This window comes from Corvus moneduloides, chromosome 17, assembly GCF_009650955.1.
Source record: "Corvus moneduloides isolate bCorMon1 chromosome 17, bCorMon1.pri, whole genome shotgun sequence".
NCBI classification, from domain to species: Eukaryota; Metazoa; Chordata; class Aves; order Passeriformes; family Corvidae; genus Corvus; species Corvus moneduloides.
In genome coordinates, this window is record NC_045492.1 from 14,523,273 (window position 1) to 14,591,429 (window position 68,157).

Below are 68,157 nucleotides of genomic sequence, written 5' to 3' on the forward strand. Positions count from 1 at the left end.
GTAGGGGCTGCACCCTGGCCAGACCCCCGGGCACAGTGGGGTCCCTGCCCTGTGCCCCCTCGGGGGTTGAAGAGGGGGTGCCTGTGAAACCCTGAGTTCTCTAAGTGACCGGTGCATCAGCAGAAGCCTCAGCTTGTAGTAGCCCAAACATCCCAGGCCTCCCGCTGAACCCCGGCTCCTCTGCTGCCATGGTGGCTCCCAGGGTCAGCAGCTGGGACCCAGGAGGGCAATTTTTGCTTTTGTTCCTCAGCAGCCAGGCCTCTTCCTGAGAGAGCCCAGCGTGCCGGACACCTCCCCGCTTCCCGGGCTGCTGTCCCACACCTTCCAGGGAAATCACACCCTCATCCCAAACTGATGCAGTCAGGCTCACGGCTCATTTTATGGCCTCAGAGGGAATTCCACGGCTGGGGGATGAGCCCACATGTGGTTGTATCACAACCCTGCAACCTTGGAAGAGGGGCCTCTCTGGCTGTTCTCGCTGCAGATCCGGGTGGATATGGTAAAAAGGGTGCTCAAAGCCCTGGGCAGCTGATGTGTTTCATGCATCACCGCGGGTCAGAGTGGGCTCCCTGCTGGAAAACAGGAATAGGAGCCAGAGCTCCAGGACTCGGCATGGAGATGGCCCCACTATCCACTCAAGCTCTTCCTGGCCACTCGGCAAAGGAAATGTGTACTGAGGGCTGCTGGGGATGGGCCGTTGCCTCCCCTGGGCTTTTCCTTCTCTGGCCTATTTAGGTATAAGCGGATCAGTGGAGGAAAGCCTGGCTGGGGTGGGGCAGGGGCTGTGCAGAGCTGTGGGTGCTGCTGGACCCTGTGGGTGCTGCCAGAGCCTGCTGTGGCCCTGTCCCCGTGGGCTGGCCGTGGCTGGGAGGGGGCTTGTGCCGAACTGTACTTACCATGACGGGAAATGAAAATAAAAGCGTGGTGTTTCCAACTGTCTCCTACCATGGCCCCAAAAGTGGTGAGATGGCTGTCTTAGTGCTGCTGCAGCCCAGCTAGCAGGATGGGGACTGGGGGAAGATGTGGCTGGGGCCCGGCTGCAATCCCTTCGGGAGCCTGGGATGCCAGAGAGATAATGAGAGGGGATGTTAAACATTACTGCAGTCACAGGGCTGTTTATCTGACACGAACAGAGGCAGCCGGGAATCCTCCAGGGTGCACAGCTCAACTTAGACCCCATTAAAGTTCCTTTTATTCCCTGTGTTTTGGCTGATGTTGAAGCAGTGCTTGAATTGCTCCTGCGGGAGGTGAGTTCCCCGCCTGGCGTCTGCTCTGCTCCCGCTCCGGACCGCGGCCGGGCTTGGGCCACCTCTGCTCCTCTGTCCCTGCACCCCAGCACCCAGCTCCCAGCCTGGGCCGGGCAGGGACAGGCAGTCCCAAAGGACAGGGCACTGCAGGGTGGGCAGAGTGTGCAGGAGGGGAGTTGAGGGTCCCTCTGGAGCCATCCCAGGGCTCTGCAGGATGGGGACAAGAGGGAGAAGCCAAAGGGGCCATTTGTGCAGGAGCCAGGCTTGGGCCGCCTGCCTGAGGCTTCCCAGGGCTGCCAGGACGTTATCTCCTTCTGCTCTGAGATTTTGGGGGGATTTTTTTCTATCCAGAAATAGGAAAAAAGCTGAACAAGCTTGGAGATTTTTCTGTACCTGGGCAGCAGAGCTGCCACTAAAGAGCTCGCACTTCCAAGCCAAGCCTGTTGTGAACTAGAGACATGTTTAGTTTTGGGGGGGAACACAGCAAAATGAGACAATTTGGACACTTTCCAAACATTTTTTGGACCCCTGAGTTCCTGTCCTGCACTTCCCCACTAGCTACTCCTGCGTGTGGCTTTGGGGCTACAGAAGGAGCGTGGCTGGGGCAGCAGTGCCGTGGAGCTGCTTACAGCAGAGCCGAGGGGAAGCCCAGCCAGTGCAGGTGCCACCACAGCATCACCCACCCTGCCCGCTGCCCACATGCAGGAGCAGGAGCTGGGTGCTGCTCCCCGAGGCAAGGCAAGACAAGGCAGGAGGGCAGCGAGGCAGCCGGGGCTGGGAAATTCGGATCCAGAAGCGGAACAGACAATTTCCAAGTCGTCGTGACGGTGCGCAGTGATGAGCCGGGGCTGCTTCAAAGGGAACCAGCTTTAACTGGATCAAACCCCGAGCCAAAAGCATAAACACTAGGAGGAAGTTTGGCTAAAGTTAAATCATGTTTTATTTAAAAATCTCCCTCTCCCTGTTGTAAGATGGAAACTCTACATCTGAAAAGTGAAACTAAGATTGGAAACAGTCCGCAGTCATTAAGTTTATGCTACTTTTTTTTTCTCCAGCTTCTCAAGTAAAATATCAACTGGCTCCACTGTCAGGGACAGGAAACATTAGTAATAAGTTCATAGATTTACATTTTCCCCAGGGAAATACAGGAATATCAGAGATCAAAAGTTGGAGAAAGGAGTTATTTTTATACAGTGATTTGCAACCAGCATTCATTGAGGGGAGTAAATAAATTACAGGCCCTTCACTTTGGGGCTGTTTAAGTTCTTTTTCTTTAATGCTGTCCCTTTTAACTACTGTAGAGTCTGTCAGGCCTTACACAGAGCCGGAAAGCTTCCCTGCCTGCCAAAGAGGCTCTTTTCCAGCAAATGCTGTTGGTCACTGCAGTTCGTTGTTGTACGGGACTGTCACGTACGGGCCTGTGGGCAGGTGGGCATTGGGGTGGCCCGGGGTAGGAAATGGGACAGGCCCGCCTGGCATGCAGGGACAACATGGGGACATGACTCTGCTGGCCAGAAAGGTCCATTTGGGGACTGTCAGAGCCAGCGAGGGGTACCTGTGTGAGGCAACACTGCTGCCAGAGCTGGGGCTGTTGGGGCCTCCCCTCTGCCTCTGCCAGCCCTGGTCACCGCTGCTTCAGCCAAGGCAGGGCGACGGCCCTGGGCACCCGCTCTGCAGGCGGGCAGGGGCTGCCCCAGGGGTTTTGCTGCCACCCAGCAAAACCAACCAACCCAAACTGGTTCTCCCCACGACCCAGTGGATGGCTTGTGGCACCCTGGCCCCTCGGGGTGTCTCTGCCTGAGCTCATGTCCCAGCCCAGGGACACCCTGTGCCCTCTGCCAGATCCGCTGCTTCAGCCCCTGCTCCCTGTGAGCTGCACCACGGGGGACCAGAGCTCCGGTGGCCGTGTCCCCCTTGTCCTCCAGGTCACCCACAGGGGCTGAGCTGCTCTGGCAAGGTCGGGGGTGTCAGGGAGCCAGTCCCAGTTGTGGTGGAGACACTGGAAACTTTGACCAGGCATTTTGTCTGGTGTCATCAATTAAAGGTGAGGCACTCACTGGCTGGGCAGGATAATGAATGATGGGTTTAAGTACAACTGGAAAAACAATAAAATACGCTATTAGGGTGACACAGCTGTGAACAATGAACATTAAACAACTTTGCGCGAGCAGAGCTGCCACAGCCACACTTAGCCCTGGTGCTTGATGGATTCCTGTTTGGAGTGCGCCTCACAAAGCCGCTCTGCATCCACCCTGGGCTGGGAACCACTCTCTCCTTCTCCTGCTTAAAAATACATCCACATAAAACGTGCTTTAAGAATCCCTAAAGGTTCGTTAATGTCACAAGCAGCGGAGGAGAAAAGAGTTGGAAGGTCTTGAAGTACATGTCGGAAACACTCCAGAGAAAACTGTAAATGCTGCTGGGATGAACTGCAGGCTCTGGAGGATCAGCCGTGCTGGAAGACTATTTATTTTCCAGTCTATTTTAAACACTGGACTGTTTCAGATAAGAGTTGCCTGTGGTGGCAGACAGGATCGTGGGACTGGTGTGCAGGAACTCATGCCAGATTCATTTCTGGGGAGTATTTCCTCCCTGCCTTGATAAATCTGCCTTGTCTGCTATACCAGGTTACTTCCTTTGGAGTTCTCTCTCCTTATTATTACTTATTAAAGTTGCCTGCAAATAGCACTTGGGCTTCATGCAACATCCTGTACGACAATTCATCCTTCTCGTTATCTCAAAGCTGACAATTCCCACCAGGGCCAGAGAGGGTGGGTGGAAAAATGCCTTGAGAAGAAACAGAAATGGCCATCCCTTCTTGCGAGGCTGAAGAAACCACACTGGGGAGGCTGGAAAGGGCAGGAGATAAGTGGGGACTTCCCCCCTTCAGGGACAAAACCATGAAGGGGAAGAAAAGAAGAAGAAACAAAGCCGGCAGCACCAATGAGTGTCTTCCCCTTGCCCACTGGCGCTGGGGTCCTGGGCTGGTGTTCAGAAGGGTCAGCGAGCCCCCTGCGACCTGACCGTGCAAACTGCCCCCCTTTGCCTAGATCTTATCTAGGAAAGGTGCTCAGGTTACACAGCTCTCCGTGCAGGGTTTCCCTGCAGACTGAACCCACCTCTTCGCTCCGCACCTCCCGGCACGGCCGCGGGGGGAGGCCCGGGCAGGGCCCCTGGACTTTGAAACTCTGCTGCACCCCTTGCTGCAGGGAGGAGATGCAGTGTCCCAGTGACCAGGGCTGAGTGCAGGGAGAGCTCTGGGGAGCCTCATCCCTGCAAGTGGGCTGCAAATGGCATTAGCTGGGGATGCTGTGCTGGAGCTGCTCTGGGGACGGCTCTTGTCTTTCTGGCCTCCATCCTGGCAGCATGAGCCAGCGGGTTGCAGCTCCCAGCCCTCATCTCACCCAGTTCTCTCAGCTTGATTGAGCTGAAAAGTCCGGCTTGGCTCCCGCAAGCGTGGGGCGCTGCCATCGGGGAGCTGCAAGGCTGTATGAGCCCATTTCCACCCTGAGCATCACTCGTGGGGACACAGCAGCAGCTCCCCTGGCCCCATCCTCCCAGCCCCCCCAGCCCTGGCCATCTGGTCCCTCCATTGACCCCCAGCCTGAGCCATCCTGCCCCAAAGCAGCCTTTGCTCAGGCACGTGCCCTCAGTCCTTGGTCCGGGCACCACAGCCCTGCTCAGGGGACAGCACTGCCCTGCCCATGTGGGCTTAATCACGGAGCATCTGCTTCCCATTGCAGCCGCCCAGGGCAGGTTTCCCTGGCAGCCTCCTGCAAGGGTGCTAATTTTATGTACACAGGCTCATTCAGCATGGAATCAGGAGAGCTGGGCAGCAGCAGGGGAAGGGGGGCCCTGCCCTGGGCAGGGGGAGTGGGGCAGAGGGGGGCCAAGGCGATGCACAGGGAGAGAGGCTCCTCCTCCCACTGGGGCTATGGGGAAGCTGGAAGCAAGTCTCAGAGACACTTGGCCCGGCACAGCAGCGTGGAGGGGTGCCAGGGACTATTTTCGGAAACCTCGCTCATGGTAACATCCCAAGCCCGGGGTAACACTAACCCGGTGTCGCTGGCACAGCCTGACCCGTCCCAAAGCTGCAGGGTTTGCGAGACGGCTCCTCGTGTGCGGGGATGGGCAGCCCCAGCGCCAGGCAGGAATCTTAACTAGCACTTCCCAGCCACAGCTCCTAGAAATGGCAAATTCTGCTGGTGCCAGACGACGGATGACTCCTCCAGACGTCTTGGAGAAGCCTCTGGAAAACTGTCTCTTCAAGGGAGCTCAGTTTTGGCTTTCTAAATTGAGGCTCCCCAAATTGCTTTTGGAAGCATTAGCCATTATTATTTTCCTTCTGTTTAATCGCAGTATTCTCCCTGGTCCTTGGTGATAGCAGACATCCAAGACCTTCATGCTCCCCAGGAGAGGCCGCGCACCGTCACCCCCCCAGCTCCCACACTGTGACAGTCCCCATCACTGTGCCAGGGCTGCCATCACCCCCGGTCCGCAGGCAAGGACGGGTGACACCAAGCAAGAGACTGTCCAGTCTGCCCTTGGCGAGGGGCAGGGAGCCCTGCAAACCCCGGCTCCGCTGCAAACCCAGCGGGGAGCTCAGCGCCGGGGATGCCGAGGGCCCACATACCCGGCCGAGTGCCTGCCTGCAGGATGAGTGACAAGGAGGTGGCTGTGACAGGGTGGGAACAAGCCCATCCCCATGGCCAGGGGCTGCTGACAGCAGCATGTCACCCTCTGAGAGCCCTTCAGCTGCTCAAGGAAAACCTCAGAGCGCTTTGATCTGCGCCGGGGCTCCTTGATGTAAAGCAGGCACTGCGTGATGGTGGCTGTGGGATGAGCCCCTCAGCCGCCAGCTCTCCCTCCTGGGGAGCAGCAGGGCTGCCCTGTGGCACTGAGCAGTGCTGGCCTCGCCAGCAAGGCCTGAGGGGGCACCTGAGATGCACATGCACGAGCAGGCAGGGCTGTGTGGGGATCAAAGGTCATGGAGTTCTCTGCTTTAGGGGATGCTTTGCATCCACCTCTGCCCTCCCTTGCAGAGACACCAAAGGCCATGACAAACCTCTGTGGTGTGGGCTGGGGTCAGATCCTGCTCGGCAGTGCATCCCAGACCCAGCACCAGGAGCCTGGCTGCAGGCTGACAGAGCTTGCAGCATCCAACCCATCTAATGGGGGAAAATGGGGCACAGGAAGCAAAAAGCCAAACATGGAGCAGGTGGGAAAGCTCAGGTCTCTGCCTCAGAACAAGATCATGTTGGCGAGATCCCACACAGCCCAACAGCAGCCGGACCCTTCTGAAGAGCCCATCGTGGTGCAGTTGAAATCCTCCCTGCAGCCTGGCACCACGGCTGTTTGAAACAACTGCAGGTGGCACCTCCCTGGGTGGGCACCAGCTCTCATCTCCATCCTCCACCAAGAGCCAGCGAAGCCCTGACCCACAGGTACACGGGGCCAGCAGGTCCCAGGCCTCCCCATGGGGCTGCTGGAAAGGGTCCCTGGGGGAGGGCCGTGGTTCTGGTCCTGGTGCCCCTTCTCATCTTCTGGCTCATCTGCTGTGTGTACCAGCTCCCCAGCACCAGGCTCAGAGGCTCCTTGGGGCTGCAGCTGCACTGTGATGTTCCCCACCGTGCACAGAAAGGAGTGCACGTGGAGATGATTGCCGTGGCCAAGGATGCAGCGGGTGCCAGAGTCGGAATGTGATACCTGCACTCACCCAGCTGCTCTCTGCTCTGCTGGCCTGCCCTCCCTCAGTGCCACGTGGTGCTTCTGCAGGTGTCTCCCATCCAAGGCTCCTGCTGCAGTGGGAACAGCTCCTGTGCCCGGGAGCCCCAGCCCCGGGCTCCTGGCAGGGACTGCTCTCAGCACCCCCACGCTGGGCTGGCCGGGAGGGTGCGTGGGGGGATGCACGGGGGTGGGGAGGGGAAGGCTGGGGGTGCCCCAGGCGTGGCCACGTGTGAGCGGTTCCTTGGCACACGTTGTGCCGGGGACCATCACTGCTCTTCCCTCGTTGGTGTCTCTGGCCCTGAGCCGGAGCATGCCAGGAAAAGCTTCCTGCTTCTGAGCTCACAGCCTCCCCCACGCTCCCTCCCACCACCCTTTATTTATGGGACAGCTATTTCCTTTCGGAGAGAAGTAGCCAGCAGTATGGAATGGCAAAAGGGTTTGAATGAAAACAAGGTGTTTGCTTAAAATGTGGAAGATTTGAAGTTTCCAATGGGTGATGGTGTGTGACATCCCAGCCTTCCCTCTCTCCCCAGCAGCAGGCAAGGACTGTCCCACAGGCACGTGCCAGTTGCTGTTTTGACTCCCGGGACACTCTGAAGACCATTTGAAGGAAACCATTTGCCATCTTCCACAGCATCTGCATTCACAAACTCACCTTCAGGTCCTCATCTGAGTCACAACTACCAATAGCTGTGAATTTTTCCAGCAAGTGCAGGCCCCACATTGCTGCCCTCCAGCTCTGTGGAAGCGATGATGGAAGGTTATTGCTGTAAAGCGAGGTTTAGGGGGGAAAATTTAGATGATATTGATCACACACAGCAGCTGCTGTAACCAAGGCAGTAAACTTTCCTACCCCAGTACTTCTTTTGACATAAAGTAACTTCTGTCTTAAGCTGAATCTTTCAGAAGTCTGAGCAAAGGTTATTTTTTTATGGGATGGGGAAGCCCAGCTCCTCCCATGGCAGCATGGCATGAAGGGGGCACCCGGCTGATGCTCTGGGGTTGGTGGATGTGTGTGGATGTGGCACCTGCAGGCTCTGGTAGCTTGAGGCCCCATTTCATGGGGCCACAGTTGAGGATGCTCTGGCCATCGTGGTGGGGGAACTTGGGGGACCAGGTCCCTGCAGGACTCCACAGGCTTTGAAGCCAACTGGACGGGCAGGACACAGGGAACATTTCCAGCACTGTGGTGCTACCCCAGTCTGGGCTGGGAGCTCCCTGCACCTCTGCATTTGCTCTGTCCCCACCTCGAGTGGTAGCAGATGCCTTTACAGACAGAGGAAGGGCTCTGAGTGCTTCCTGCCCCTCTGAGCCGCGAGTCGCCGGCAGGCAGGGCAGCTCCCGTGGCAGCTGCTCGTCCCTCGGTCCCTGACATCCTTTCCTGACACACATCGGCTTCCTGCATGCGGCTCTCGCACCACTTCCTACTCTGCTTTGGTTTCCACCCAGCACTGCATGTCACAGAGTGTGTGGGGGAGGAAATAAAAGAGAAATAAAATGAGTAGCTTTTCCTTCTGGCCCCCCATGGCCCGAAGCGAGGCGTGGCCTGGGCAGGCAGTGCCCGTCCCCACAGCCGGTCCCACAGGAGCTTCCCTGGCATGGGGTCACATCCAGCAGGGTGGGAAGAGGCCATGTCCTGCGGTCACTGATGGCTTGACACCAAAACTCACTTGTTCCCTGATTCATAGCCTGATTTCTGAGAAGGGCAGGTTCTCTGCCCTCCCCGCCATCCCTGAGCTGCTGGGTGCAGGTGCTACCACCCCTGTGATGGTTTTAGGGTGGCAGGAGGCTGCCCTTGCCACGGCAATAGGATCACTCCCGCCTCTGCCAGCTGCCGGGCCACTCTCCAAAACCAGTTTCTGCCTCATCAGGAAAGCGGGAAAAGCGATCAGTGGCTCTAGCCCTGGCTTTAGAAAGTGGATTAAGGCCAGTGAATAGGAACTGTCTCTCTAATGAAGTGCTATTACCAACAGGCTAATTGAGTAATGACATAATGCAGGCCCTTGAAGCTCTTTATAACAGGCCATGACTCCGTGCCACAACACGCCGCCACTTCCTCGCCCTGCCCCGCTCTGCCTCCAGCACATCGCGGCAAAGGAGGCTCAATGTGCAGCACCATCCTCCCGGAGTGGCCACAGACAAAGTGTCGCCAGCATAACCCTGCGTGGAAAATGCAGAGGTGGAGGGAAACCCGGGCTAATTAGCTCGGGAGCCGCCAATCTCCTCCATGTGAAATGTGAGCCTTTTTATTGGGAAAAGTAAAACAGGCCTTGCATTGCTTTCAGAGAGCCCAGTAAAATAGAAGGTGATCCATACATACGCATGCTATGCTAGATTTAAAATACTTTCTGATGATTTTCTAGGCAGATCTCCAATAAGTTACAGCACAGCATTGCTGTTGTAGAGCGGTCGGCACAGGCTGGTGGTTCCCTCTGGCACCTCTTATTGTGGAGAGGACACGGTCACTGCTGTGCGTGTGCTGCTGGCTCCCATGCCAGTGTCCATCCTCAGGTAAAGAAATTAAACTTACCATCTTTGTGGCAGGTGGCTGAGGCTTTGCTGGGGCCCGGTGCAGCCCTGTGCTGTGGTGAGCATCGCCCCATGCCCTTGTCCTGCTGCTCTGGGGGCAGGCAGGGGGCACTCGCTGGGAGAGGTGATGCCCAGGAAGGCGAGTGCAGACAGTGCAAGGCCACAGTGATGCTGCCACCCAGCCCACCTGCACCCACAGGGAGACAGCACCTTTATTTCACTCCTCCAGCCTCAGAGCCCTTCCCCAGGGCTGCCTGGCTCTCTCCTTCTGCATTTGCTGTGCTTTACCTGCATGGGAAGACTCGCACCTCCCCAGCCCCACGCTATCAGTTCACCATCCGATTAAAGATTAATTTGAGATTATTGCTCATGTCAAGAGCACAGAGGCAGAAAAACAATAGCTACACCTGCAGCTTGTTTGTGAGCCCCGCTCCTTATGGCGAGCTGTTAATGGACACAGGCTTTCACCGGGACTGTCTGTTGACAGGCTGAGCCCTGCACCGGCACCTGCTGCCCCTGTCCACACAGGGAAAACCTCACACACCTTCCGAGGCCTCCTGCATCCATCCCAGCCCTCTCAAGTGGGAAATCTATGTTGTCTCTGCTGATCACCCCACAAGCCATCCCAGCTTCTGCCACGAAGCTCCGATCATTTCCTTCCCCAAATCAGGAACAGCCGCCCAGCGATTGGCTTCAGTCCGGGCCTTTCCCTGGATTCTGCCTGGTTTCTGTTTGTTTGCTCAGCTTTCTCTAGCTAAGGTAAGAGCCAAAAGGAGAATTAGGCCCCTACACTTTGTAGGGGCTGAGCTTTGGCTGCCTTCTCTGTGGGCTGCATGCTCAGATGCTGGAAGTGCTCCTGCAGAGGCTGTGCGGGATGCAGGGGATCACAGAATCATGAGGAGAACATTTCTATCAGATAGGTTTGCAATGACAGGAGAAGAAAGTGGAAATTTTTTGTTTTCTACTGCCCTGGAGGTGGGAAGAGGCATTCTGGGGGGCCCCAGAGCTCCTCTTCATCCTCACAGCACAAGGACCAGGTGTGCCTTGTGCCTGTCCTTGGGAGAGATGGGGACAGAAAGGGGTGAAAAAGGAAATGTTGGGAACTGCAGCCCCTAAATGACTGAGGAGATGAAGCTTAGCGTTCACAAAGGTGGCTGTAATCCTCATGCTTCCCTTCTCATCACTTCTGGGATGCTCCAGATGCTTGCAGAGACAGGACAGGATGAGTTCAAAGGGTGGCAAGAAAGCTTTAAAGCCCCTTTTAACCCGGTATCTCTACATGGGTCTGTCCCAGGGGGCACCCACGGCAGGGCGGGTTTCCCAACACCCTTAATTCTACATCGTGTCAGGGAGGGGGGAAAACACTTGCTCTCTCTGGGAAGAAAAGGCACTTTGTGGTTTCCCTGGAGCCTTTGAAAGGGCTCCAGGCGCTATGGGGACGTACGTGCTGGTTTAAAGGTCCCGTGGAGTTCCGTGGAAATTAAACAGCGGAGTTCAAACGCTCGACACCGCGGCCGTGCCACCGCCCGGGGAGCGCGGCAGCCCCGGAGCCGGCACCGCCCGCACCCCGGACCGGCCCGGCCAGCGGGGCCCCGCTACCTGCCGGGCGCTTGATTGAATCCCGGCTTTTACGAGCGCTGACACCGTAATCGGTTACAGATGGTCACACAAGGTGGTCACCAAATGGTTCCCCCGCTGATCGCCGGCTGCCCCCCGCCCCCGCTCCCACCCCAAAGTGCAGCCTGCGCTACCTGGCTGAGCCCAGGGCGGCGGCTTTACGGGAGTTTGGTTCCTGGGGCATTAAAACTGAGACAGAGGGAAGCTGCTGAGCTTTTGCCATGGACCCCAGGCTTCGCTGAGCAGCTCTGATTGCCCGGGTGAGCACAGGGGACCAAGGGCAGGGCACCACGGCACTGCTGCCAGGGATGCTGCTCTGCGGCTTTCCTTCAGAAAATGAAACGAAAAAGCAATTGCGACTCGTCCTCAGGCCCAGCTCCCGGGTGCATTTCTCCATCACAGAGCACCAAAGGTCTGCAAGGGCAGAGAAAGGCCAGGAGGGACACCCCTTGTCTGCAGCTGGCTTGAGCTGGACCCAAGGGTGTCCTGGCCACGGTCCTCAGCCCACTGCTCACCCCAACATCCCTCAGGCAGAAAAAAGAAATACTTTTGCAGTAGCAAATTGAGCAGCTGGTCAGAGAAGATCTGGAGCACATTCATCACCCTTCGACGGGACAGCAGCTGGCCAGACCTGGGCGACACCTGGGGAGGTCTGAGGCACTGTCCCAAGGGGCGGGACATCACCTGAGCAGCCGTGTCCCCAGGGCACAGGGCAGGGCAAGAAGCAGATGCAGAAGCAACCCAAGTGCCAGTGGGCTGTGCTTTTGTGATTCAGAACAGGCAGCATTTCTTGTTTCCAGTGTTTTAAGGCTGCATTTGTGTTTGAATGCCAGCGGGATTTGTCGGTCGAGCCTAGGCTGCTCTCCACCCGGTTTATACCTTCCCTCTAAAAGCCTGGCGTCCCAGCCAGGCGCTGGACAAAGCCAGGAGCACAACTGAGAGCAGCAAAGCTTGCTGAGGAGGAGGTTTCTCACAGCTCTCACCGCCGGCCTGACCGATATTAGTTGAAGCCCATTGAGAGGGAGCTGGCAGGGCTCCCCGGCGGGTGCCAGTGCGGGGATGCAGCAAGAGCCCGAATGACACTGGAAAGGGGCAGGGTCCCCATGTGGTGACAGCCCTGGCACACGTGGGCGGGGACAAAGCACAGCCAGTGCAGGGCCCTGATGCGGCTGTCGGAGCTGCAAAGCCAAGCCCGGCTGGTCTGCCAGGGCTGCTGCTGCCAGCGCACCCACTCCTCGACCCTCCTTTCCAGCTCCTGCAGGTGGTCCCTTCTCAAGATTGGTCTCTTCCCCTCCCCCCCACCTTTTTTTTTTTAACTATTTAGCTGCTTTTGCGGCTCCAGGATTTTATGGATGGAAAGCTGAAAGTAATTAGTGCCCCTCCCCCGCTTCCTGTTGGGAAAAGGAAGAAAAGCACACACAAGAGCAAACCCAAAACTTCCTGCCCTGCTTAATAATCGAGTAATGAGTCCAACTCGGCTGGGAAAGTCAGTTTATACCGGGTGAGCTCTTAATTAAAGAAGGGCCGAGCAGCAGCTCTGCTGACTTTTACAGCTGCACACATCTTCCTGCCCTGAGCAGCCCCTGGGAGAGGCGCCGGGAGCCGGACGGCCGCGGGCTGCAGGGGGATGAGAGTTTGAGGACGCGTGCCCTTTTATTCCCTGGTCGAAAGCAATGACCGGGAGATGGCACTGAGGAAATGCGGAGAGAAGACAAAAATCCAGTCCCTGGGGGAGGCAGGCAGTAAGTCTGGCTGCAGACTCTGAAGCACCCCTAATGGGAGCGGCTGGGAAGGTGCAAGGCAGGTGGTTTGGGGCATTGGGAGTTTCACTATGGAAATCCTGGAGGCAGACACTGGGGTATCCCGCAGCACCCGCCCCTGGTGCCCCCCAGGTGAGGGACAGCCCCTCCTGTGCGTGCTGACGAGCTCTGCGGTGACAACAGGATGTGTCAGCTCTGCTGCTGCGCCACCCACATCGGGTCACCCACCCCGGTGCTGGAGGCGTCCCTGGGGAGGCTCGGGATCCTGCCGAGAGCCGGAGGCAGCTCCGTCACCCCAGAGGAACAGTGCCCTGTGCTGAGGCATGGACCTGCTCCCCAGGGAGTGCTCAGGGATGCGGGCAAGCCACAGGTGCTCCAGCAGCTCCAGGGGGATGCCAGCACCCACCCGGGTGGGCCGGGAGGGACAAGGCAAGATCTTGTGCTTTCCCACATGGAGCCTGAGAGGTCCACTGCACCCCCAGCCCGCACCACGGCACAGCTGCCCCAGCCTTTGGCAGGAACTGACTCAGCCTGACTGTTCCTCTCCCGAGAGGCAACTGCTCCACACGTTCCCTCCTGCAAATGCCCCTTTCTAGTCACCTGCAGCCAAGAGCACCAGGTGGGAGGAGAGCTGAGCCCAGCACCCTGGTCTGCACAGCACTCCCCTCTTACAGCTGCGTATTCACCCCAAGCACCCACAAAACCGTATTATAAATTAATCATTTTATTGAATATCAATAAACTGTATATAATTATATAAAAAGTTTCATCAGTACAAAATTGTGGCACAAAAATATAAATACCAGTGTACCTTTGAAATGTAAACATCCTCTTTGTAATGATTCCATGAAAACAATGTCCAAAGAAAGATGCATTCAGGAGGCACCTGTCAATACCCATAAAGAGGGCTTTTGGCACACACCTGTCGATGGACAGCCTTGGGACAGGCCAGCATTGTATCAGCTGACAAGTGCCTGCTATTAGTCACAGTTCTCTTGAAAAGCAGTTGTTAAGAGTCATTTTAACAGGTGCTTGAGTGCATAGCTGCTCTGTAAACAGGGCTGGGGTTTGAAATGGCTACCCCTGCCTTTCATGGACACTGTTAATCTCGCAGGCATTGCAAATTGTCATTGTGCTGGGGAGAAGCAGCTGCTTCACAACTACTAGGATACTGTATTATTGCATAGTTACACCTTCTACAGGCAGGGTATATACACTCGGGGTACGGGGGGAGTGTCTTGTCCTTCATTAAAAAAATACTGGTTCTTAGAAGTTACCGAGTGGTTATGGTGTTATAAAAACAAAACAAAACAAACCCAACACAAAACCCCCAACCCCCCCAAGCTACATGGTCGCAGTGTTCAATACCGGCACAGGGCCGAGGGTGCAGGTCCAGCCCTGCAAGGTGCCGAGTGCCTCTGGCAAGGGGGGGGCACCTGCTGAGGGGCTGGGGCAGGACCGCGACCCCCGAGTTTCACACACGGCACCGAGTCCAGGTCTGCACCCCCAGATGCCAGGAGGGGAGAAGTGGTCACAGCACCAAGCCTGTCTGAGTTCAAGCAGTGTTTGGACAATGCTCTCAGGCACATGGTGGGGTTCTTGGGATGTCCTGCACGGGGCCAGGAATTGGACTTGATGATCCTGATAGGTCCCTTCCAACTCAGCATATTCTACAATCAGGCTCTTGCATTGCACTGGAGGCACCACGTGAGGAGTGTGAGGGTCTCAGGGGCCAGAGTAGCAGTGTCCGGCCCGGTGCACACTGCAATGGTGATGGAGGAAACTAACTCCTACAGAAACTGGTTATAATATAGGTATTTGTGATGAGAGGCCAGGGGAGAGGAGTCCTCAGCGAGAGCCAGAGCAGCCCGTCTCCTCATGCTTGTGGAGCAGCGACATGCGGGAGAAAGTCCGGGAGCAGGTTTTGCACTGGTACTTCTTTACATCTGAATGGGTCTGCAGGTGGGCGCGGAGATTAGAGCGGTCAGCAAAGGCCCGGTTGCAGTGTGTACAGGAAAAGGGCTTTTCACCTATGGGACAAAGAGAAACGCTCCCAATTAACCAGTGCATCAACACATGGGGAATATCAAAGAAGGAGCCATTCATTAGCCAAAGTTTGTGCAGAGCACAGTGAAAAGAAGTGCTGGCTGTTATTGTTCGCGGGAAAGCCGGGTATGGACAGCATTGCTTGGGGGAGAACTGCCAGCTTGGGAATTGCCGGCTCCCAGAAAAACCTTTCCTATGAACCACGGTAAAACTAATGCTGGAAACATCTGCAAGTAGCACGGCAGTTGCACATACAAACGAAGACTCGATACTCGTCTCCTGCGCGGAGCCAAGCGAGGAGCTCGCAGCAAGGCAGGAAAGCCGAGCGCTGTGTGTTAATTATATCATAGCAGGCAGCGGCTGCGAGGCGCCAGCCCAGGGTGAGTGGAGCTATTTCCTCTGCCGAGCCCCGCGCTCCCCCTTCTCCTGCCCGGCTCGCATTGAAAAGCCTGGCCAGGGCGAATTCCTCCCAGAAAGACTCTTTTGGAGGAAACAAATGTGTATGCTCAATTTGGAAAGCACAATTAAGTCTACCCGGCTTCCTTCAGCCATCATCTTTAGTACGTTAAGAGGGTGTGAAATCAGTGCCAAGTCACAATTACACCGTCCCACAGCCCCACAAAGGATGCTCGGGAGATGCTTTGTCGGGGCGGCCGCGGCAGCGGGGTGGGCTGCAGCTGCGCACCCGGCCCCGCGCCAACAGGTGCCTGCAGCACCTGCCCGCAGGCCCCGCCGAGGCACATCCCGGCAGCGGGCACGCCCGGAGCCGGGCTCGTCCCCGCCTTGGCGACTGATGGTGGGTGGGCAGCTGCGGCTGAGATGCTGCCCCGGCTGGGAGCCCTCGGTGTGGGCAGGGATGGATGCTTTGGGCACGGCAGTGCACAGGAGGGGGGCTGCAGCAGCCTCACAGCCCCACTTTATGACACTTCGGCGAAGCCTGTGCCGTCGCTGGCGGGCCGGCTCCCAGGCGGGCACTGCACTCGCAGCAGCCGCACGGATTTACAGGCTGGGCCTTGACCCTGCGCTCCGTTCCAGCCAAGAGGATATTTAAAGGACACTTCAGAGAGATGTGCCAAGGGGGTCTGGGAAGCCCTTATCTCCCCAGATAACACCCGACACGCCGATTCGCTGGGGCAGTGGAGCAGGGAAGAGGGAGGTGATAAGGCAGGGGGGGGAGAGGGACAAGAGGGGACGTTACCAGTGTGCGTCCGGATGTGGCCCTGCAGCAGCCAGGGCCGGGAGAAGGCCTTCCCGCACATCTTGCAGACGCAGGGCAGCGTGTGGCTCCGGATGTGCATCTTGAGAGCCCCCAGGCTCACGTACTCCTTCTCACAGTACTTGCAGCTGAAGGATTTCCTGGCCTGGGCGTCGCAGTGCAATTGCTTGTGCTTGGAGAGCCCGGCGAAGGTGGAGTACGCCTTGGCACACTGGGCACAGCGGAAGCGCTCGGCGGCGGCGGGGGCCGAGGCCGGGCTGGGGGGCCCCGAGCTCTTGCCTTCATCCTCCTCGCTGGAGAGCGCCGTCAGGTCCAGGGCGGGGGCCGTGCCGCCCGCAGCCTCGCTGCCCGGGCCGCCCGGGAACAGGCTGGACAGCAGCCCCGCGTCCCACACCAGCGGCGGGTAGTAGGCGCCGGGGCCGAGCACCTCGGGCGGGGGGATGACGGGCAGCGGGCACGTCTCGTACAGCAGCGGCGCAGCCAGCACTGCGGGAGGCGGCGGTGGTCAGCGGGGCCCTCGGAACGAGGGCGACAGGGCCCAACCCACCCCCACGGGCTCAGCGGGACCCCATCCCAGGCCATTCCTTGGGAGCCCCGCGCCGCACCCCTGAGTCGGAGGGGCAAAGGGATCCCAACCTCCCCATGGGAGCCCAGAGCCGCAGTCCGCCCCGGGAAAAAGGGGACCGACCTCACACCACAGGAACCCCGCGCCCCTACCCGCCTCGCCGCAAGGGATGGGGTGAAGACAGCCCCACGCTCCCGCCCAGTCGCGGCACGGGGAGCTCCCCACGCGCCCATGTGCGCCCCATGAGGGAGCCACCGCTGCCACCGACATCCCCGGGGTACTACGGAGCGGCTCGGCATCCCAGGACACGGGGGATCCCGCGCCACGAGATACACGAAATTGAAACAAACAGCTCCGCAACCCTGCGAAAAGCCGGTCAGTCCCCGCCCGCTCCCGTGTGGAGCCCTACGGAGATCCTGCACCGAGGCCCCCGCCCCATCCCGCGGAGCGCCCCACGTGCGCGGCCCGTCCTGTCCACGCACCGGCCTGGCTCTCCAGCTCGCTGTAGTTGGGCTTCTTGCTGGCCGAGAAGTGCTTCTTCACCAGGAAGGAGCGCGGCATCTTGCAGCCCCGGTGCCGCCGCTGCCGCGGGGCCGTGGTGCCGCCGCTCCCGCTGATATCTGCGCGGGGCCGGGGGCGCGGCGCGGGGAGGGCGGTGCGGAGCCGCCCCCGGGGGCCGCAGCCAATGGGCCGGGCGGGACGGGGCGGGCAGGGGCAGGGGCAGGTGTCGGTGTCTGCCCCGCCGCCGGGGGCCGGAGCTCGGGGGCCGCTCCCGCGGTGCGGCCGCGCTGCCCGCCCGGTGCCGGGGTACGAACCGCTGCATCAGCCGCTCCTGGCTTCTCTCCGCAGCATTTCCCCGTGCCATGCTGCCCGCCGGTGCTCCGGAGGGACCGGTGGGGGGAACCCTGGACTGACCCACGGCCCGTGCCCAGCGCGGGCAGAGCGGCTCGGCGGGCTGGAGGAAGGGGCTGTGCCCTGGGGTGATCCCCGGAATCCCCCCCGCGTCCTTCCCCTGTCCCACGGCTGAGGACTGCGGTGTGGGTTGGGACAAGCCTCCGCCGTGCCCGGCCGGGACACAGCCCTGCGGGAGAGCACGCTTCGCCACCGGTTAATAATCCCCTGGGAAGAGGCAGTGACTTTCGGAGCATCGGGATGGATCCGGCACAGCCCTCGGTGACTCCCTCCCGCTGCCAGGGATCAGGAGCACCTGCCCAGACATTTTCTTTTCTGCTGGGAAGGTTTTGGGCAGTGCAGCCGTCCCTCAAGCAAGCTCCCTTCTGTTCTCTTTCCTCCTGCTTTCCCCCGACTCTTTTCCACGGTCAAATAGCCCCACTGAGGCACATGCTCTCTTTGGCTTCCCGCTCCACCGGGGCTGTGTGCCCATGGGCAGGTGCCCAGGCACGGCTAGCGGGTGCTGGGCAGCGGTGAGCAGAGATGTACCAGTCCTGCAGCCTGGGCTTCCAGCTCACCCCGGCCCTCTGGCTCACGTGGGGGTTTCCCCGCTGAAAGGGCTCAGGGCACGGCTCCAGCCACCTGCTGCAGGAGCCGCGCTCAGCTCCGGGCCAAGACAGCTGCGGCTGCCGGAGGAGGAACAGGTCCTGCTGGGAATGCCTCCTCCGGCCCTGCCACTCGGAAAAGGGCCGTGTGCTGGGCCACTCGTGACTCAGCCGTCACACATCACACATTACTGCGCCAGCCCCTGCTGACCACATGTTACTGTTTAGCCACAGCGACAAGAAATGCAGAAGTGGGAGCAAAGCTTTCCGCTGGCATGGCTCCAGCGCAGGGGCTGAGCTCACTGTCAGCCTTTCCTCGGGGCAGGAACAGCTTGGAAAGCCTGTCCTGCCAGCCACGAGTATCCTGCCCCGACCAGACGCATTTGCAAACTCTTCCCCTGCAGCCATGTGCTCTGGTACTGCATCATCCCTCCTTTGCTGTGGAATTGCCCGTGGCTTTCAGCAGGTGTTTATCTGCAAAACTCATCCCTGGATCAGCCTGAAGTTCAGGGGGAAAAGTGCCCCCGAAGCCCTTGGGGGATACAAATCACCAAGGCCGGGTCCTCCCGTTTCTCTCGGGGGTCCGGAGGTGCAGCTCCCCGCAGGGCGGGGGCAGCAGCCCGGGGGCTGTGCAGGTGCCTCCTCCTGTGCAGGTGCCCCCCCGCGCTCCTCCACCTGCCGCGGATGTGGTTACAGTGGGGACACTTGCACCAGGAACACAGCGAGGTGGTTTTCTTTGAAGAAGCAAAGCCGACTCCTGTGTTCTTTCTGAAATGGTGATAATCAGATTTTTTCAACCATTGCATGTGGAAAAAACTTGCCTGTGCTAGGGGAAAAAACGAGATCAAGGGAAAAAGCAACCTGACCTGCCTGTGCCTGTGAGCCAGGATGATAGGGGACGGAGAGCAGGACGCAGGGGAGGGGAAGCTCTGCAGTGGTTCATGGGCTGGAAGTGGCAGGGAGTTTCTCAGTTGTCCCACCCTCACCATCAGAGAGGGCATCAGCTGAGCCCCAAAGTGGTCAGAGCAGACCTGCCACCAGCCTGTGGCACAGCTCCAGTCCCAGAACCACAAGGACTGGCTCAAGGGGCTCACCAGTACATTTCAACCACCTCCAGAGCAACAAGTCTGCTGAAAATTCTTCTTTTTCCTTCCCTGGCCCCATGTCTCCATGAAGCATCTTGAATATCTGGCTGCAGAGCAGAGCTGCTCCCACCAAGGGAGGCTGCGGTGGGAAAAAGAGAAGTTCTGGCCGTGGGATGGAGTGTGAACCCTCACTGCAAGGCTGAAGAAGTTCCCTGAAACCCACAGCAGCCCCCTGAGCCCAGGGGAGGAGGCTGGGGCCGAGCACTGTGCCGGGAGGAGGGAGCCCCGCTCTCTCCAAGATGCAAGACCTCCCTCTGCCGTCAGCGTGCAGCTCACAGAAGCTCCACGGAATTATTTTTTTAAACCCTAGCATCTGTAAAGACAAAATAAATGTAAGAACTAGAAGAGAGATCTAAGCCAGTAGCAATGACACTTAATTTTCACTAAGTGCTGAGTATCTTCTGGAGTTTTAGGGAAGGAGTAAGGAAGGAAAAGCAAGTTTTTGTACTGGTTTCAACAGTCCTCATTTGTACCACCCAGAGAATAATGTAATTTGTCCATAAAAATGAGTTGGTTTTGATAAGCACAGACCAATGCAACCGTGACACAAAGATCTACGTCAGAAAAACAAAAACCCACCCCCAAAACAGGCAAATGCTCCACTGTAACTTTCAGTATATTTAAACCAAAGAGAAGTTTTAGGACTGCAAGCAAGGACTGCAATCCCCCATTTGCCCTTCCATGGTTTAACACAGCCTTGGTTGGTTAATCCTTCCTGATGTGGGCTCAGCAGTCCAGTATAGCTGGGCAAAGGCCTTGAAGAAATTTTGCTGCTCTCTTTTCAGTCAGGTGACATGAGGAGCCGGATCACAGCACTTAGGCTGTGGCAAGATCTCATCCCCCAGCCTAAGGAGACCATGGGGATTTGTCACTGTAATTCCAGATGAAGCAATGCCTGTGCATTAGGAAATCAATGCTGACAACAATTTATCAGACCTATTAAGACCAGTCGTTGTCTGGAGACAAATTCATTTAATAAAATAGCTCAACTGCAAGCCCGGCTCCTCCCATTGTGTTTCTGTGTGCTAATTGTCCTCCTCAGGCTGACTCCTTGTGCCAGACATGGGGAATTTCACAGGTCCGGGCTGGCCCGATTGCATTATCCCCCACAATGCGGCTGCACAATCAGCTGCTGACGAGGCGAGAGCAGCTCTGGCAGAGCACTGCCCCCTTCCCAGGGACACTCACTGGGTTTAGAAGCCTAAACTGGTTTGTTCTACACAAAGGATTTTTTTTTTACCACCCAAACGAGATGAGTGGAGGCCGTGCACAGCACACAGGTGCCTCTCATCAGAGCGGCTTTTCACCAATCAGGGAGTCTCAGTGTACCCCGGCGAATGCAAACGCTCTGGCTGCTCAAAGGAAACATGTGGACCATGAGGAAGAAACGACAAGAGCTGACACAAAGGTAGGATTTTATAAATTAAATGGCCTTTATTTGTAATTTGTCTTCAAAAGTCAAAAACATGACAAAGTAATTACTCGGAAGCTCCTAATTGCTCCTAAAACATTTTATCAGAATTGCATGGAAGTGCACTTAGAATAGAAGCAGGAATCTGGATTCCTGGCAATGGGCATCACCAAACTGCACGGTAGCCAGATCTGAGAGATCCCCATCCAATCCCCAATACACCATCACCTCTTTGCAGGTCAAGCATTAAAATATCCACCCCCAAACACAGCACTTTTCCTACAGAACCAGGAGATTCCATGTCTCCCACCCCCACTGGGCTTCCAGTCCCCATGCAGGTGCTCAGGGGTGAGTGTGTAACAGCCCCTACTGGGGTAGAACCCCAAGGTCAGCTGAGAGGTGCCAGAGGTCTGGCTGGACACAAGGTTTAATCACGAGGTTACACTGGAGCGTGTTTCATGATTTTCAGGGTAAGGCTAGGCTGCAGTCTGCAGAGCACGATGGGAGAAGGTTACTGCTCAAATCAATTAACCAGTACTCAGTTCCAGGGTGCAGGCCCACTGCTCCACTTACAACACTTACACTGGACATCTCGACACTGTGCTTTACAGGTTCTGGTCAGGTGCCTCAGGCCCTCAGATCTCAGCAGCTTCTCTGTGAACTTAATGAAAGCATCAAATTAAAATCAAGGAATCCCTGTGGCAAAAGTGTAGGTTTGAACACAGAGTATCCATTTACCAAGGGCTGGAACTGTCCTGCTTTCAGGGCTATGTTTTACTTTTCCTTGAAAGCTACACCTGACTAGTCTACACACATGCTGCCAGATGGCAAACAATCCAAGTACAGCTTCAGCTACTTTAGGAACATTTAAATGAAGAACAGGAATTCAAAATACCTGATAAAATCTGTGATGCAGAAAGGAAGTGCTATGCCAGTGCTATGAATTACTTGTAAGTTTTTCGACCAGCTTGCCTTGAGAAATGGAAAACCCAAGAATATATATGAAAATTTTAGTTTAAATAGAAAGCAGAGGTATTGAAAAAAACCTTCTGAATTCCCCTATCAGCATAAGGCTTAAAATTACTAGGAAACCAGTTTCAAATCCACCAATTTAATCATAAAGCCAGCAATTTTGATTAGTATTTGCTGAGATAGTTAAAAAATTACACATTTTAACTAAGACCAACACTAAAGTTCATTTTCCAGGCTAGAAATTATAGTAGGAGTATGGAGGAAACTAATCATCATGCATAGAACTGAAGTATTTTGAACTAGTTTTTACACAGTGCAAAGATTTCCTAGGAAAGTTTGCAGTTGGAACACTCATACTGAAGATGTGTTTTCCATATAGTTGGGAGGCTGCCTGTAAGGATTGAAACACTGGGAAACATTATGGAATCAAAGGTATCAGAGGTCACTTGCATGAGAGGTGGTTACAGTTAGCACCTGAAGTCTCACTAGAGGGGAACAGAGTTACCAATACACTTCACATACAACCACTTGAGATATGTAAATGAGATTGGGAAGATATTTATTAATTAGTTCAGGCCATTCCATCTGGAATGGTTTTGATTTTAGACAGTCAAATAAATACAACTGCCAAAGAAACCAACAGGCATAGGTAAAGGAAAAAGCCTTGGTTCCCACGTGTTGATCTACAATGAAACTGAGTCTAAGCAAGTAGAAAAATGGGGCTGACAGGGCTGAATGTCAGAGACCATGACACCAAAAGACTGAGTGGTACAGAAATATCAAACCAGGATTGAAAACTGAGATAGCATTAAAGTCTTCTGGATGCCTGAGTTAATCTTGGGATGTGCAGGGAGAAGTGCAAGGATGCTGGGCATTTCCCCCTCGTGGAAGCTTGGGTTTACAGTAAATCTTCTGGCTGAATCACTTATCCCGCAAGGAACGCATCAAAACCTGTGCCATGATATCATCTTCATCAGCATCATAATCCTGGGAACAAAGGGCACAGAAAGGCTTTCACTGCAACAGCCACACTGGGCAGTACAACAAGTGGCAGCAGCAAGAGCTGCACTTCCCTGTGCCCTCCCGTTTGTGCCAGGACACATCTGCACGCTGGGATTCCACAGCAGCGCCCAGGGAGCGGCGCTGCCTTTAGGAGCCCCCAGGCTGCCTCCCAAGGGGGAGCAAACACCTACCACAAACGTGTCGTAGGAAAAGCGGTGTCGTCTCTGCAGGTGCTCCATGAAGTTAGCACTCCTGTAATTTGGGTCCCCCCATGGCATTGAGGCACAAATTGGGCAAACCTTCAAGGAAAAAAAACCAGTTAGGCCCCAGTGGTTCAGGGCTTTAACACTGACAGCAGGAAGGGCAGGGCAGGGCCAGCCTGGGGGAGTGAAGCTCAAGGTTTGTGCTGTCACTGCTCTGTATGCAAAGTGATGGCCAATAACTTGCTGGGACATTTAACAGAAAAGCCTCAGATAACCCTGAATCATTTCAATTAATGTCTTAGATCCTTGAAATTGAATGGTTTACTCTTCTCCCACATTCTGAAAATCAGAACTCACTGAAGTCCCTTGCTTTATAGGACTTCAGCCTTTATTTCTCAGTAGCAGGAAAGTTTCCTTGGTCTTCTCTGCAATGTTCACTTCTCTCCAAGAGAAAAAAGGAACTTTTTTTTTTCCCCTGAATAATCTGGAATTCCAAAACACTTTCCAGAAAAATGGAAGTTTCAAATTCAGTTCCATGTTTTGCCATTCCTCTTACATGAGAGGAAGTATCACAGACAGATTACTAGAATGATACACTGTTTTTTGCAAGCATTTCCTCCAACAGTTTATAGTATCTCCTTGCTGTAAACAATGGGAAAAACAAGGAGAAAATTAAATGTCTGACATATTTTTTTAATTATATTTTACTAATTTGCTATGCCTAATTAACTTTGAATGTGTGCCATTTTTCAAGGATGAAAGGAGGATGTGGCCCAGCTGCAGTGGGAGTAGAGACCAGAGACCCACCGAGAGGAGACAGCAGAACCACACCAGGCTTAGAGGCATGACCAGCACAGCCACACTGACTGAACAGCAATTACATCTACTGAATTCAAGAGCAAGTCTCTAACTCATTGTTTCAAAGGGCTTTAAGACCAGACTTCGTTGCAGTTCTTGCACCAAGACTTTTTATTACCACTTGTTTTGCATCCATGCTGTGCAAAGCTTTGCAGTGCTCAACCAGTCCTTCTTGATCAAAGTTCTTCTCACTGCAGTAAGGGCAAGGGAAGGTGAAGCGATTTGGGAAGTTCCTGGTTGGGGGAGAAAAAGAGGTTATTTAAAAATACAGATTATTCAAAGCAGTAATCTTACGTATGCAATTAAGGCAAGCTAATTTTAACAATCAGTTTATAAACTCCTAACAGTATCTTAGGGAACTCAATATTGTCCATATTTAGACTGAATTACAGCTCTTCTATAAATGTTCTAAGTGCCATTTATCACCTTTTTCTCAAACACCAGGGTACCACCCACTAGCCACACACAAGAGCACTGCCACCAACTCCCACTTCCCTCATTGTAGGTGAATGCAATCAGGAGACACAGGTATTTAAAAAACCAGCTACATCTACAGAATGCCCTGATCTTAGAGATGTCCTGTGCATGGACCAAGGAGAAGCAGCAGAGTTTACCTGGGCACAGTCAGCTGCAGGATGAAGGCTGTTTTACCTATGTAAAAATTAGCACCCAAACTGAGCAAAGAGGTAAAGCCTGCTTTCACTTCAAAATTCTTTCTCGTGACAGAAAAGCCCGGGATTTCAGAGCAGAGGTGTTACCTGGTGTTGTGGAGGGGCTCTTTAGTAACAGCTTTCACACCTTCCATGATGTAATTCTGGTACTTGGAGCAGGAGGCTGCGTGGCTGCGCATCTTGGAGAGGTACATCTGTGCAGGCAACAACAGCACAGCAAGGTGAGCCCAAACCACCTGCACCTCCTGCTACACTTCTAAGCAGAAGCAGCAAATGTGTAAACCAGAGCAGCTTTCAATAGAAGTGTTAAAGCAGAAAATCCAAATACTTCAGCTGACCAAGTGGAAAATTTTTGCCATTACAGGTTAGTTAACTTGTAACCCTGCTGTCTGTGGTATGTTACCATACACCCCTGCGCACAGCAGCAACCTTTCACTGTAACTTTAAAATCAAAATCTTTCATTTGAAATTTTTTTCCTGAAGAGGTAACAATAAAAAACCCGTGGAAAGAATGTCAGCATCTGGGTGCTGCCTATATAAAACACCTCTAGCACATACCAGAACAAACATTTTGACCTGATTTTGCAGAAAGCTGAGGAGGAAGCAGTTTATTTTCCCCTAGGTGGACACATCTCATGCACTTAATTTCCAAACACTTTCATACTTTTTTATTGCAGCCATTGCAAGTGGTTTCTGTCGTTTCAATTTGCTTTTCCAAGTCCAGAGCTCTGCTCCCAGGAGACAGGGTGCTGCGGCACACCCCGCAGACTGGCTTCTTGGGCTTCAGACACTCCTGCAGGCACGGTGTGCAGAAGCTGTGGTGGGAGAAAAGGAGGAGGTGGTGAGACAGCCCTCTGGGCACCAACAATGCCCACTGCCCTTGCATGGCCTCTGCCCAAAGGAGTAACAGAGTCTCGAGACCCAATAAAGAAGGGTAAAGGAGGAGCTGCTGGCACCTGGGCATGAAAGGAGGAGGTGGAGGCTGCCATGCTCAGCATTGTTTGCTGGACAGTGCTCTGTGCCCTCGGTTTCTGCACAGAATCATGGAATGGTTTGTGCTAGAAGGGGCCTTAAAGCCCATCCAGTGCCAGCCTTGCCATGGGCAGGGACACCTTCCACTGTCCCAGGCTGCTCCAAGTCCCGTCCAACCTGGCCTTGGGCACTGCCACGAATAGGGCAGCCTGTGCCAGGGCCTCCGCACCCACATAGGGAGCAATTTCATCCCAACATCCAACCTAAGCCTGCCCTCTGACAGTGTGAAGCCATTCCCCCTTGCTCTGTCACTTCATGCCCGCGTTCCTCAGGAGGAACCGGAACCGAAAGTGGCGGAACACTGCCTTTCCTTCCCCCCCGCTTTTCTTTCGGTTTCTCCCTTTCAAGGACGCTCCAGGTCACGCAATCGCCGCTGCCGGGGCGCAGCGCAGCGTGCGCAGCCCCTGCCCTCAGCCGCCGCGGGGGCCCCGAGCCGCGGCTCCTCCCGAGGCCCCGCAGCCCCCGCGGACCCAGCCCGGCCCCCCCCGCCCCGGCCCGGCGGCGGGCGCTCACACGTGTCCGCAGGGGACGCGCACCGGGCTCTCGAACACCTCCAGGCACACGGGGCAGGTGAGGCGGGACAGCGGGTCCGGCCGCCGCTCCGGGGCCCGCGACGACCCGCCCGCCGCCATCTTCCGCCGCGCCGCCAGGGGGCGGCCCTGCGCACGCGCGGCCCCGCCCGGGCCCGCCCCCGCCGTGCGCGTGTGGGCGCGGCCGAGCGCTGCGGGCGGGGCCTACCGGGCGGGGCCTACCGGGCGGGCGGGGCCGACATCCCCGGCAGCTGCCGGCGGGCGGGGCCGAGCGCGGCGGGCTCCGCTGCGGAGCCCAGCGTGGTGCCAGCGCCGCTCCGGGCACGGCGGTGCCCTACGGGCCGGTCGTGTCACAGCCCCGCAGGCGTCCCACGGCCGCTTCTTTCCCGGCAGCCCCCGGAGCGAGGCCCTGGGGGACCGCCCCGCCCGTAGCGCCCCGCCCCGATGACGTCACGCGGCGGAAGTGCTCGCGCCCCGCCGTTCACTTCCGGGCCGCCGCTGCCGCCGCTGCGGCCCTGCCCGAGCCGTGAGGGCGGGCGCGCTCCGTCCGCGGCACCGGCCGGGCCTCCGCGGCTCTGCCGGGGCAGCGCGTCGGGGACGCGGGACAGCATCCCGGGCACCGGGCGCTCCCGGTGGAGCGGCGGCGGCTCCCGGCGGTGGAGCGGAGCGGTGAGGGACGGGACAGGCCGCGGTGCGGGGGCTTAGCCCGGGTGGGCGGGCGGCGTGGCCGCGGCACGGCGAGGGCGGCGAGGTGGCCGGGGGCGGCGGGAGCTCCCGGGGCCGGGGACGGTGCCGCCGCGGAGGCCCAGGCGGTGTCCCGAGGCTCCTGGACCCGGACCTGCAACAAGTGCCCCGGGCACGGACCGGCCCCGAGCGGGCGGCACCGCGCTGGGTCCGCGGGCTGCAGGCGCTGCTCCTGTGCCGGTGACAGCCCCTGTGCTCGGGAGCGTTTTCGGGCGTCTGGGGTCAGTCTGGCGTGTCTGGCCCCCTGGGCACGGTAGGACACGGCTGTGCTGTGGCAGCGGGGTGTCCCTCGGCAAGCGGGGTGTACCTTAGCTGAAGGGTGTATTTGTCCCCTGTTTCTCCCCTACTGCTGTCAAGGTTTTTGTACAACCGAGTGGTCCAGCGTGGTCAGAGGAGTTGGTTCCCTCGGGTGAGGCTTTGACCCTGGAGATGGATAGAAACATTCTCTTGTCTCAACAGCAGGCGCTGGACTCTGATCAGGACTTATTATTGTTGCATCTCTAGGAATTCTTGAGGTTTGGAGTCAGTGCTTAGCAGCAAAGCGGCCTTGTTCCTTTACGCATTCTGTCAGTCAGGGTGCTGCTTAAACCTATATTTATCCGTGCCTGCTCGCATCGTGAGCTCTCCGGAGCCTGTAACCATGGATGTTGCTGCTGGGTGGGCTGCCGGGACGGGGATGTTGTGCTGCCTGGAGCTCTGTGCGCTGGAGCAGCCCCGGCAGGGCTCTCAGGCCCTGCTCTGCCGCGGTTTGTTGGGCTGTGCAAGCCCTGGCTCGGGTGCAAAGCACGGGGCACAGTCAGGGCTGGCAGAGGCCCTGGGAGCTGCAGTCTGCAAGGCCTCGATGAAGGGCTCTCTTTTTTCATCTGGGGGCTTCCTGACACTGACGTGTCTCATGTGTAACCAAGCGCTTTGTTTGGTGGGGATGGCAGAAGTGTGATTCCGAATCCAGCTCCTTGTCAGCACAAGATCACTCCATGTCCTGGGGGTGTTGTGCTGACGTGCCAGACAAAGATCTCTCTGCAATTCTCGTGTGCAGCTCTTCTTGCCAAGGAACAGACTCTGCTGTCTTTGTCCACAGACTTCATCCTGCACAACTTGCGGAGGAACGTGGAGAGGGAAGGGACTGCTCCTGGCCTTATGCTCGGATGTTAATTTAGCACTCCACATTTCCTGTGATTCACAGCCTGTCTCTTGACAGGAGTGCGTGTGCCTTGGAGCAGAAGCTGAACTGCTGCTTAACTTTTCCCACACGGGTCTGGCGCTGAGCACAGCCTTTCATCAAGGAATGTTAACTGCCAGGCTGTTGATCTTTTTGTTTGCTTGTTCCCCTGGCCTCTTGGTTGTTGGTATTTTGTGTTTTGGCTCCTTTCATTCAGTTGATCTTGCTCTTAAAGGTGATTTTCCTTTAGCAGGAGCGTTGATCAGTGCTTTAGCAGCTGCAATTAATACTGGGTGAAAAGTCTTTTCTGAATTGCTGTTTGAGACTGACTACATCTGAAACAGTGCACTGATTTCTCCCACCTCCTATTCCCTCGGGTCAGGAGCTGGTTTGTCTTTTTATGTAATAAACAAAGCCTGTGGTCTGCTTTTTGATCACAAGTTCCTTAGGCATTCCAGATGGAGTCTGTTGGCCCTTTAATTACCTTGGTTTTCTTAAAGCAGCATTTGGGAGATTGTTCTGTCACCAGCTATTTCAGCTCAGTGTGTGAGCTCAGTGCAGTGAAAATGGAGATCAGTACATCCATAAAAACAACTATCCCTGCAAACAAAACGTATGTGATGGTAACACAGAAATGGTTGTACTCAGCTCTCACAGAGCAGCTGAAGGTGGCAGGTGTAGCTTTTTTGCCGTGAAGATCACAGTGGTGTTTGCAGCTGCCAGCTTTCAGCTGGAATTTGGGCTGTGGTTTGCAGCAGTCAGGAGTGGGTCCTCTGGAGGTGGCTGCAGAGCTGCCCCAGCACAGGGCTGCACTGGGGGCACCAGCGGGAGGAATGTCATTGGCTGTCAAAAGCCTAGAAAATGTTAGAAATCAAAAGGCAAAGTCAAATCTGCTCAGCCTCAGGACAGTCCTGTGCCACAGGACGGGGAGGGGAAAGCAGATACCTTCACAAGACGAGCAAAATGAAACTTTTGGGTGATTTTTAAAAAATCATTATATCATTGTGCAGGGATAAAAACAAAAATCTCCCAGTGATTGTTTAAAATAACGTTTGTGTAGGTTGGCTGAACTGAAAGGGCAAAATAAAATGCAGAGAAGAGACTCTAAAAAACTCATCCTTCTCCTTGCAGTTCTTTGCCATGAGTTACTTCTCCCTGGGACCCAAAGCCAGGGAGGTCTCACTGTGTGCTGGAGCCTGCCCAGCTCTGTTGTACCAAGGTCTCAGAGTCTTGTTCAGCGTCAGCTCGTGGTGCTGACTTGGGCAGGGACCTGGAAAACAAGTGGGGAATGATGGTGGAAAGCAGGACAGGGCATTTCTGTGGCTCCTGTGCTTTTTCAGAGTCCTGGGGAGGCTGTGAGGGAGCTGCTGCTCTGTGTCACAGAGTCCCAGGGGCAGGGAGGTGCTGGGGATGTCTGGGATGTGTGTACCTGCAATGACTTGTCTTTGTTTTCAGTTTTTATTCCAGGACAGTTGTTGTTGCTGAAGAGTCCTAATGCCAGATACCCAACCTACTGCCAAATAGCCATGAAAGAGATGAGGTAGCTGCCCCCAGCGCGAGGGAAAAACTGATTTCAATGGATACGAAATACAAAGACGATTTATTTAGGAAGTATGTACAGTTCCACGAGTGCAAACTGAATGCCTCTGACAACAAGCAGCGTCCTATTAACGATGAGTACTTGCGAGTCGCGGCGGCAGCCTTACTTTGCCTTCCCAAAATTGATCCCTTTTATAGATTCCGGTTGATAAAATTTTATGAGATGGCTGAAAACTCACTGAGATCTGTGAAATCCTCAAGTTTACATTGTCTCCATAATGCATTCAACATGCTTGAGACACTTGGAATTAATCTCTTTCTGTACCCCTGGAAAAAGGAGTTCAAAAACATTAAGGTAAGACATTTTTTATGTAGCCATAGTGAGAACATTATTTTATTTTCCTTTCTGTGAACACATTTCATGCATTTCCTTTAAAGGCTTCTCTTTTTTTTTTTTTTCCATTTATAGCATGAGAGATATATATATTTTTTTTTTTCCCTTCTCTCTATGTACAGTTGGTAAACAGAAGCCATAGGGAAATTTCTACGTAAAATAAGTGAAGTTGGTGCTGGTGAGAGTATTCCAAGAACAGAAGTACAAGCACTATCTGCAATTAGAATGTGTATAAAGTAGAAGAGCTTATTCAAGTTTGTTGTTCAGCCTCCCCTGCTGCACTGTTTTATTTTTACTTGTTGGAGAGGCTTTCACTATGGTGTGTGGTCAAGCTGGATTTAAGTTCACTCAGAGGTTGATTTGTCATGCCGCAGCTGTTACTGGACACAAGTATTAAACCCAGTGCATGTGTTCAAGTGGATGCTTTGCTGAGGTTCCCACAAGTTGTATGATAATGGTGAAGGAACTTCTGCAAAAGAACCGTTTTCAGAACATCTTTGATCTGCTTCTCAGTGCTCAGTTCCTGAAGTTTTGATTTTAAGATGCTTTCAAATGGATCTACCTATGGCAGGTTCCCAGAGGGAAAAGTGGGAACTCACTGCTGGGCTTGGGTGGTGAAGTCCCATGGGAAGCTCTCTGCAGTTGAGTTTTGTGTTTCATCTTTTACCTGTGGTGGGCAGATTGCTCCTGCCTGCACTCAGAACAGGCTGAACTGGGCTAAGCATGTCCCTCAGGTGCTTAGATGCTGAGAGTATTTCAGCTTGCAGAAACTCATGTCTCTGCTTTTGGGGCTCTTTTAGTGGAAGTTTTTGAATTAATACTAAATTAAATAAAACTGACATTTGAAACTGTATAGTAACAGTACACAAAAAAGAGTGCACCTCAAGTGTATTTAAAACTGAATTGAGGAGGAGTTTGGCACTCCTGCAGTAATTCTGAGTTCCTGTTAGCTCCAGCTTGTCCCTGGGTGGGGTAGTTCCCAAAATCCTGGCCTTTTTGTCTTTCGTGGTAGATTTTCTGTAAATGCAAACATGTCCGGTATGCATAACAGTTAATGTTAGTGCAGAGCAGAGTGATTTAAATCACCAGGGAGAACATTATGCTAATCAGGATTTTAAATTGAATGAAAACTCTCCTACTTTGAATTTTCCTCATGTGGAATTTCCATCTGCTGAGCAGGAGGGATGCAGAAATCGAGCTCCTCTTGCCAAGGCAGTTGCATGTGTTCGGAGTCGTTATTATTGTATTTAATTATATGGTCTCTGTCACTGAATTATCCGAACATCTCGTCCACCACTGAATTTGTAACCTAGTTTTCCTTTTATTCCCCCCATCCCTCTTAGACCTACACTGGACCTTTTGTTTATTATGTAAAGTCTGCTCTAACTGAAGACGATGTAAGGCAGATTCTGAACTACATGGGCTATGTCCAAGAGCTGGGAACAACGTTTAAGCTCAAAGAGCAGGTCGATGCCATTCAAGTGAAAATGATTTCATTTGAGCTCTTTTTGGCCAAAGTGGAATGTGAGCAGCTTCTGGAAATTCACCTGCAAGTGAAGGATAAGGGTTATTCTGAGATTGATGTGATCAATGAGCGCAAGAACAGCAGCGAGGACGTCCGAGGCTGCTCCGAGGCCATGAAGCGGCGCCTGGAGTGCAAGGAGACGCTGAACACGTCCATGGCACGGATGGTGCTCCAGAAATCGGCCAGCGAACGCGCCTCCAAGGATTACTTTAAGCCAAAGGTGAGCAAGCCTTCCAAGTCAGTGGACACCTATGATAGTTACTGGGAGAGTAAGAAACCACCTTTGATGAGCTCGCTGAGTCTCAGGAAAGAGCCGATTTTGGTCGATGCGGAAGATGACATTAAAGATGAAATTATCCGTCCGTCGCCCTCTCTGCTGACCATGTCCAGCTCCCCACACGGGTGTTCAGATGAATACTTGCCAACTTCCTCTCATCACAATGGCATGCTAAGAACAAATGTCCCTTACAGCTCCTATTTTTCTGCTCAAGAGGACTTAGATTTGTATACTGACCCCGATTCTAGAAGTATGTTAAACTTTAAAAGACAAGACGCTATTAAGCCTGATGTATGGCTGTTAAAAAGTGATGCCAACCCTGTTTACCACAAACGCACCCACCTAGCCAAAGACACAGCTTCCTCCAAGTGCCAGAACTGTGGCATACCCTGTGGCGCTTCTGTTTGCCAGAAGTGTGACAGTCTGTTCAGCTCGAGGCAGGAGTACCCAGCAGTGAAACAGAGCTCCTACTCAATCAAACCACTCCCAAGCGATGGCTTGTCTCCTGCTCTGAGGGAGAAATCTCAGTACACATCACAGACTCAGAGTCAAGACAGAGCTGCTCAGTTCAGTTCCAAGTCCAAGCCTTCGGGCACCTCGCGCTGCGGCTTCTGCAACCGCTCGGGAGCCGCCAACACGTGCACGTTCTGCTCCAAGGTCTCGTGTGACACTTGCCTCAACGCTTACTACTATGACCCCTGCTGTAGGAAGAGTGACCTCCACAGGTTCCTGCCTAACAACCAGTTAAACTATAAATCATCCCAGCTGTCCCACGTGGTTTATAGATAGACTGGATGAGTCTGTTTGGGAAGGGAAGGAAAGGGGGAGAGGAAAGGGCTATCCTAACTAATGTTCTGACTCCACACTGACCTCTTACCAAAATCACATGTCCAGATATTTGGAACCATGGTTCAGTGATCAGGTGCCAGTTCTTGATTTTTGTGGCTTCACAGATGCTGCAGATCCATTAGATTTCATGCTGCTATAATTTAGGTAACTCCTAAATGATCATTGCTTTTCAACTTACATGGGGGAGAAGAGCACGTTTTTCCTTAAAACTTGGCAGCTGTTGTATTTTTAAAAAGTGACATCACACCTTCCTGTTATGTCGCATCTTGCCCAAATAAAACCAGGCAGGGTTTAAAAATAAGGTCAGAGAATGAAGATTCTCGTTTTCTATGAGTGATGAAACCACTGCCAGTTTTTGATAACGTATGACTTCAAAATGTGCAGGAAATACGTGAATGGCTTGTTTTGCCAACAAGGACTATTTTTTGATGTGTGTCTGCATTTCTTGATCTCCAAAATGCAAACACTGCAACATCTCTTCCTTTTGTCTTTGTTTCCTCCTTCTCCCCTTCTCCTCTGGTTGTTTATCTCGAGCTTATATAACCTGAATCTAGACAATATGTGCTTTATTTTCCGGTGTTGCCAATATCATCCTCCTGAGTTTCACTGTATGGTATTTTAAAGAGGTGATCCTGTATCTGTGTCACTCAGATGATGCCTGGAGTGTTGTCCTCTCAGATGAGTATCCATCTTCTTTCTGTTGCACATGTTTTAAATACTGTTCTTTGTACTGTAAATAGGTGATTTGGAAACCGTTTATTTTTAATAAATATTTAATATGTTGAGTTCTTAAAAGTGGTAGAATCATTATAACTATGAAGTCTCTCTGGGTTATTTGTTCAGGTGACTTTTTGTTTTTCCTTGTACTGTATTTCATAGCTTATTATAGCCACTGTGGCAGAGTGATGTTCTTGGCTCTGATCAATTCTTGGGTTTTAATCTGACATTTTTTTCCCTCTGATAAGGCTGCCACTCGTCTGAGTCAAGTCTTGTCTAAGAATTGCAGGATTTTGCTCTCAGTGCACGCTTTTTCTTTGTGGTTATGGAAATTGTAAGTGTCAATGTTCTGCTTGCTTCCAAATCCACTGCCAAGTCTGTAGTGTAGTCCAGCAAGTAAAGCACTGGCCTGGTGAAAAATCAGAGCTCATTTGTGACTCCTGTTCAAGTGAACCCATCAGTTATGGATGTGAATCAGATAATAACCCTTGTCTCTTGCTATAGCACCTGGGGACCCTGGCTGAGAACCAAGACTCCCTTGTGTTGGGCTCTGTACAGTTTGACCCCCAGACACCACCTGGTTATGAATAGACCTTAGTTTTTTATTAAAAGAAAACCCCTAAGAATCCTAACTCCCTTATTCCAACTATAGCTAGTTAGCACAAAGTATCAGGCAACCTAATCTGATGTGCAGAATTAAATGTGTTTAAAATATCTGTAAAGAATCTAGCTGAGATGTAAACTATGTAGTCCACTTTGCACTGAAATGATTGACTTTAGGGTTTTTAATCACTGTTAGAGTCTAGGCTTCTCAACTTCAATGTCCATCACTCCCTGTGTGACAGAAACATGCATGAATGATCGTTTGTCTTACATTTTTTTGGGTGGGGGGAGGGCTTCAGGTAGGTAGAGGGGAAAATTACATAGGCTAATGTTGTAAAATAGCTAAAATAATTTTAGCCATAACTGGGTGTCAGAAGCATTATGGAAATAAGAAGGAACCTGGGTCTTACAGAGGGCTGAGAACAGTAAGTTACTGTCCAGTTTGCACTTAGAAACAAAGTGAACGGCGTGTGTTTAACAATCAGGGAAATTCTGAATCAAGGGACTGCAACTGAGCATAACGTCAAGGGCAAGTACTGCCTTGCTGACCCTGAAGGTTGGGGTGAATCTTGTTTAAGTGAATGATTTTAAGGTTTTCAATCTTGTATGTTTTTTATAAATATATATATATATAAATATGACACAAATGTAGATACATTATGTATATAGTGAAGAATTTAAAAACAATTTTACTATTAAAATGCAGTCTAAGGGTGGTTTTAATTTCGGTGGTTATTTGGGTTTTGTTCACCTTCTGCAGTGTCATGCCTGTTTGGCTGCTCTACAGCGTATCTTCTGGTTCACCAGTTCGATTTCCATATGGCTCCTCACACTACAGTGAATAACTAAAACTGTGATGCCACGTAATTTTTACGGTGACCAGGGCAGGGGCTCTACCTGCTCTGAAAAAGAGAAGTCCTCTGTATATATGTCATGGAATCCTGTAGTACAAACCTGTGTTGAATTGAAGTGATACCATGCTCTATTTTTGTGTATCTTACTGTATGAGGTTGCTGTGATTGATACAGTAAAATATATGCGAATTTAAAATGCAGGTGTTTTGCATCTGATTTGTTTAAATTAATTTATGTTTTGAAGGAATTTAAAAATAAAGAGGCCTTTAAGAAAAGGCTTAACTCTTTTCTTAAAGTGGAGTGTGCATGTAGCTGTCTGTTCCCAACTGCATTTGCATGCTGTGACTGGTGCTTGGAGGGGTCTTGGGGCACAGGCAGGACAGGAGTGTCCGTCCATCGTGCGCCTCTGGAGCTGGGAGTGCTGTGAGCAGAGTGCAGAGCTTCTGGAATCCCGTTCATTTTCCAGCCTTAGCAGCATGACTCAGAGTGTTCATGGAGCATGTGAGCCGGTCTGTCAGCAGGCTGCAGCAGGCTGGGGCGGGCTGGGAGCAGGTTCTGGGGACCATGTGGAGCTGCCTCCATGGATCCCAGCCTTGGCTCTCCGTGGCGCTTGCCTAACAAGCTTCCTGAGGGAAGCTGCATCTCCCAGAAGATGTGTGACGCTACTGAGGTACATTTTGGCACTTGAATTAGGCCTTCTGGGTCCTTTTGCATCCTGCTAGCTCTGGAGTAGGATAATCCCTCAAGTTCCAAACTAGATCATTCTTTTTGTTTTTTCCTTGTGTTAAAGCATGTCAGGTGAATGCTGAAATGCCTGAAGTGCCTTTTCTGCAAGTGTTTTATGATCTGTTGCGGTTACTGAAAGTACCAGGGAGGATTATAAAAATCGGGCTCCAGGTAACTAAAATATTCTTGCAGGAAATGTTGCCTCACGCTGTAATGCTTCTTGAGCTGATGTATTTCTGGTGCATATAAAACAAGCCTTCAAGCTGTCTTGTTGTCTGACATCTCTGATTACAGACCTGTAAGCTTGTTTGCCGCATCTTTGGCTTTCAACAGAAGCTTAAAGGTTCCATACAGAGTTAAGAGGTTTAGATTTGATGGTTTGAGCTGACAGTGCCTTAAAGTTATTTTCTGGAAGATGACTCTGGGTTACAAGCATTTAGTACACGTTGCTAATTATGCTGTAGGATGTTTTTAGGGGGAAGAGATTCACCTTTCCAGTATTTGTTTAGAAACAGGAGCTAATCTGAGCATGGTGATAATTGATACACTGCCAGAGAGACTGGGAGAAAAGCAGGAGGTGACTCTTGATGTACCTGGTTTGGCTCTGAAATCAGAGTGAATTAGGCCTTTTAGCATGAGCATTACCATCGTGTCTCAGCAGCAACTCAGTTGGGCTGCAAATGTCCCTGTCTGTTATTTGTGAAGGGTGTTCTGTGATTCCTTCTGAAAATCATGGAATGTGGTTGTGTTTGTCCAAGATTATAAGTACTTTTCTTTTTTACAGTGATCGTATTTCCCTGGAAAAGGTTTCCTGTACCTGGTCTTGCCAGTCAGAAGATGTAGGGCAGGGAATCAGTAAGTGCTTAGGTTTGTGGTTTTGTATTCCTGCACCCTCCTGTGAAAAACAGACTCAGGGGGCAGCATGAAAATGAACAGGGCGCAGCACATCTTACACAGTGCCTGGAGGAAGGCAAAGGGTTAAGGCCTGTGTTATGGCAACAGCTCCTTTACCTCCCAAATCCTGCAGACTGCCACAGAATTGAAGCTTCTCCATGTGAAGAGAGGGGTAGGAGAGCCAGGGAGCAGCTGCTGTGTTCGCAGCCCTGCTGCACAGATTTCACTGTGCTGATGTGTGCCAAGCAGGGCTGGTCCTCGGGCACTGGGAGCTCTGCACTGGGGAGATCCCAGCCTGGTTTGTTCTGGGGTGGGTCCTTGGGTCAGCCTGGAGTGCAGGTCCCTGTGCCCGGGCAGTGCCTGCAGCCGGCTCTGTGCCAGAGTCAGGAGAGACAACGCTAATCCTGGGCTGGCCATGCAGAGCTGTGGGGATGGCTGACCTGTGACCAGGGATTTACAGCCGGCAGCAGTGCCCAAAGTGGGGCAATCCTTATCATTCCTGGTTGTTCCCCTCCTCTGCTGCTTTTGCTGCTTTCACAGTGGAACAGGCTCTGGGAGCTCAGGCATTGCAATCAATGGTTGGTTTTTTTGGAACCAGCTGCTTTGCTGCCCTCACCTCTGGAGAAGGATCTGCTCTCCTGAGGAGTTTCTGAAGGAGGGCAGGCACTGCCTTGCTCGGAGGCAGTGGGGTGCTGCTGGTTGGTTCCTACCATTTGGAGGGCAGAGTTGCTCCGAGCTTTTTCAGATGCAGGCAGAATGATTCCCCCGCTGGCCGTGCTGCCACAGAGGCCTCCGGAGGGCCGGGTTTGTGTTTCCTTACCCTGAGGCACAGCAGGGTCGGAGGCTTTGGTCCCCTCCTCTCCGCGGTGCAGTCAGTGCCCTGCTCCCCGTCCTGTCCCAGCTGGCAGCAGCAGCGCTGGCTCCCTGCTGCTGTGGCAGAGCAGAGGGGCTGTGAAAGTCATCCTGACACCCAGCAGCTTCCTGTGTCGGGCATGGACTTGCAATGAACATGGAAAGGCTTTGTGCAGAAAAAACGTGGACAGGTGGAAATGTTCCAGATGAAAATGAAACAACCTGCTCTGATTTTTTTTTTTTTTTTCCCCTTGGCATCAAGAAGAAATTTCTCTTCCAGCATTCAGAGTCTGGGAGGCACTGAAGTAATTTTGCGGGGAACTTTACATGAGGTTAGAGACTTTTAATTATTGATATTTCTTATTGATGAGATCTTTTCTTAGTGCTGCAAATCCTGAATGTGAGTGGTGGTGATTCTGGAGCTTCTGCTCAGGCTGGGCTTTATCGTACACAGTTCCTGCTTTGAGATGAGGATGTGAAATACCTTCTGACGTGGGTAATGCCTCCCATTTGTTTTTCCTGTCTTATCTGGGCTTTGAGTTAAATCTGCACTGTGCAGGTCTCTGAACTGAAGACAGTGTCAGAGTTCCATTAGCTATAAGTGGTGCAGGAGCAGCCCTGGCAACTTGTGTGTGGCAGCTGCTTCTGCTGTTGTGGGTGTGGGACTGTCATGCTTCCTGCTTTAGAAATCATTCTCATGATAGTCATACTGTTCTGAGACTTTTCATCATCAACCTGCTTTAAAAAAAGAAAAAGAAAAATCAACCCACAACTGCTCATTAACTCCTTAGAGAAAAATGCTGCTTTCTCCCAAAGTAAGTAAAATCTGCTCAGTAGCTTTGTGTCAAGGGGCTCCAATTTAACTGCATTACCTGGAATTTTCACAGGCACCTTTCTAAGGCGCGGCCAGTTCTGGTGAGCTGCCTTTGCTGAGGCAGCAGTCTCTGAGTGACTCCATCACTGCACATGTGTAAACCCCACACACATAAATGAACTGTTAATGAAAAGAGATGCTGCCATCCAGCAGGTCTAAGAAGGAACAGCCTGTTTACATCTCAGTGCACTTATGCTGACTGGTACATCCCTGGTGAACCTTCCCACAGGGCAGTCTGGGATGAAGAGGAGGCCTCCTCCTCCTCCTCTCCTGTGTGCCACCGGGAGCCTGGGTGTGCCCACAGGAGGGGCTGTATGGATTTGCTGGCCACAGCTTGCATGGGCTGACTCAGTGGCAGAAGCAGAAGGGGACCAGGACAGCATCTGTCCCACCTCCTGTTCCGAGTCTGTTTCCTCAGCTCAGGGCCAAGGTTAGCCATAAGCCTCTGTGTCTTGAGGGGTCAGCTCAGCACTGCTGTGAAACACCTCCCCAGGAACTCAGTTACCTTTGGGAAGTGCTGGTGAAGGCTCGTTTATGGGTCCTGGGATGTGCACTGAGGGGAGAATGCCATTTCCAGCTCTTTTTGCTTTATACTTTGTTCCTGGCCCTAAAAATGCGAATGTCTGTAGCATTGTTTCCTGCGGTATTAACCGAGATGTGCTCTCAGAGCTGTTCCCAGCCTGCTTTATATGCTGGCTTTGGGCCACCTCAGCAGAAATCAGTGGGATGTGTGCATATGTTCTGCTTCTCCTTTTTTGGGGAGAGTGGAGGAGAGGGGCTTAGTTCCCCACACTCTGCCTCTCACTCCTGGAGAAGTAAAACCCCTCTTAGAGCAGCTACTGTTGCATCTTCTGCCATGACTAAATTCTCTCATCCTTCAGCCCCCGATGACAGAAGTTGCTCTGAGGGACAGGAAGGGGAAGGAGCGTGTCCGTGTTTGTGCCTGGCTGTGCAGTCCTGCTCAGTGGCTCTCTGGGGCTGGTCGCTGCCCGTGGCCCGCTGCTGCTGCAGGACAGAGCACGGTGGCACTGGCTTGGGACAGCCCGGCCAGCTGGGAGGAGATTTATGTACAGCTGCTGCAGCAAACCCAGGGGGTGAGCAAGGCCACAGCTAAAGGTAGGAAGGGTGGGAAATTCAGTTTAAGGACTAAGATGAAGCCTAGTGGCAGAGCAGTATCCTAACACAGGAATGGTGTTTCCTGCTGTATAGATTGTTACAGACAGTGCTTCCATGTGGGTGATCTGGCATTTGGGGTCTTGTGTTGAGAAGGATCTAAGGAAATTTGTACCTTGTTTAGGGGATGTTTCATTCAGTGTCTGCCCAGGCTCCCCATGCCCTAAGTGGTGCTGGAGGCTGTGCTGCCCCACAGTACCAAGGGGACAGGCTGCAGGTGCTGCTCCAGAACAGAACTGCGGAGATGTCAGCTGAGCAGAGGATGCTGATAGACTCTGTCACCCACTCCTGGGTTTCCAGTGGAGAATTTCAGCCTGAGAACACAAAACCTCTTCATGTAAACCAGTAACAGAAATAAGATTTAGAATGGGTGACTACTGGAGGGCAGAAGGGCACGTTTGGTCTGTGCACGGTCCTCCAGGGAGAGCTTTGCATCTTCTGAGATCAAACTTGAGAGGTCAGTCTCAGAAATCCCTTATTTTCCCCTTCTTATTCCCGCATTTCAATATTCAGGTAGAGAAGCACTGAGTCATCTGAAATGTGTTCTCTCCTCTGTGGATCACGGCTGGGCTCTGGGAAGAGTCTGCCATGTGGAGTCTTCCAAACCTCCCTTCACTTGGACTCTTGTAGGACTTCTGCCTCCTTCAGGAATTAAAGTCTGATTCACTTTCCACTGTGACTCGTAAAGTCTTGGACTACTTAGAGGCAGATCAAAAATTAAAATAATCTCTTTTGACAGCATCGAAGCCTGTGGTGTTTGAATCTTTGATATGAAGATTTCTCCTGCTTGGAGAATAGCTCATTTTTAATGCTGTGAAATAGAGCATGATAACTGTGCTGCTGTCTATACTACAGTGAGCATTATGTGCTGCTTAATAAAGTGATGTTCCTGTCCAAGAGCTTTATTTCATAATGAGAGAAGGTGCAGTATTCAGATACTGGTAACTCACTCCAAAAACTTTTGGCACAAATTTATCTTTAGCATAGATTTTCTGCCTGCAGCTGGAGTTAAATTCTCTCTCCCTGGTTCAGTGCTCACAGCTTAAAATACCACCTGTTAAATGTTGCAGTGGTCCAGATACCTGTGGGACCCATTTTCTGTCTGGTCTTGCTCTGCAGGGGATTTGCAGTACAATGAGAAGCTGAGGAAGAATTTTTGAGATGTGCTAAAACACTGAGAGGTCTATAAACATGATTTGGGGGAAAAAAAAGATGGGACACCCTAGGAAGCAACACACAGCTGCAGAAGTAAAAACCTACAGGACTTTGCCACCAAGAACTCTGTCTGCTAGGCAGGATCAAACAGAATGTTCCTGCTGCAGTACAAGCCCAGGTATGGTTCCTGTATTTGCCTCCTGGCTGCTCCTGAGTCTGTATCTCAGGGCAGGTTGTGGGCATCTTTTGGTAGGTTTCAGTGCATGATGTAAAAATCCTTTTTTTCCTTTCATTGTATTTCCTGCTTTTCAACAGGCTCAAAGCCTGTTGGCAAAATGACTTTTACTGAGCACAAGTAGGGTGCTCACATGTCTTTGGAGTGAATGTGGATTTGACACTGATTTGATTCTGCTTTTTCTGCCTGCAGCTTATCACTCAGGCTCTCCAGTGAAGGACGTTATTTCCTCAGTGGAATATTTTCCATATGACTAAATAATGGCCAGGGGCTGTGATTTTTGTGTCAGTGCTCGGCACTGTGGGTTTCTGCTCAGAAATCAGATGGACATGTGAGAAGTAGTCCTAAAAACAAGCACTGCATTGTTCGGAGTGACAGGGTAAAATGAAGTGATGGGGTATTTTTATTTCCATGGCACTTAGAATTTGTCTTTTTTTCCCCAACAAAGCTTGAAGTCACAAGAAGATTCATTCTTTGTCAGCAGACACCTTCCCTGTCAAACTGAAAGTCATGTCCCAGTTTCTCCATTTGCACTCCCTGGAACGTGGTGCTTGTGAAAAGCACCAGCTCAGCCGCAGGATGTTCAGATCTCACCCTCCTCCCGAGGGAGCAGGAGCCGTCCCTGAAGCGCTGGCAGCAGCTCTGCCCCAGAAGGACCTTTGTCAAGGGGAGCCTGATACCCAGTTGTGTTTGGCCCAGAGCTCCCCTGTTGCCAGCAAGCAAAGGGGTTTCTGAGTGGGGTTGTGATCAGGGAAAATGTTCAATTTCAAACCTGCCTGGGACTCCGAGCTGGCTTAGGGACCCACCATCGAGGCACTGTCTTGTAATTATGGCTTTACTCCAAAAACAAAGGTTGGCTCCCTAGCCTGTCTGGTTTGTGCTGGGGAGGACTGATTGCAGCGTGGTTAAACGTGATCTGTGCAACAGGGAGAGGAAGTGAGGGGACAGAATTAATGCTAGATAAAACCACAGGTGTGGAAGGCTCATTAAGAACTGTCAAGTTGTGGAGTAAAGAAATGTGGGAAAGCAATTACACCAGTGCTGAGAAGTAGAATGAGTAGGAAGATAAGGGGAGAAAGTTTTTGGCCTGACAGTCCTTCAGAGAAGAGGAGGAAAAAATTGGCTTAAAAATTGAATCTGATAATGAAGTGGTGTCTGATTACTACACACAAAAGTGACTTTTCCTTGAAATACTAGTTTTATAGTCTAATGCAGAAAAGCTAGGTAGCAGCAAAGAAAGTTGATAGATTTCAAAGGGAATAGTAATTAGAAACAATTTGAAAGTCTAGCTAAAGATCGATTTAAATTGATGAATTTTTAATAGAAATTAACCTTCCATGTGTTTTCCCAAAATAAAATAACTTGATAAGGTACTAAGTCTGTATGTGTTCAAAGTAGACTTTGAACATTAGAAAAGAATAAACCAGAACTTAAAGGAATTCTCTCCAGAGTGTGAGGCATGCAGCCCTTCCCAGCAGGGCTGCTCCCAGGGCTGGGAAACACGCCGAGCTGGGAGACAGGAGGGCTTGGTGCAGGTTCCTGTGTCTTTCCACGATGTTTTGAGCAAGATACAGATTTTTTGTAGTGTGTTAAGAGAGAGCACAAGCTGTGTGCAGCTCGATGCCAGAGGGATTCTGCTCCTGGGTGTGCTGCAGGCTGTGGGCTCGCACACTGCTGAGCCGCTTGCACTTTGCAGTGGAAGGTGAGCCGTGGTGGATGTTGGTGGATCTGGCTGCACACGTGCAGGGATTTGACACTTTCAGGTCTGATGGGTCCCGTGTATGGTGGCAGCCTGGAGGTGTGCCATTCTTTCCAGTTTTGCTGGGAAAAGCGTGCAGGTGTGTGGCATGAAGGAGACACCAGTCGAAGGCTGTGCTGTATTTGGCTACACATGGCTGAACTAAAGTGCTCTTTGATCTGAGCACATCTGTTCCTTTGAGATAACCTCCTGAAACACAGGGACCTTTGCACCCTTCACAGCACCCAGCACTTATCCTGGCTGTGAAAGAGCTGTGAGCTGGATGAGTTTCCTCTGCAGTGATGTTTAAAGGCAGCTGTCAGGTGTCCTGCTGAGAGCAGGATAACCACAGTCTCTGTGGGTGGTTCTTTGCTGCTTTGACTGCTGCCTACTTATATTTGGGGTTTATGCCCTCTACTTTCCAGGCTTTTAGCCAGGCTTCTGCCACCAAGGCTAACCCTTGGCTCCCAGCATCAGAGCCTGCTCCAGGACCTGCAGCTTGTTATTCCTCTCTGCTCCCCTCTGCTTCAATCTCTTCCCTGAAGTGGAGGGGGTGAAGTGCCCTTCGTGGCAGGGGAAGGTGGAGATGGAGCGCCCTGGTTGCTGTGCTGAGGTTGGGTGGGATCCAGCCCCCAGGGTGCTCCCAGGGATGCTTTGCAATGTCCTGTCAGGCTGTGGAGCTGAGCAGGGCTGACTTAGCCTGGGGAGGATCCTGAAAGTTAAGGGTTAAACTCTGGCCAGCTGGACTTTAAGTAACAGGCAGCATTCAAAGCAGAGGGGACAAGTGGGATGTGAGAAGCCAGAATCCGCAGGCACTGGGAATTGTGGGTGGCACTGAAAAGCCAAATACATGAACAGAAATACATACATTTAATATATATTTCCATTACAGTCACAAGCACAAATTGAGAGGGGGGAAGTGCATCTCAAGAGCAACAAATGTGTTGCCTCATGCCTCCAGCTAAGTATACAAGCATGGGAATAATGTCTACTTAACATAAAGCTGAAAGTTGGGTGTACAGATGGTAGGAAGCTGGGAAACAGCATGTGTAGCTTAGATGTGTCCTGCATGAACGCCATCCCCTAGCATTGTTTCTTGCTAAATGTCACCCTTCAGATCCGTCCTGACCCACTTGCAAAGATACTGAGCTGCCTCTTCAGCGCAGGAGTGCTCAGGAAATTGTGTGTGTGACCTCAGCTGGGCTAGGTGAGAACCTAGTGATGGTAAAACCAATGAGAACACAAAGCAGTGGGAGAAATATGGGCCAATAAAAATCAGCCAGTGGGCCTAAATCTTGTCAGACAAATGTGGGGTTTCTCCCTTGCCTTTAAGGTCAGACACAGGAACTGATGTACATGGACACCTGTGAGTCACTTGAGAGTGAGGCACAACAGACTGCTGGGTCGGATTAGCGGGTACAAAATGTGCCTGGGAGATCCTAAAGGAGGAAATGTGACTGGCGTGCTGAAAAACTCATTGTATGCAGATTTCAGAGCCACGCACAGACAGGTAATGAGCAGAACCTCCTGCCACACTGTGTGAAATAAGTACTTTTAATGCTGTTTGCAGGTGAGGAACAGAGGCCTGAGGAGGTGACATGATTCATGAACAGCGAGTGCAATAGAACTGGAAGTGATGCTTTCCAGATTAATTTCATTAGTGTGATGTACTGTGACTGCTTTGGTACATCCCTGCTCCAGCCAAATAACCAGAGGGTGCTGTGAGAGGAGGAGGCTTTACAGACAACCTCTACATTCACTCTACATTCAGGCAATTTTTTTCAGAATCTTCCTCTGCACCTATTTATGGTGATTATTTTTGTCTTAATAAATCTGACCAAGCCCATCTTTCAATCTGCTGTGATTGAGGTCAGATGATAGGAGCATGCTTTTAGGGAAATATCTTTGCCCTCATTGATTGTGTGGAGCTCTGTCTGTTCTAAAGCTTAGGACACTGTCTGCTTTATGAATGCAATTGTCATCGGTGCTTTGTGCCTCTGCTGTCTGATTGCTCTCTAGAATTAAATGCTCTTTTGGTCTGAGTGGGAGCCAAGAGTGGTACTATGCAACACTTTGGCTGCAGCTGCCTGGCTTGGAGACCTCTCAAACTGATCTTCACAAATTTTCTGCCAAGTGAGGAGGACAATAATGCTTCGCTAAGATGCCCTGCTCATGCAGGCAGTGGAGCTGGGAAGGGACTTAAACAGGATCTGCTGTGTTTAGTCCCCTTGGGCCTCTCTGTAAGGGGCAAAACCCAGCCGCGTGAGCAGAGTCCAAAGCCAGAGTCCTCAGTTCCACGCTGTATTTGTCAGTACAGACATGCACTTTGGTTGCACCACAGGAACGGTCTGTGAGCAGGTGAGTGATTGTTTAGGACAGCTTGTTTGCTCCCACATGGCCTTTTCTGCCCACACAAAGTGCTGACAGAGGAGTGGATGCCTGCTCCCTGTCACTTTATTTTTGCCTCTCCTGGCTTGATTATTGAGAGCAATTTGCAGTACATGGCACTTCATTCATCAGGAACAAACCAGGGATACAAGAGAGAAAGTATTCCCATCCTCTTTGTAGGAGACTGAGCAATGTGCTTCCAAACCTCTGCACACCTGTGCTGTCATTGATTCATGTCTCATACAAATGGCTGTGGTCCTTCAGGCTGCAGCTGAGTTCCCTGCCCAGGCATGGAGCATGTTCTCACCCTGTATCTGTCACTGCTCCTTAATGAAAAAGCTGAACATCTCTTCTCTTGCAGTGTCCGATAATGGTTCCATTTTCATTTGTGAGTTGCTGGCTGATTTTCTGGTTAGACCATGATAAATAAAAATTAAACATTCGGAACAGATCTCTAGCTAGTGACGTTAACGTGTTTTGGGAGTTTAAATTACACCTCATAACACTAATGCACTTACAAATTCTTGTGGTCGGTGCCTTCCAGCACAGGGGCAGAGACACAGGGCAGGAGGTCGAAATTCAGCCAGACTTCATTGCTTCTCAAAGTCTCATCTTCTTATCTCTGACACTGCCAGAGTTTGCTGCCAGCATTTTAGTGGGGTGGGTCCTGTGGGAAAGGGTCCTGTGTCTGGTGGTGAGCTGATGGTTGCTCAAAGGCAGAGGGATACGAGTTTCACGTTTCTCCCACCATCTGGAGTTCAGAAATGCTAAGCCAAGGCTGGGCAAGGACACCATAGGGCACCTCTGACAGGAGCAGCTGGGCTGCACTGTCCCTTCCTCACATGGTGCAGGAGTGATACCACATCCCCACGGAGCAGCTGGGGAGCAGGAGAGGCGGCCCCGGGGCAGAGCAGGAAGATCAGGCATGTGCACACCTGTGTGTGCTTGTGCATGTTGTCCCCCTGCCAGCTTCCCTTGGCTGAAGAAGAGTCCAGGTACAAGTTTTGAAGAGCCACAGTAATTTGGTTTTGTTTCCATTTTCAAGTTCTTTGTAAGACAAGGAGTTCATACACTTCATTTCAGAGGTGGAATTTGGAATGTTTGCTCCTAGATCTGGAACCTGGCATTGTTAAAGGAGATGTTCCAGCTGCTGGAAGAAAGAAGAAGGGAAAGCTCAGAAAATAAAATTAGATGCTTGAGATAACAAAAACTACACCAGCATCTTTAAGATTCATGGCAAAGAATTATGCTTCAGGTCAGTTTTGCTTTCTGGAAGACAATCTGTTGATTAATTCCCAGGTCAAAAGGACTCCTTTGAAGATTCTCTGTGCCTTGACCACTGCCATAAAAAGCAATGTTGAAAGTGTGGTGGGCCTGGGCTTGAGCACAGCTCTCCGTGTGCTCAGGCTTAAGAAGAAAAAGCTGTTCCATGGACAGCCAAGCGTATGGAGTCTGGTTTCCTGCAGGTTTGGTTTCCCATTGTGTCACCTCCATAACCCCTGGCTCCTCCATCTCTTCTGGGAAAACTCTTGTAGACAAGAAGGGAGGGAGCAAACTGGGGTCTGTGTCTGCTCCATGGTGTCTCCACACCTTCCTCACCTTCTCAGATAGCTCCCCTGTGTCTTTCCCAACTACACAAACCAAGTGGGAACTAAATGATCTCAAGGACTTCAGTCCTTCTTCCAAACCTGGGTGAGAACGGCTGATGAATGAAGTGCTGTTGGGGAGGAGTGGTGGTGTTGAGGAAAGACAGACTGAGATGGAGCTTGGTTTCCCAAGGAAAACTATGCTAAAGGAATAATGCAATTGTGCAAATGTGCCCCCAAAGTTCGGTAGCTGTTGGCAGCGCAGTGCGGAGTGGAAAGAGCTGCTGCTCCTGTGTGAGCTTGTGACCCTGTAGAGAACTCCCTGTCCCTTGGGGCATCACTGAACGTCTTCCCTCAGATCCATTCCAGGTGAGAGGGAGAAAATGGAGCACATTCCCTGGTGCATGTTGGGATTTTTGGGTTAACTCCAGCCATGTGGAGAGGCTGCACAATGGGGCTTCAGACTTGTCTGAGGCCTTTTGTATTTCTGGAACACAAACAACAACTAACTTTCAGTTTATAACAATCTCAGTATGTATCTATTTACATAGCTGGTGAATCCATAAATGATTCTCATGAAGCCTCTTTCACACATGTGGATACATAAGGCTATTGCTGTGCATTTCTCCAGCTTTGGATTTCCTTTCTGAAGCAAATTTAAGCAGCTGAATCCAAGCTGATCAGCAGACCTGGCAGTATTTGGAGCTCTAAAAATTAATATTAGGATTTTTGATATCATTCCCATTTCCTACTGGCAACCAGAGGAAAGCTCTTGGTGTGGAGGATATTAACAAAATTAAGTGCTGGTTGTGACTTATGTTTTGCCAAGCAGAGACAGGTCAAATGCTCTGGGTGGAAAACAAAACCCAGCTCCGACTGGCAACAGAGTCAGTACAGTCCCCACCTCCTCGTCTCCACTGTCACTCTGAGCATGTCCTTGGAGCACCTCAGAGCTCCCCATGGGGTCCTGCCCAGTGGCCAGCCGGGTCTGCAGGGACAGGTGAGTGACCAGCCTGTCTTCCTTGGGGCAGAGGGGAGGGGGTGGCCAAGCAGAGGTAAAAACGAGCCCGGGGATGCTGAGGCCACGGAGTGCTGCTTTAAAATACATTCTTGGTGCCTCAGTTTCTCTTGCTGTGAAAATCGCGGCTCCGAGGTCGGTTAGTGGGGTGGGGGAGCGGGGGAAGGGGATGCCGGGGCTGAGGGGCACAGCGGGGCTGTCCCGGCGGTGGCGACGGTGTCCCTCAGCCTCCCCAGCGCCGCGGGCAGGGCGGGACAGAGCGCGGTGCGGGTGGGACAGAGCGCGGAGCGGGTGGGACAGAGCGCGGAGCGGGTGGGACAGTGCCCGGTGCGGGTGGGACAGTGCCCGGTGCGGGCGGGAGAGAGCGCGGTGCGGGTGGGACAGAGCGCGGTGCGGGCGGGAGAGAGCGCGGTGCGGGTGGGACAGAGCGCGGTGCGGGTGGGACAGAGCGCGGTGCGGGTGGGACACGCGGTGCGGACAGGACACGCGGTGCGGGTGGGACAGTGCCCGGTTTGGACAGGACACGCGGTGCCCAGCGGGTGGGACAGGACAGGCGGTGCGGGTGGGACACGCGGTGCGGACGGGACACGCGGTGCGGGTGGGACAGTGCCCGGTGCGGGTGGGACACGCGGTGCGGGTGGGACACGCGGTGCGGACGGGACACGCGGTGCCCAGCGGAGCTGTCCGTGGCTGGCGGTGCTGAGCGAGCGGCGGAACCGCGCCCGCCCCGCGGAGCCCCGGTAAGTTCCTGTCGCGGGGACAGGAGCGGGCAGCACCGGGGGCTCCTCCGGGAAAGGTCAGGCGCTGCCCCGGAGGGACACGGCGCCCCGAGCATCCCCGCGCCCGGGCGCGGGCAGGACACGGGTCCCCGCGGGTGCAGCAGCGCAGGGAGCCCCGTGAGTGACCGGGGCTGTGGGGACGCTCCCCGGGGTGCGGGGGGCTCGGGGGAGCCGGGGGCGGCAGTGGCGGTCCGGGCTGTGAGCTCCGCTCCTCGCTCCGTGCGTGTGTGTGAGTGCGGGACACGCTTTGGGGCGTGAGCGGCGTTGGACTCCCCTAAAAGGGGCCTGCCGGAGTCCCGGGCGGGCACTGAGGCAGAACGCAGATTTTACCGTCTGGAGCCGGTGGAGATGGGCAGCCCTGGCACAGGAGGATTTCGGGTAGGGGTCCAAGGGCTGCCTGTCCTCACACTGCTGTCTGTCCTTCAGGCCCTGAGCACTTCTCAGCTGTGCGCTTTTGCTATTCTGTGACTTTCCAGGGCCTGCACTATTTGCTAGGTAGGCAGCAGTGTCTGAGCTTCCCCTGTGCTGGGAATTGCAGAAATCGATTCCTGCCGTTGACTATTGAAAGAGTCTGGAGGTCAGGAGAGTTTCCAGGCTCATCAGGTTTCCTCCTCCTCTCCAAGGCAGACTCTGGCTTTGTGGCACGTTTGCTGAAGAAAAGCAACTATTAAAGTCTGGAGAAGAAAAGGGCAAAACTGATAATCACACAAAATGCAATGCATGATTTTTCATGTAGACAGAGTGTGTGTGACCAGGCCAGTCCAGCCATGCCAGTGTCCTCCCAGGTGCCAGACAGGGACATGGGATGTAGGTTTGGGTTTAGGTTTCTTCTTGTGAACACAGGAATCAGGGCTGGGATGCAGAACACAAGGGTTTCCTTGTTATGTACCTGTGGCAGCAGCTGCTTGGAAAACTTCATCTCATTTTGAAGTCTGATTAAATTGAGGGGAAAGGAGCTTTCACAGTCTGTCTCTTCTCAGAACAGCGTCTGAGCAATGGAGCTTAAATCAAATTCAGCAGCTCTGTGTGCCCAGAGAGTACGTGGCCGAGCAGTCTGATGTTGAAGGGCTGCGCTGTGCTGGCTGTACCCCTGAGGACAGTCTGGGCTGAATCCCTCCCAGAGGAGTCACAGATTTAGTCTTGATTGAGCACAGTCACGTGTTTGGAATGTTTCTGAGCTGGAAGAAAACTCTTGTCGCTGTTTCTGTCAGAAATGATTGTGGATATGTTTGGTACCTGCACTGATATTTCTGCAGTTTGTGACTCTCCACTAAGGGTGACAGCAGAGAGGAGGCCTGTGCAGGCGTCCCCCATCACACGCTCACCTGAGGGAGCACCTTGATGGGAGTGTACAGGATCCAATTTATGACTTACTTTTGGACACCGAAGGGATAGCTCTCCACATTTCCATAAAACTGATTTATTGTCTGTGTGTCAGTGACATCAGCACACTGATCAGTGCAAGAGATGCATTTTTATCAGTTCTGTATTAGAATGAGAGATGTGTATTTTACAGGCAGCTCAAGCACAATCATAAAAATGGGATTTATCCTAAGCAACATGTGAGAAATAGAAATTCCTCTCCTGTGATTATTGTTCCTTTTTGCCAGCTTGATCTCACAGGACACTTGCAGCTCACCTGATGTATTGCAGGATGGAGACCTGCCAGGGATCTGAAGAAAATCAAATCCTACAAGCTTTACCAGTTCTCTCCTTTGCTGCATGTGTGCTGAGGAGCAGGAGCAATTCCTTCCAGGCTGTTTATGCTGGGCCGTGCCCCATCTCATCACCAGTGCATCTGTGTGGCCACAGGCCCTCCTTTTTCCCTGGCTCTGTGTTCTTAATACACAGATGCTTTGCTAAAGCCTCTTGGAGAGGTGATGTGCATGTGCTGTGTTCAGCTTGGCTGCTTCCAAGGGCTCTTGAGGAAGATCAAATATGGCCTAGGGGTGAACTGTGCATTATGAGCATTTCAGGAGTGATTTCAGCTCTAAATGAAGGTTGTTTCCAATTAGGTTAATGAGGAATGTCGTTCTCATGTCCAGAGTCACTTGGTCTGTACAGGGAGATATAAATCACCCGTCCCTGTACACAGACACTCTGAAAGCACAGGAGAACAAAGAAGATAATTTCCACTGGGCTGTGAAGCATTGAGCATCCAGGGTGTCTGTGGAGGAAATGAACCCAGAGCCCCCTTCCACCACGGGTACTATGTCCTCCTGCCACCCATCACCCCCGGGGGCTGCCAGCTGAGGGGGTGGCCTGGGCTGCTCCGAGCAGCCAGTCCCTGTGTCCGAACACACAGCGCCTGCTGCCGCCGCACACGGCCAGGACTTGCCAAGAGAGTCAAGGTGCGAAAGCTGCTGCTCATCAGTGAAATCCGTGGTTGAAGGAATGGTAATCAAGTGGGATTACCAGCCTGATCCCATCCCAGGCCAGTCAGTGCCGCAGACAGCGCTGGCCAGAGGCTCCTGCTGGCCAGGAATGTGTCACCGTGTCCTCCCGGGAACTGAAGGAGCTGGGCACTCCTCGTTAGCCAGAATTCACTCTCACTCTCATGTATCTTGCTTTGCAGATGGGGAATGTGTCCAACACCTCAGTGTTCACCTCCACCTTATCGGAGAGAGAAGACCTGATTTTTGGCACTGTCTATTTAGTCTTTGGTAAGGAAAGATGACCTGTTGATCCCCACGTCCCTGCCCAGCTGCCTGCCAGAGACAGTCAGGCCTCTTCAGTCACTGATGCTTCCAGAAGTGTCCAGTCATTAGCAGAATAATTAAACTGTCCCTTCCCATGTTACTCGAAAGTATGATCTGGGGACTGAAAAGTTGAATAACTTTGAGAAATATGCTGTAACTCCTACCACAGCCACCCGAGGTGAGAAAGGCAAGGGCTCTGTTGGCACCACCAGCTTCAGATCTCTTGAAGGGGATTTGGAGGTCAAGCTGGCTCTTGATTTCAGCAGGAGTTGGTAAAGCTAATAAAGTGTACTTAGCACAGATGTGAGACTCACTGTGTGGGAAAAATGCCTTGTGAGGCTGGGAAGAAGGATAAATATCTCAGTACTCTCCTCTCCAGTGACTCCAAAGCCTCCAAAGCTCTGGATTTGGCCAGGTCCCACGTGGGAGTCCTGTTCCTGAGGGGAACTTTAGTGTTGGCCATTCAGTGGCTTTGGAAGCTGGTTCTTACCAGGGGATTTAATTTGCCTAATCCATTAGGGAGGAACTCTTATCCTGCCCAACCTGCCCCAAGAGCAGCAAAGATTCCCCTTCCAAGGACACTGAAACCTTTTTTCCATGAAATCACAATTATGTAATGAAAAAGAGAAAGCCCTTGTTATAAAACTTTAATCACCACTGTTGATTTAAATACACTAATAGCAAACAAAGAGCCTTCTTTTGTTTAGTCTGGATTTTCCTTGATCTTCATAATGCCTTTCTTCTTGTTTATTTTGTTACCATGATATGGGACAGTGCAGACTCACAGGAGTGACACTGCCAGGAAGAAATTAAAAAGGCCAAGGGGGCCCAGCTCCCTGGCCTCACATCAGAGGAGCAGTTGCACAAAGCTCCCGTTATTTTTCTAGCTGGGAGGAAGTGCCCCTTGCTCCTTCCAGCTGGAACAAGTGACTTCGGCCAGATTCTGCACCCGGAGCCCATTGCAGTCTCATCCCATCACTGCCCTCCTACCAAGCCTCTGTAGGATCTCAGGAAGGGGAAGGGATCTGATCCAATGTAAAGCAGCTCCAGTTGTGCTCACATGGGTCCTGTGGGCTCCCCTGCTCAGCCCACCCCAGAGAGGGAAGCCCGGAGCCCTCTCCACCCTCTGTAGACTTCTGCAGTGTTTCCTTCTGAACATCTCAAGATGCTCCTGGTTCCTCTCCTGGCTCGGTTACACACAGCACCATTCTCTGCCTCCTCCACAGGCATCATGTCCCTGTCTGGGAACTCGCTGCTGCTGCTGGTGGCCCATCAGAAGAGGTCCCTGCTGAAACCTGCTGAGTTCTTCATCGTCAACCTGGCCATCAGTGACCTGAGCATGACAGTGACGCTCTTCCCCTTGGCCACCTCCTCCTTCTTTGCACACAGGTACCTCATGGAAGTGGCTCTGCACTGGCCAGTGGCCCAGCTTGCAAATTGTCTGGGAACCAGGAGATCTCTGGCAGGTGCAGAGGGACTCGGGAGTGAGTGTGGTGGCACAGGGCGCATGTGAGCTCCATCCCACAGTGGGTGCTTTGCTGCTCCTTGTCCCTCCAGTTCCTCACACAGACCCACTGCAAAAGGGGTTTGGTGGGAGCTGCTGTGGTCAGGGAAGCTCCTGCACCCCTGGCTCCATCTGTGCACATCGCTGGGATGCTCAAGGAACAAATTTGGGGCAAGGTCATGCCCATATTTGCTTGGTCAGGTGCTGGTACTGTGCAGCCTGTTGGAACCACCCCACCTGTGCCCAGCTTTGCTGCTGGAGTGGGACCAGCTGCTGGGAAATTCCCGACCTTCCTTCCCGCAAAGGAGAAGCCTCCTGTCCAGCCGAGTGCAGGGCTGTCAGCCCCTGCCCCGGGGGGAAGGACGGGCTCACCTGCAGGCTCTCCTTGCAGGTGGCTCTTCGACCAGGCCGTGTGCACCCTCTACGCCTTCTGCGGGGTCCTGTTCGGGCTGTGCAGCCTCGCCAGCCTGACGGTGCTCAGCACGGTTTGCTGCCTGAAGGTCTGTTACCCGGCATACGGTAGGTGCTGGGATGGGTTATCTGATCCTCACTTACACCCCTCTCTGTTAACAGAGCCCTCTTCGTTCTAATGAGCCAGATCCACCTCTTCAGGGAAAGCTTTGCCCCAGGGCAACCTATTCCCAGTAAATATTTAGTCACAGAATCACAGAAATAAGTTTAGGTTGGAAAATATCTTTAGGATCATTGAGTCCAGCTGTTACTACAGCACTTCCAAGTCCAGCACAAAACCATGTCCCCAAGTGCCACATCTGTGTGGCTGTATCACAACAGGTTGCAGGTTTTTGAATGTCCATACACACACTTGACCTTAGACCAGAGCAGACTGCAGCTGGGAAGCCACAAGCTCTGGCAGAGCAAGAAGAGCTGCTTTCCCTGGTCCCTGGTGGGAGAGCCATAGGCTAAATGTATTTAATTCACTGAAATAATTAATACAGGAGGGCTGGGTGTGCAGTATTACAGCTCATGTCTGTAGCCCCGTTTTCACCTGGATGTCCTCCACAGAGCTAAGGTGATTGTTTGCACTGCAGGGAGCACCTGAGGAAGTGAGGGAGCCCAGGGATGTTCCCTACACAGCTCCTTCTCCAATTCTTAATTTCCTCAGCTCAGCAGCCAATCCTCCCTCTAGCATTTATCTTCAGAACAGACTTTGCATTAAAGACCAAAAATAGAAATAAAATGGGAAATCAGAGATAGCAGTTTAATTTGCAGACCAGCGCCCCAGGGCTCCTCCTGTCACCCTCTCCCCTGACTAACTGCCTGTGTGCCCTGAGCTGGTGGCTGCTGCCAGCCACCAGTGTGTCCCCAGCAGCTCTCAGTGCCTCAAGGACGATGCTGGAGCACAGTCACCTTGGTATGTGCCAGCACAACAGCTCAGGAGGTGGCTAAAAAGGTGGGAGGAAAGATAAAGATGAAAGCTGGCTGCGGAAAGGCAGCCCAGGTGACGGTGGCTTTTCCCTGCACAGCCTCTGCTCTTGATCAGCCAGTGCTTGGCAGCCTGGCACTTGGGGCTTATCTACAGCCCAGCCCATCTTCTGTGAGGAAATGCAGAATCAAATTGTGCTTTTAGTTGCTTAGTTTCAAAGCAAAATGTTACTTGTACGTATGTCTGAAGATTTAGCACTTTATAGTGAGTCTTAGAACATCAGAGAGTTTGCGATTTGATGGGGGTTGGGACAAAAATGAAAACAAAACGTCTCCCCCAAAGCTTCGCTCGGCAGGGAGGGAAAGGTCCTTCAAGTGTCAGGATCTGGGGTGGTGGCCTTGAGTAGCCCTGCCCTGTGCCCAGGCACTGCAGCCGGTGCCGTGTCCACACGACCTCCCAGCAATTCCCGGCAGGCCAAAGGGGCTGTGCGGCCGATCCTGCGGCCGGGCCGGACCCCGGCGTTTCTCCCGGCTCCTGGTGCCTGGGCCTGGAGCTGTGGGTGGCTCGGGGTGCAGTCCCCTCTCTCCCCTGCCCCGGCCCACGGGGAGCCCTCCTGAGCCCCGTCCCCACGCCGCAGGGAGCAGGTTCTCGCGGAGCCACGCCGCGGTGCTGCTGCTGGCCGTGTGGGCCTATGCCCTGGCCTTCGCCACGGCGCCCCTGGCCCAGTGGGGCGGCTACGGCCCCGAGCCCTACGGGACAGCCTGCTGCATCACCTGGGAGGCCTCCAGCAGGGAGGCCACGCTCTACATCCTCGCCCTCCTCATCTTCTGCTACCTCCTCCCGTGCCTCCTCATCCTCGTGTCCTACGCGCTGATCCTGTGGACGGTGCGGGTGTCGCGGAGAGCCGTGCGGCAGCACACGTCCCCCCGGCGCGGAGCCCGCGGCGGGCACGGCCTGCTCCTCAAGGTACCGGGGCTCGGGGGCCTGTGCGGGGGTCTCGGGGTGCCCTGCCCAGCCCACTGCCCACGGGCGGGCAGAGGCAGCGGGGTCCCTCCCGCTGGGCGTCTGCTGCTCCTGATGAATTCTCCAGGTCTCTGTGTCAGTGTGGGTAACAACACATTGCTCCTCGTTTAAAGCCATCAGGTGGAGGAGTTTTCATTTTAAATTACATTGGAAAATATCATAAAGAAGCTTGCATGAGTCATTGTTCCCCAGACTACAAGCTAATACTATAATTTACCAAGGATATGTAAAAACCCCTGAATACCCTTTAAAAAACCACAGCACGAAAGAAAACAGCTTGCAAGCCTGGCTTTGAAGGAAACATCCACATCCAGTCAGGGGAGGGGGACTGAGCATAGCCCATTTCCAGGCCTCCCAAGCCACACAGGTTGCTGGAGGGATTTCCAGTGCTGCCAAAAACTATTGGGGTCCGATGCTGAGCTGGTCCCAGCCAGGTCACTTGGTCCTTTGTAGCCATCTGCCACAGCAGACTGAGGCCGTGCCCGACTTTCCCAGGTGGGACAGGGTGTGAGTGGCCTGAAGCAAGAGCAGGTCTATGCATGAGGTGTGCTGAATTGCTGCCCTGCTCTCTGACGTTCCAGTACAGGTCCAGAAGGCTGAGCACCTTTGCCTGGGGATGTGAGGAGTGCTCAGGGTCCTGCTGCACATGGCTGAGTTTGGGGGGTGTGTCAGCATCCCCCAAGTGCTGCAGGAGTCTCATGGCACCACCATCTCCATCTCCTCCTTTTCCAGCTGAGCATTGCCGTGTGCCTGGGGTTCCTGGCTGCCTGGACTCCCTACGCCGTGGTTGCGCTGTGGGCACTGCTCGGGGACGCCAGCCAGGTGCCAGCGCTGGCCTTTGTGCTCTCAGCCGTCTTTGCCAAGTCCTCGACGCTCTACAACCCGCTGGTGTACCTGCTCTTCAAGCCCAGCTTCCACAAGTTCCTGTCCAAGGACAGGGTGCTCCTGCAGGCCCTGCGTGCCCTCCTCTGCTGCGGCTGCTGGGGTGCTGCGCTCCAGCCCTTCCCGTCCCCGGCCTTTGGCGGCCGCCCCGGCGCTTGCAGAAGCTGCAGTGATGCTTTTGAGTGTTTCAGTAACTACCCCAGGTGCTACACACCCCGCCGGGCGCCCGGCAGCTCGGCCCAGAGTGGCCCCCTGGCCGTGCTGGCCGGTGGAGCTGCCGGGCAGCCGGGGCTGAGGAGGATGGTGCAGGTGATGGTGCTGCTCACGCGGAGGCGGTCGGGCCTGGGCACTGCCCACGTGGCGGGGGAGGCCTTGCCCTCGGCCATCACCAAGGACCTGCTCTGAGCCCAGCCCTGTCCAGCTCTATCCTACCAGAGCACTGGAACACAAACCCAAACCCAGCATTCTCTCACCCCCGTACCCAGCGGGTCCCAGATGTTCCACAGATGAAGTGACATGAAGATGTAAGACCAACCCCTCTGGTTTGGCTCTTGCAGCTCTGAGCCTGGTGTTTGCACTTGCAAAAACAAGAACAAAAATAGACCCCAGTGCCTGAGATGTGCCCAGGGTGCAGCCCAGGGTACAGTCTCTCCTGCAGTTTGCTCTCTGGGCCCTTGGCCTTTGTTTTTCCAACCTGGTGCTCTGATGACCAAGTAGGAACTTGGTTGTCTTAAAAATTGTACCTGGCAGGGCAGGCTGGGGGCCAGGAGGCCCTGAGGGGCATCTACCTCCAGTGCCAGCTCCTACAGCCCCTGCAGCCACTGCCTCTCCCACTGGGGAGTGGGACTGTCCGCACAGCTACCCACCCTGGGATCACGAAGCACCTCCCTACAGGTCTCAGGGACTGCTCTCTGTGCCGGCTGTGCTACCCCACTCCCTCCACTCGAGTGAAAGCCACCACTGCCTACCGACAGGAATGGGAGCTTGTCTTTAGAGCAAGGATTTGGGGTTACAATAATCCTGGAGCGAGTAATGGCAGTCCCAGGGAATGATCTGCAGGCAGGGAATGGCAAATCTGTGGGTGAGCACCACCCTGGAGATGGGGCTGTGGCCGCAGGGTGCCCCCGATGCTGGGACAATGAGGCAGCTCATGTCACCTGCACTGCTGCACAGGGCAGCAGCTGCCTGGGCTGCAGCATCCCACAGGATTGCAGTTGGCCTTTGGAGGTCAGTGAGGGCAGTGCACCCATGGGTAGAGCCTGGGACAAAAAGGAACGAGAAGCTGTGCCAGGGCCTGATGCAAAGCCATCCACAGGAAAACCCCACCTGGCAAGTTCCCTGTGCCCTGTCCCCGCCCTCCAGTACATGAGGGGATCACGCAGTGTCTCTGCTGACCATTCATCGTGTTCCAGAAGTTGTCCTTTCTAAAGTAAATTCCCTCATGCAAAACCGGCGTCCAGCTCGGTTCAGATCCATGTTGGTGGCTGCACTGCAGGATAACGGGAACACGGATGGGGATGGTGCGGAGCGTGGCCGGGGCCAGAGCGTGGCCAGGCTGGGTGCCACGGGCGAGCCACGCAGAGAGGGGCACAGCCCATCTGCTGGGCACGGGCGCGGGGCTGCAGCAAACCTCCTCTGCCCCAGCAGCCAGAGGCTGCTGTGTGCACGCCACAGCCATGGTGTGTCCGGCAGCAACGGGACCCTGCCGCACCCTGCGTGTCCCCCGGGCCATCCTGGGCCATCCTGGGCCATCCTGGGCCATCCTGCTGCTGCCCATCCAGAAAAGCCTCCAGAAAGGGACCAGGGGCTGATTTCCCTTTGGAGGACGCAAACATGAAGGGCTGCTGCCATCTCCTGGGGGCTCTCAGGGCATGGCCACCCCGGGGTGGACAGGGACCAAGGACTGACCAGCCAGGCTGGGGACTGGGCTGTGCCGGGCTCAGGGACACCGACGCAGCGCTGGGTCCCTGCTCCGCCTGCCAGCCCCCGGCCGACTGCTTTAGCCCCTGCTGGCTAAAAATACGGTGCTCCAGAGATCAGGGAGAAAGATACTGATCTGCCAGTCCCTCAGGTCCTTTATTACTCCAGGAAACCTCCAGATGAGCGTTTTCATCTTCAGGTCGGTGTGAGAATGCCCAACACTGAGATCCCTAATGCTGGGAGTGTTTAATCTCCATTCCCACACACTCCTGCTGCCGACGGCAGAGGAGCTGCAGCAACCCAGCAAACTCTGACCAGTTCAATGAACTCCATGTGCTGTAGCAGGACCAAACAGCAAGTCCAGGGTCCAGCATCACCCGGGACTCCTCCCTGCCAGGCTGGCTCCATGCTGTGGGGCACAGCACAGCTGGGGCCAATGCAGCCGTGTCCCCAGCTGGGAATGGTGCCAACAGCTGCCACCAGTTACCTGAGGATTAGAGACAACCCCCTCCCTCCAGGGCAGCTTCCCTGGTGCTGCTGATGGGCTGAGCCTGCAAGGAGGCTGGTGGCTTCACCCTCGGAGCTCAGGTAGGGTCTCTGCTGGGCCCAGCAGGGTTTGGGAAGGGGATTCCTGGTTGTGAGAACCAAGTTCTTTGAATTTGGTGATGCTGCAGTGGGTGGGGAGGGAGTTGGGGTCTGCAGTGCTGCTCAGTGAGAGCCTGGGCCTGGTGCAAGAAAGGAGCCAGGGCTCCCTTGGGGTGGGTTTGGTGCCCAGGGGCTGCACTCTGGGGACTGAATTCCCACTCTGTGCTGGCTCACTCAGGAGTCTGAGGGCACAGCTACACGCTCCAAGGTGGCAGGGACACAGTCTGTCCTAGGAAAGGAAAAGTGGGGAATAAATAAGGTGACTGTCAAGGAAAGTCAGCAAAATCATAAATGAATGTGAAAACCAAACGTAGCAGAAATTTCTTCCAGTGGTTCTGAGCCACAGAGGTTAATGTGTAATTTGAAGGAAAGTGAAGTCTTAACTCTTGAGTTGTGCCAAGTGCGGTGATATTTTGGTGTAGTTGCTTTTTAAATAGCTCCCCCACCCCCCCATTCCTCCAGCTTCATTGCCTCAAATGATTTAATTCCTGTGGTGGTTAATTGAAGGTATAAAATACTTCCAGCTGGGGCTCTTGTCCCTGAGCAGGGCCGGGAGCAGGACCAGCCTCCCCAGCAGCTCTGTGCTCCAGCAGGGCCCACAAAGCTCATCCATCTCCTGTTCAAATCTGAAGTGTGAATCCCTTATAAAGATCCCATCAGCTCAAACCAGAGCTGCCCTCAGTAATGCCCAGGGAAGCTTTGCAACCAGGCCCTTTTGTACCGCCAAAATCACCATGGCACAAAGCGGACAGCGCAGGTGCCCCGTTCCTGTGCTGTGTCACCTCCTGTGGCTCTGCTGTTCTCGCGGCCTGTGCAGCCTCGGCCTGTGCCACTGTCCCTTAACTGCAGCCCCACAGGTGGAAACCTCCCCTCAGGTGGGTGAGCTCACCTGGGGGGGTGCAGGCGTGGGGAAAAGGCTAAAGGTGTCTAATCAGCACAGGTCGGAGCTCTGCTCTGGCTTCCCAAAGGCTGAGCTCCTGAAGGGCAGGGAAGGACTCTTGGTTGTGGCAGCTTTGGAATTAGGCTGTGGAAACAGCCCGTCGGTGCTTTGGTGTTTAAAGTAAAGCAGCATCTCCTCAGCCTGGAGGATCAGCCAGAGCCCACTGAGCAGCAGCTCCTGGGGCTCTGCAGGCAGCAACCTCTGCTTCAGCTTCTGGGGCCCTTCACTGAGTGCGTTAGGAAATCAAGTTCACTCGTGCACAGATTTGCAGATGACACCAAGTTAGGACGGGGAGCTAGTGCTTGTGGAAAGAGGGTTAGAGTTTAATAGTGGCCTGATAAAATAGGAAATTATCTAAAGTAACTGCCAGGCAAGTCAATAAAGAAGAATTTTTCTTTTATAAGCATATTAAGTGAAGAACTCCAAACTGTGAAGTGACTGACAGGAAAGCCATTGTATTGATAAATGAATATGAGAATTGGGCGCTATGGTAAAGACTTCTTTTGGTCCAAAACATGGGAGTTAGCTTTGCTCTCTCAGAATACACACTTCATTCCAAGTTTTGACAAATGTAATATTATGTTAAGTTTTAGAATAGTTGGGTTTAAACCGAACCATCCCACGTGTCTTCACCGGAATCGCTCCAGAGCGATTCCCTCCGCCCCAGCCGTCACTTGCCGCTTTCCCGGGAAGCCGCCGTGTCCCGGCGCGGCGCCGCCGCCAGAGGGCGAGAGCGAGCAGCGCACCTGACGGCAGGTGCGGCCGGGAGGCACCGGGAGGCACCGGGAGGCACCGGGAACCGCGGGGAACCGGGCACGGCAGCGGGACTGAGGCACCGTGCTACCCCCGCTGGGACAGCAGCTCCACCACCGAACACCTGAGGAGAAGCTCTCAGGGACCTTCCAGCAGCTCCTGGGCTTAAAGGCTCAAGGTGAGAAATGCAGCAGGAGTGATGGGTAACTAAAGTTTAATTCAGCCTGCTGGGGTCTACAAGGGTGACAAAAAGCCCGATTTTCACACAGATCTTCCGACGGATCAAGCAAGCACCGATGGCTTCCACAGCCCGCTCAGCCCCAGCTGTGCAGGTCTCAGCTCTGGGACGAGCAGTGAGTCCCTTTCCACAGGCAGGGAAGGGGCAGCAGGGGACCAAGATGCAGTATTCTGAAAAATTGCTCAGACAGCAGGTTCAGGATTTCTAAATACATTCTTCAACTTTTATTCTCCCACTAGGTAAGCAGTGGATTAAAAATCTCAGTAGCAAAACCAGACCCAAACTAAGTCTCACGCCTTCAGAAACAAACGTGCATTTGCATGTCAGATGTAATTCACATCCCGACAGTGAATATGCAAATGACCAAGGAGGAATTTGCAGTGGGAGCAAAGTGCTGTGTGTGTCACCATGGCAAATGTGCAACAAACACAAGTTCAGGTGTTGGCAACGCTGAGCAAACACTGGGCCATGGAGAACAAATGCAGTGATACCACGGATTCTGAAACAGTGTAAGCAGAAGAGAAAAATGGGACAGCTTAATGGAAGCTGTTTGGCACTTCCAGCAGAGGCTGCTTCAGCCACGTGCAATATTAATCTTTCTGTACCTGGATTAGCTTTTGTGGCTCTTTTTCCTCATGTACACGTCGCTTTTGCTTCCACTGAAGCTTAAAACTTCCACTGGTGAATTCTGGAGTGTTAGGGACACTTCATAAATTAGCCAAAATAGAAGCTGCTCTTTTCTAAGATTTGAAGCCAAAGTGCCGGCAAAGAGCAACTGCCAATTACAGAAATCCAAATGCAACTGGCTTTAGCCAAAGAAAATAAACTAGAATTTCAAATGCAGTTCTGTGCTGTCACAGGCCCCCACTCCCCCAAAACCATGCCATAATCAGTACTATGGATTAGATCCCTTAGTATAAAAACCAAAAAATCCCATAAAACAGAAATCAAGAATTTCTTAAGTGACAAAACTTATGTTTTCAGAGGTGATTTTCAGATGTGCAACATCTGCTCTTGTCAAGGTATGGATCTTTTCTGGGTTCAAAATGTGCAAATCCCATAAACTATAGGTTTCTTCCAGTCAGATTCCCTCACTAGTGCTGAAACAAATTCACAGTATAAACTGCCAAGACTCTTCATGCTGTGAAGGAATATACTTTTATATACATATATAAAAGGTAAAGTGCAATTTGTTCTGTTTTGCAGAGCCACACAGAGGCCCTGCACTGCAGCGTGTGGTCACAGCAGGTTTTGGGATGAGAAGAAGCCCCCCCATTAACAATGTCATCATTTCATGGCAGATGGTTCTGCTTTTCAACAGACTGCATGGAATTGCTATGCAGTGAAGTCTGAACAAAAGGTTCTTCCCTCAGGCCGTCCAGTGTCTGACCCTTGTGGGTTTCCCTTCCTGAACAGTAACAGCAGAGCTGTGGGTTTTACCTAAACAAGGAGCACGTGACACGTCTGAAATGTGAACATTCACCCTTGGATTGCAGCTCCCGTGCAGTCGGGCCCTGGGCCCCTCAGCGAGGCCCCGGTGGAGCTCAGTGCGCTCCCGCCCCGCTCTGCTGCAGCAGCTCCTGCTCGTCGTCCTCGGAGCCCGAGGGGCCCTGGCGCACCTCCTCGTACCACTTGTTGGTCAGGGTCTTCATCTGGATGCGCCCGTCGTGCAAGTCCTGGGGCAAAGGCAAACCAGGGCACTCTGTCACCTGCTGCAACACCCCTTCAGTGTCAGGGCAAAGCAGGACCACAGCTGGGCATATTCCTTAGGAAATAATCTGCTCCTGGTCTCTGAGCACACAAAGCCATTCTGTTTCCCACCAGAAAATATTTATCAAGTGCTCAGTCAGTAATTATTGCTACAGATGCCAGTTTTGATGATGGGTATTTTTACCTGTGTTCTCTAGACAGTCCTGCTCTGTGTGTTTCAACAATCCTAATGCTGTCTGGAGGCCCTGGCTTTGACTCTCCTCCTCATGTTCCCAGGGACACTGGGAAGCTTGTGGCCTGCTGCGGTGATTCACATGCTTATTCTTCCAGCCTTTGGCTGCAATCTGGATGGCAGCCTGTGCTTTTGGCTACGAACTACAAATCAGATGCTTACTTTGGTTTCTTGATTCCTTTCTGGTTTTGCAATAAATTACTTTAGTTTTTGTAGGAAAGTGCAGAAAGGGTACTTTTGAAAAATACAAAACAAGAGGAAAAACAGTACTTTTGAGCAGGCTAGGAAGATGGAATGTGCACTTACACAAAATTATCAGCTCCACAGCCAAAATGCTTCCATGGGAAATTGGAAAAACAGTGAATTCTGTGACTAAGGAGCCTCAGATTTCTGAAGCATGAGAGTGAAAAAGGCACAGTATTTATACCTCGGAGCCACTCATTGGTACGTTACACGTTCAGTCAGGTGTTGTTTTGCATTTACAGCCTCAGAGCTTTGGTACCCAGTGAGCAGCCTGCAAAGTGAAGGGCACAATGCTGGTGCCTATTTCCAAGACAGAAACTGCACTCTGCAGCAACATCACAGCTCCAGAAGTCACAGGACCACTGACAGTAAGAGGCAGGAACTGTATGTGACAGCACTTTAAAACCTCTGCCGGAGTGGCAGCAGCTTTTTCTAGCAGCAGCAGCAGCCAGTGACTCCTGATGCCATTCATGGTTCTCTGCACGATTAAAGGGAAGTTCAACAAATCCATACACCAAGTTTATCTGGGGTAGCTCTGAGATGCTCATTTAGTTCAACCTGCACTTTTACAAAGCAGCTGTTCATTACAGCTGCTCTATGCATGAGCAATACACAGATGTCCCACTGTCCCCACACAAGTTGTATGGCTGCATGATGAGCCCTGTGTGGTACTGAGGGCAACAACCAATTCGACCAGTTTCTCTTCTTCAAGAAAATGAGAAAGACTTACTTCTTGTGTGAGCCTTCTGGTGAAGAAAGGATTCAAATACTCGACATCCAGCCGCATAAACCCTTTGAGGTTCTGGCGTTTTATGTACTGGGCTTCATATTCCTCCTCTGTGAGCTCTGATAAATGCTCAGATTCTATAGTGTTTCCCTAGAAAAATCACAAATATTGGAATAACCCAAGAGAAGTGGCAGTCATCCCACCACCCTGCTTCAGCCCCTGCTCTGTGGTCTCCCTTATCACAACCAGTTGCCATGCTGGAACAATATGGAAATGATCCCCACCCCAGCCTTGCAGGGCTGGGGGCTGTATGAGTCTGTTCAGCCATCGAATCCCAGAGCCACCTCAAATGTTCCATGTTTTCTATTGTCGCTACTGCTGAGAGCAGGTTTCTACTGTGCAGGTTTTCTCTTGTGAGCTGGACAATGCTTTCATCCAGCAAGCACCACTGCTGTCATTGTGCCACTGAAAACGAGCTGTGTGGAACACGCGCTGTCCCTGCACTCTTCCTGCACTTCCTTGTGTGGACAGTTCAAGGTAATTCTAAAGACTACAGTCGACCTCATGCAAAGAGAAAATGATCTTAAGATCCTAGAGAACAATACCCTGTATATACTCTTCAATGGTTTAGGGAAAAACAGGCAAAAAATGTCCTGTGATACTTCATATTCTCCAGTCTTTTGCACAAGCGGTTCCAGAGTGGCTGTTGGCTTTGTCAGATCTCTTGCTTTGCCAGAAATTGCTTCAAAATAAAGTCCAGTCAGAGGGGGCTGTTGTTACCACCTTCTCATGGCCTTTGACTTTTTCAAAATGATTTCCATCTGCCTTTTATGATTAACTTCTGTCTCACACTATACCAACTACTTTCTCTCAGTATATGACTCAATCCTCTATCATCTTCTTTATGCTTTTGCAGGGGTTACTTTAATTCCCATAGATCAATTTATAATTGGATCGAATTAAGAGACTATTTCTCCTCCCCTTGTCCAAACACATATTTTGAGTAAACACTACCAAACTCTGTCTTTGGGATATTTTGAAATTATATTGCTTGGCTTTTTCCTACTACATTGGTTTTTTCTACTGCCTTCATCTAACATTTTAGTAAAAAATTATGTACTAGTCCTGAAAAATGTTTAACCTGAAAAAAACTCCCCACCAAACCCCAGTGATCCTCTGAAGGAAAACCCCAAACAAACCATCTTCTCTGTCTTGCTAAGATTAACGTCCTTCTTGTTCCTCTTGCGTGGTTTGGAGTCCTCGATGTCCACGAGCCTGATGAGGGGCATGGTTCCCCCTCCCAGCAGCAGGATGGTGAACAGCACGATGATGATGGTCGTGGTGCCGATGAGCTGCCGCTTCTCGATGGGCTCCAGGCCCAGGTGGAGGCTGAGGGCATAGGGAATGGCACCACGTAATCCTCAGGGAGAGAACAGGGCAGCAAGGGAGAGTCAATCAACAGCGACACGAGTCCTGAGCACCCAGAGAACTCTACAGCAATTCACCACCTTCAAAAGGTTTTTTACAGACCTATGGCATACCCATTATCTATCACTTGGTTACCACCCTAAAACAAGTCTGAGCACTTCAGACACTCTTGTTCAAGCCGTGAAGCTGTTAGGCCTAGAGAGACAAGCAGCCTCTATGTAGAAAAGCTTTCATGGGGCTCGCCAGAGCAAAGTCCTCCAGTGCAAAGGGGAAAGATAACATTTCTGTTGCACTTGGGTTTCAGAATAGTGCAAATGTTCAGTTGAGTTTGCTCAACCAATGAAAAAAACCAGTTCCTCCTAGAGTGGGCCACACAATGGAAAAGATAAAACATTTTTTCTGGTTTTCAGTATTTTGAGCTTTAACTTACCACTAAACCACATGATAAACATCATTTTGGGAGTGATTTTATGATCACGGAAAAAGTTGAGTAAGTAGGAAAGCGGAAAAATATTCACTGCTCTACCAAACAGAACCAGCACCTGAAAAACAGAAATAAAAGCAAAAGACCATTTGATGTGTTACATCCATGAGGCCCCCGTTGCAGCTGGTTTTACATGGGAAGGTGAATATGCTCTTTTTGCTCATAGGAAGGTGTGCTGCTCCATAAACAGAGAGAAACCCCTCAGCACAGGGTATTGCGGAATTTTACTCTTGAAACATTTTGTCTGCTTAACTGGAACTAAATCAGACTTGTCACTGATGGAGACCAGGCTGCTTTATTTATAATAAATAAATGGAACCCAGGAGGCATTCCAGGGAGACTAAGAATTACTTTAGGTAAAAGTACTCCTCAGTTCAGCCAGTTCAGCTCCTTTAATCATTCCCTTGGCACAGCAGCCAAGAGGCAGTAAGGTATTTCTATTGTCTCCCTGTGGCCCAGTTGCTCAGAAAGGCCAGAAGCAAAACAAACAGCACATCAGGCTGTTTCTCAACATTTCCCTGGGTATGGCAATAAAACATACCCCAAACTGAAGCAACACTTTGAGAGTAGAAAATAAAAAAAAAGGACTATTGATTTAATGGTAAACAATTAACAAACACAGTGAAAACTTTAACTCAGAAAAAGGCAAGGTTTTCCCAGAGCATTCTTTTTAAGCTCCACTACAAACAGACCTTGATAAGGTAAATATCCTACCATTAGTCAGCAGGATCCTTGAAGGGCTGTGCTGTTTTCCTTTATGAATCACCCCAAAATTACACAATTTGCATTACACTTGAGAGGGCATTGCTACACAGATGGAAATGTCACACCTTAGATACATATTAGATAGGGAAGTTGGGTGTAATGCAGGCAGAGCAGTTCCCTGTGCTGATATCCCTATCAGGAAGCTGTAGATAACAATTCTTCCCTTGAACCATGCATTAAATGGGTCAGTGTACATTATTGTACACAACTGGAAATGGATCCACATTGCCCTCACTGGACTCTGCAAAAGGGAACATACTTTTCATGCTGATATTAAGCCATTACAATGGCAACAGGTGGAGGCAACGCCCACGTGAAACGTAACTCTCAGTGTCACTGCACTAAGCTGCGCTGAAATGGGGAGAAAGACAAAGAATTAGGAAAGGAGTCAGAGAATGAACACGTTGAAGAAGGCCTGAGTAAGGACTTCCTCTGAAGAACTCAGAGAGATGAAGTCATGCATGGACTAAATTGGTTAATATAAACAAACTGCAACAATATATGAGAAAGAAAGACTCAAAAGCTGCAGTGCTGGGAGACGAAGGAGCAGAGTTTGATACTGGTTTGCACTGGAGTTGCTATGAACTGCCCATTCAAACAGATCATTTGTGGGAACCCAAAGACAGGTAAAAACTCATGATTGTTTTCTGGTAAAATAACCAGAATGGTTATGGATAATAATCTCAACATCTTTTGAGATTTCTAATAGTGTCAAAACAAGCAAGGTTCTTTTCATTGTTTTTACTTATCTTATACAGAAGGGTTTCAAAATACCAGCTGATGGGAATTTCAAAAGACTGATGTATTTGTACACCAAAGTGCTGAGACCAAGAAGAATAATTTCATGCTATTAGGGAGCATTAACTTTGTGCAATATACAAAAATACGGAAGTCTTTTTATAAAAACCTATAAATTGTAACAATTATTCTAAAATCTTTTAACTGTAAGGTGTTTCCCCCTTCCCCAATACCAAAAATGTATCTAAACGGCATGGAAGAAAGTAAATACCTACTATGCACCAGATGACAAAGGACATTTCAAACTTGTGAGGAAAACTAAAAATTGACAGGCCAAGAAATGCAAAAACACACGTTTCTGAAAAAGAGAAATCACATAGTAAATAAAGAATTCTAGAAAACCTTTTCTACTCCTATTATTAATTACTACATACAGTACATGAAAAGGCATTTCCTGACCAAACCCTGCAGAGCTGCTGGTGCTCAGGTAAGGAGTGGTTCAGTTTGCAGCAAAGCCACTCCCTGATCACGCTGCACCCTCCTGCAAACAATGCAGAATTCATTCATGGCAGCCCCCGGAAATCTGGGACATATTTGTAATACAGGAACATGTCATTTCTTCAAAGGTTTGGTTTTGAAAAGGAACTGGAAAGGCTCTAGGACTCTGAGCTGCTTGTACCACTACTTCCAAAAACTTCTCCATATGTGAAGTTACTGTTTTTGCAAGTAGATTTTTATATTAAAAAAAAAAACAAAAAGAAAAAACCAAAACACTCAACCCTCATCTACTAGAACTAAAAACAGACCAGAGGAATACACGAGTCATAGATCTCTATTTGGTCATCAATCTCATGGCAAATCTTCGCAGGAGCCTGCAGGATGGGAGAGAGATTTACTGTATGTTTTATCCAGTGTGGCAGGAAAGGTGACTTTTGAGTGCCTTCCAGCCTCCACTCTCTTCTCTTAAAGACAAGCACCATTGACACACAAATGCCTGGATGCAAATTCACATCTCTGCTGCTCTCAACAGAATGACCGTTCCATGCAAACTAAATTTTAAACTGTTAATACCAGATTTAATAGCAGGCAGCACCTACCACACATGAAAGCAACAGTTCTGAGTGTCTGCTGCATCAGGATCTGTGTCACCGGGGACAGGTTGTGGTGTGTGTAGTGAGACATCACGATGCCAGAGAACAGGATTGCCATGATACCTGTGGGCAAGAATGTGGCAGTCAGCAGAAGACTCTGCAAGGATTTACTGCTGAGACCCTCCAGAGTCATCTTCTCACAAGGCAAAACTTGTTTCTACAGCAATATATAAATATTTTAACATATCAAACAGTGTGGTCAGAACTCATTTTGCTACTCACCCGAGAGTGAGATACCTTCTGCAAGTCCATAAGGAAGGTAAGCAAAGATAATCATCATCCCAAATTCTAGGGAAGGTGTCTTCCTTAAATCAATGTGCTTTAGTACGTACACATGGAAACGTTATGGAAAAAGGAAATTAAGAAATAAATCAAAGAAATATTTTGATGTGTTCATTCCATTACAAAACAATTATTATACTTAATGTACTTCTCCTCTGAATAGCCAATAAAATCTACACATTGGCCTTGAGTTCAACTCAAGTATGGAAAGATTAGTAACTTCTTGTATGAGGAATGTTTCTTATAGAAGCTACTGCTGGTAGAAGTCTGTCAGAAGACAGAGCTAGAGACAAAAAATGATCT

General features: G+C 52.0%; 5 protein-coding genes across 10 annotated transcripts in view; 2 read left to right on the plus strand and 3 right to left on the minus strand.

Moving 5' to 3' along the window:
• Positions 1–13,588: 13,588 nt before the first annotated feature.
• On the minus strand, positions 13,589–17,307 carry SNAI1 (snail family transcriptional repressor 1). The gene is made up of 3 exons (XM_032127294.1): positions 17,190–17,307; positions 16,125–16,628; positions 13,589–14,910 (listed from the first exon to the last, which is right to left on the minus strand). The coding sequence occupies exons 1-3, from the start codon at positions 17,266–17,268 to the stop codon at positions 14,729–14,731; spliced, it is 765 nt and encodes a 254-aa protein (XP_031983185.1). The 5' UTR covers positions 17,269–17,307; the 3' UTR covers positions 13,589–14,728.
• A 3,450-nt stretch (positions 17,308–20,757) lies between these two features.
• RNF114 (ring finger protein 114) lies at positions 20,758–26,172 on the minus strand. Its single transcript, XM_032127152.1, has 6 exons — positions 26,011–26,172; positions 25,130–25,280; positions 24,553–24,659; positions 23,913–24,027; positions 22,925–23,032; positions 20,758–22,718 (listed from the first exon to the last, which is right to left on the minus strand). Exons 1-6 carry the CDS (start codon positions 26,127–26,129, stop codon positions 22,653–22,655), a joined length of 666 nt encoding a protein of 221 aa, XP_031983043.1. The 5' UTR covers positions 26,130–26,172; the 3' UTR covers positions 20,758–22,652.
• A 370-nt stretch (positions 26,173–26,542) lies between these two features.
• On the plus strand, positions 26,543–34,965 carry SPATA2 (spermatogenesis associated 2). 4 transcript variants are annotated; one of them, XM_032126909.1, is made up of 3 exons: positions 26,543–26,696; positions 27,850–29,824; positions 31,207–32,454. In XM_032126909.1, exons 2-3 carry the CDS (start codon positions 29,507–29,509, stop codon positions 32,452–32,454), a joined length of 1,566 nt encoding a protein of 521 aa, XP_031982800.1. In that variant the 5' UTR covers positions 26,543–26,696; positions 27,850–29,506. The 4 variants fall into 4 exon arrangements, with proteins under 4 accessions (XP_031982800.1, XP_031982799.1, XP_031982801.1 ...); XM_032126908.1 differs by having other exon boundaries at positions 29,386–29,824; XM_032126910.1 differs by lacking the exon at positions 26,543–26,696 and having other exon boundaries at positions 26,794–28,318; positions 29,386–29,824.
• Positions 34,966–46,797: 11,832 nt separating this feature from the next.
• On the plus strand, positions 46,798–58,218 carry LOC116452424 (opsin-5-like). The gene is made up of 6 exons (XM_032126934.1): positions 46,798–47,309; positions 50,682–50,769; positions 52,032–52,194; positions 52,701–52,828; positions 54,331–54,659; positions 55,449–58,218. The coding sequence occupies exons 1-6, from the start codon at positions 47,241–47,243 to the stop codon at positions 56,001–56,003; spliced, it is 1,332 nt and encodes a 443-aa protein (XP_031982825.1). The 5' UTR covers positions 46,798–47,240; the 3' UTR covers positions 56,004–58,218.
• Positions 58,219–60,288: 2,070 nt separating this feature from the next.
• Positions 60,289–68,157, minus strand: part of SLC9A8 (solute carrier family 9 member A8) — a 20,852-nt gene continuing 12,983 nt past the window's right edge. For 2 of the 3 annotated variants that reach the window (XM_032126931.1, XM_032126932.1), the window contains exons 10-16: positions 67,795–67,900; positions 67,519–67,635; positions 66,697–66,779; positions 64,865–64,976; positions 64,206–64,426; positions 63,010–63,156; positions 60,289–61,770 (exon numbers count right to left, since the gene is read on the minus strand). In XM_032126931.1, coding sequence (XP_031982822.1) covers positions 61,639–61,770; positions 63,010–63,156; positions 64,206–64,426; positions 64,865–64,976; positions 66,697–66,779; positions 67,519–67,635; positions 67,795–67,900 — 918 coding nt within the window. In that variant the 3' untranslated portion in view covers positions 60,289–61,638. The other variant, XM_032126933.1, reaches the window with a different exon arrangement.

Excerpts from the sequence above, each read along its gene's own strand:
- SNAI1 (XM_032127294.1), bottom strand. The coding sequence starts at position 17,268 with ATGCCGCGCTCCTTCCTGGTGAAGAAGCACTTCTCGGCCAGCAAGAAG. Across the intron at positions 16,629-17,189 it reads CGAGCTGGAGAGCCAGGCCG|TGCTGGCTGCGCCGCTGCTG; the intron begins GTGCGTGGACAG and ends CGCCTCCCGCAG. Across the intron at positions 14,911-16,124 it reads CCACATCCGGACGCACACTG|GTGAAAAGCCCTTTTCCTGT; the intron begins GTAACGTCCCCT and ends TTTGTCCCATAG.
- RNF114 (XM_032127152.1), bottom strand. The coding sequence starts at position 26,129 with ATGGCGGCGGGCGGGTCGTCGCGGGCCCCGGAGCGGCGGCCGGACCCG. Across the intron at positions 24,028-24,552 it reads GAGCCCCTCCACAACACCAG|GAACTTCCCAAATCGCTTCA; the intron begins GTAACACCTCTG and ends TCCCCCAACCAG. Across the intron at positions 22,719-22,924 it reads TTTCCTACGACACGTTTGTG|GATTATGATGCTGATGAAGA; the intron begins GTAGGTGTTTGC and ends CTTTGTTCCCAG.
- SPATA2 (XM_032126909.1), top strand. The coding sequence starts at position 29,507 with ATGGATACGAAATACAAAGACGATTTATTTAGGAAGTATGTACAGTTC. Across the intron at positions 29,825-31,206 it reads AGGAGTTCAAAAACATTAAG|ACCTACACTGGACCTTTTGT; the intron begins GTAAGACATTTT and ends CATCCCTCTTAG.
- LOC116452424 (XM_032126934.1), top strand. The coding sequence starts at position 47,241 with ATGTCCTTGGAGCACCTCAGAGCTCCCCATGGGGTCCTGCCCAGTGGC. Across the intron at positions 52,195-52,700 it reads TCCTCCTTCTTTGCACACAG|GTGGCTCTTCGACCAGGCCG; the intron begins GTACCTCATGGA and ends CTCTCCTTGCAG. Across the intron at positions 52,829-54,330 it reads GGTCTGTTACCCGGCATACG|GGAGCAGGTTCTCGCGGAGC; the intron begins GTAGGTGCTGGG and ends CCCACGCCGCAG.